The sequence below is a fragment of the Ornithorhynchus anatinus genome, chromosome 2, assembly GCF_004115215.2.
Source record: "Ornithorhynchus anatinus isolate Pmale09 chromosome 2, mOrnAna1.pri.v4, whole genome shotgun sequence".
Classification (NCBI taxonomy): domain Eukaryota; kingdom Metazoa; phylum Chordata; class Mammalia; order Monotremata; family Ornithorhynchidae; genus Ornithorhynchus; species Ornithorhynchus anatinus.
The window spans coordinates 72,317,741-72,389,829 of NC_041729.1; positions in this window are offsets into that span (position 1 = coordinate 72,317,741).

Consider the following 72,089-nt stretch of genomic DNA (forward strand, 5'->3'; position numbering starts at 1 on the left):
CATGCTCTTTCCACTGAGCCACGCTGCTTCTCCACTTAACACATACCACAATTACTCTTCACTCTCTGCACTTCCATTTTACCTCCAGCTTATGATTTCCCACACATTTCTCTCATGGCTTCTCTTGCCATGTCCCCAGTGGAACAGACCTCTGCACAAAGACTTTGGTTTTGAATCATTTGCAAGCAGCCTGAAAGTTAAGCAATACGGATATAAAATAGAGAACTAGTTGTACATGACTAAAATATCGATGCAACTCAAGCCCCAACATTTAAGTTGAGTGAACACTCAGCAATTAAATTTGTGTCCCCATCCAAACACAGTTCAAATTTTCTTATAAGAACTCATAATCAATTTATTAAGCACAATTTATCAAGCACCTATTATGTGCAGAACACTGTGCAAAGATGCTTGGAATACTGTTATAGAAGAAGACACTTAACATGTCTGAAACCGAACTCCTTATCTTTCCACCCAAACACTATACTCCCCCTGATTTTCCCATCACTGCAGACAGCACCACTATCCATGTCTCACAAGCCCACAACCTTGGCATTATCCTTGATGCATTTTGCTCATTCAACCCACATATTCGGTCTATCACTTAACCCTGTTGGTTCGCCTTCAAGATCACTAAAATCCACCCTTTCCTCCCCATCCAACCTGCTACCAAGTTTAGCCAAGCACTTAATCCTAACCTGCATTGATTATTGCATCAGCCTCCTTGCTAATCTCCCTGCCTCCTGTCTCTCCCCTCTCCAGTCCATACTTCACTCTGTGGCCAGCCTTACTATTCTACGGGAACTTTTAGTCCATGTTTCCCTGCTCGTCAAGAACCTTCAGTGGTTGCCATACACCTCTGAATCGAACAGAAAGCATCTGCTTTAAAACACTTAATTACCCTGCCCCTTCCTTCCTCACCTCAGTACTGTCCTGCTACAAGTCAGCCCACACATTTCACTCCTCTAATGCCAATCTACTCACTGTACTTCAGGGTTGTCTATCTTATCACCCACCTCTCACCCATATCCTCCCTCTGGTCTGGAACACCCTCGCTCTTGATATCTGACAGACAATTACTCTTCTGTACCTTCAAAGCCTTGCTAAAGGCATATCTCCTCCAAGAGGCCTTCCCTGACTAAGCCTTCATTTCCTCTTCTCCCACTTCCTTCTGTTTCACCCTGATTTGCTTCTTTGCTTCACCACCACCCCCCGCAACTCAGCCCCACAAGCACTTATGTACAAATATGTAATTTATTTATGATAATGTCTGTCTCTCCCTCTAGACTCAAGATCATTGTGGGCAGGGATTCTGTTACCCTGTACTTGCCCAAGCACTCAGTATAGTGTTCTGCACACAGTAAGTGCTTAATAAATATGGACTGATGGATTAATAAAACACAATCTCTGCCCACAAAGACTTTACAATCTAGTGGCAAGGCAGTCACTAGAGTGCACCACCCCTCTTCCCCCTCCCCCTACTCTCCCCCCCACCAAATCCCCTCCTCACACCCTCCCCCCTTCCCTCTCCCCCACCCACGCCCCATCCCAGTCCTCCTGTCCCACCGCTACCCCTCCTCCCCCTCTCCCCGTCCAGGGCCCCGTCACCTTGTTCACATCCAAATCCTCCCCTCCCCCACTCTCCCCCCCCTTCCCCCCCTTGCACCCACAGCTACTTTCAAGTTTGGCCTCTGGAACCCCTGCTCCATTACAGGTAAACTACCTTTCATCCATGACCTTTTCATTTCCCGCTCTCTCCTCCTCCTCGCCCTTTCGGAAATTTGGCTCACTCCCAAAGACACGGTCTCCGCCGCTGCTCTCTCCAGCGGTGGCCTCTCCTTGTCCCACTCCCCCAGACTCACCAGAAAGGGAGGAGGCGTCGGCTTCCTCCTCTCACCCCGTTGCTGCTTCCGCACTATCCCTCCTCCCCCTTCCCTCTCCTTCCCCTCCTTCGAAGCCCATATCATTCGCCTCTACCACTCCCTCCAGATACTTGTTGCTGTCATCTACCACCCTCCTGGTCCCATCTCCTACTTCTTCAACCACCTAGACCCTTTTCTCACCTTCCTTCTCTCCTTCTCTCTGCCCACTCTGATCCTCGGAGACTTCAACATCCACATGGATGTACCCGGTAACTCCTCTGCCGCCCGCCTGCTATCTCTCCTCGACTCTGCCGACCTCCTGCTCCACTATACCTCGCCCACTCACCAACCTCATCATCTCCTACCGCTGCACTACCTCCTCCCTCACCAACTCTGAAATCCCTCTCTCTGACCATAACCTTCTCACCTGCCTCATCTCTCACACTCCCTCCCCCTGCAAATCCTTGCTACTACCCCACAGAGACCTCCGCTCTCTTGATCCCAGCTGTCTTTCCAAAAGCATCTCTCCCCACCTTGCACCCCTGTCCTCTCTTCCCACTCTTGATGATTAGGTCACCACTCTCAACTCCACCCTCTGTACTTATCTCAACTTTTTTGCCCCCCTTTCCCTCCGCCGCTCTTGCTCCACTAACCCACAGCCCTGGTTTACTGCCTCTGTCCGCCTCCTGCGCTCCTATGCTCGAGCTGCCAAGCGCTGCTGGCGCAAGTCCAAGTACCAAGCCGACCTCATACATTTCAAATTTATCTTTTCCTGCCTTAACTCTGCCCTCTCCTCTGCCAGGCAAAACTTCTTCTCCTCCCTCATCGACACCCATGCCTGTCACCCCCGCCAATTGTTCCAGACATTTAACTCTCTCCTTAGGCCCCCTGTCCCTCCCCCTCCCCCATCCCTCACCCCCAATGATCTGGCCACCTACTGCATCACAAAAATTAACACAATTAGGTCTGAGCTCCCCAAAGTCACCCCTCCCCCTCTCCCCTCCCCCCAACCAACCCTCTCCCCTACTTTCCCATCCTTCCCTGCAGTATCCTCAGAGGAGATCTCCTCCCTCCTCACAAGTGCCACCCCCTCCACCTGTGCCTCGGACCCCATTCCCACTCACCTTATAAAAATCATCGCCCCTGCCCTCCTCCCCTCCTTAACTTCTATCTTTAACCACTCTCTCTCCAATGGCTTCTTCCCCTCTGCCTTCAAACATGCCCATGTCTACCCCATCCTAAAAAAGCCCTCTCTCGACTTCATTTCCCCTTCCAGTTATCGCCCTATCTCCCTACTACCCTTCCTTTCCAAGATCCTAGAACGAGTCGTCTACACTCGCTGCTTAAAATTCCTTAACTCCCATTCTCTCCTGGACCCCCTCCAATCTGGCTTCCGCCCCCTCCACTCTACCGAGACTGCTCTCTCTAAGGTCACTCATGACCCCCTTCTTGCCAAATCCAATGGCTCCTACCCCATTCTAATCCTCCTTGACCTCTCAGCTGCCTTTGACACTGTTGACCATCCCCTTCTCCTCCACACCTTATCTCACCTTGGCTTCACAGACTCGGTCTTCTCCTGGTTCTCCTCTTCTCTCTCTGGCCAGTCATTCTCGGTCTCCTTCGCAGGATCCTCCTCCCCCTCCCATCCTCTAACTGTAGGGCTTCCTCAAGGGTCACTTCTTGGCCCTCTTCCGTTCTCCATTTACACTCACTCCCTTGGTGAACTCATCCACTTGCACGGCTTCAACTACCATCTCTACGCAGATGACACACAGATCTACATCTCTGCCCCTGTCCTCTCCCCATCCCTTCAGTCTTGTATCTCCTGCCTTCAGGACGTCTCCACCTGGATGTCTGCCCACCACCTAAAACTCAATATGAGCAAAACTGAGCTCCTCATCTTCCCTCCCAAAATCGGTCCTCTCCCAGACTTCCCTATCACCGTGGATGGTAGGACCAATCTTCCCGTCTCTCAGGCCCGCAATCTCGGTGTCATCTTTGACTCGTCTCTCTCATTCACCCCACACATCCGATCCGTTACCAAAACCTGCCGGTCTCACCTTTATAATATCGCCAAGATCCGCCCTTTCCTCTCCACCCAAACGGCTACCTTTCCTCCTTTTCTCGTAATATCCCGGCGAGACTACTGGGTCAACCTTCTCTCTGATCTCCCTTCCTCCTCTCTCTCCCCACCCCAGTCTATTCTTCACTCTGATGCCTGGCTCATCTTCCTGCAGAAATGGGCATGTCACTCCCCTTCTTAAAAACCTCCAGTGGTTGCCTATCAACCTCCGCTCCAAACAAAAACTCCTCACTCTAGGCTTCAAGGCTCTCCATCACCTTGCCCCTTCCTACCTCTCCTCCCTTCTCTCTTTCTACTGCCCACCCCACACGCTCTGCTCCTCTGCCGCCCACCTCCTCACCGTCCCTTGGTCTCGCCTATCCCGCCGTCGACCCCTGGGCCACGTCCTCCCGCAGTCCTGGAATGCCCTCCCTCCTCACCTCCGCCAAACTGATTCTCTTCCCCTCTTCAAATCCCTACTTAAAGCTCACCTCCTCCAAAAGGCCTTACCAGACTGAGCTCCCCTTTCCCCTCTGCTCCCTCTACCCCCCCCCCACCTCTCTGCAGCTAACCCCTCTTCTCCCCCCATTCCCTCTATTCCTCCCCCTCTCCCTTCCCATCCCCTCAGCACTGTACTCGTATGCTCAACTGTATATATTTTCATCACCCTATTTATTTTGTTTAATGAGATGTACATCACCTTGATTCTATTTATTTGCTATTGTTTTAATGAGATGTGCTTCCCCTCAACTCTATTTATTGCCATTGTTCTGGTCTGTGTCTCTCCCCCGATTAGACTGTAAGCCCGTCAAAGGGCAGGGACTGTCTCTATCTGTTGCCGATTTGTACATTCCAAGCACTTAGTACAGTGCTCTACACATAGTAAGTGCTCAATAAATACTATTGAATGAATGAATGAATATTCAAACAAATTAATCTTATTTATTGAGTGCTTACTGCTGCAAATCACTGTATTAAACACTTAGGAGAATACAACATAATAGAATTGGTAGACATGTTTCCTGCCCACAGCGAGTATACAGTGTAAATGGAGAGACAGATATTAATTAGTCTAAAAACTTAATTATGGATAGGTATATAAACTCTGTGGGACTGAGGGACAGATGAATAAAGGGTGCAAATCCTAGGGCAAGGACAGCACAGCAGGGAATGGGAGAAGAGTAAATGAGGGCTTAGTTGGAGAAGGCCTCTTGGAGGGGATGTGCTTTTAATAAATAAAGCATTTAATGTGGGGTGAGTGATCATTTGTCAGATATGGGCAGGGAACAGGTCTACCACCTGGGTTACACTGTACTCTTACAAATGCTTAGTACAGTCATTTGCACATCATTCGCACTCAGTAAATACAGTTGATTGACTAATGAGGGAGGGAGAACCAGGCCCAAGGCAGGACATGGGCTAGAGGCTAGTGGCAAGACAGCTTAGTGTGAGCTCCTTGGGGACAGACTGTGTTACTTGCTTACTTGCTGGTTTTTTCTTCCCAAGTATTTAGTACAGAGCAATGCGCCCACTGAGCACTAAATAAATGCTATTACTGTTACTATATAAACTGATATGCCAGTAGGAAGAAGAAGGGATAATAATAATAAGAATAATAATAATATGTGGCATTTGTATGCTTACTATGGCCCAAGTAATAATAATAATAATGTTGGTATTTGTTAAGTGCTTACTATGTGCAGAGCACTGTTCTAAGCGCTGGGGTAGACACTGGGTAATCAGATTGTCCCACCGAGGCTCACAGTCTTCATCCCCATTTTACAGATGAGGGAACTGAGGCCCGGAGAAGTGAAGTGACTTGCCCACAGTCACACAGCTGACAAGTGGCAGAGCCGGGATTCGAACCCATGACTTCTGACTCCCAAGCCCGGGCTCTTTCCACTGAGCCACGCTGCTTCTCACTTTTACTAAGTGCTAATTATATGATTCATTTATTCAATAGTATTTATTGAGCACTTACTATGTGCAGAGCACTGTACTAAGCGCTTGGGACGTACAATTCGGCAACAGATAGAGACCTGTTGCCCAATGACGGGCTCACAGTCTATCAGGTCTCATATGGGACTCACTGTCTGAGGAGGAGAGAGAACAGGAATTGAATCTCCATTTTGCAGATGAGGGAACTGAGGCACAGATCAGCGTGGCTCAGTGGAAAGAGCACGGGCTTTGGAGTCAGAGGTCATGGGTTCGAATCCCAGCTCGGCCACTTGTCAGCTGTGTGACTTTGTCACTTAACTTCTCGGTGCCTCAGTTACCTCATCTGTAAAATGGGGATTAAGACTGTGAGCCCCACGTGGGACAACCTAATTCCCCTGTGTCTACCCCAGCACTTAGAACAGTGCTCGGCACATAGTAAGCACTTAACAAATACTAACATTATTATTATTAAGTCACTTGCCCAGGGTCACAGAGTAAACAAGCAGTGGAGCAGGGGTTGGAACCCAGGTCCTCTGATTGCCAAACCTGGGAATCAGTTTTCACTAATGTAAAATGATAGGTAAAAAAAGTGAAATAGCAAATAGTAAGTGCAAAATGTTGAGGTGATAATAGAGAATAAATGACCTGGACCAAAGAAAATTTAATTGAGAAAATCTTCCTAGAGTGGATGAAATTTCAGAAGGATTTTGAAGATGGGAATTGCTGGGTGAAAATGGGACACAGGGAAAGGATCGAGCCAAGGTCACAGGTGGAAGTCTAGACAGAGGCACTCTGAAAAGATGAATTTGTGAGGAAGGAAGTGTGGATTGTTGAGAGCTGGAGGAAAAGGTGGGTAGGTGGGAGACAGTTTATGGAGTGCAGAGGAATGGGAAAGCAAGGAGGCAGTGAGGAGATTAATGTAGTCACCAATCCAGAATATGGCCAGGGCCTGGACCAAAGTGTTGACTGCTAGGATGAGGTGGGAGGGGCAGCTCCAGGAAGAACTGTGGAGAAAAATGAAATCACCAGGAACAGGTGAGCACTCTGAGAGACTGCATATAAAGTAAAAGAGTATAGGACCCAGGACAGAGCACTGAATTAGGGGATGAGGTGAAAAAGGCAGAGGGGGAGACCAGAGATACTGAGAAAAGGCATTTTTAGTAAGGGGAAAACTTGAACCTGTTGGTTAGGAAATAGGAAAAGGATCTTCAAAAAGTGAGTGGTTGAATCAGTACGGAAGAAGATTGGAATCACATTTTTCACAAGCTGAAAGGCGATGGAACAGAGGCATACATAGAGGGGGAGGGTTTGAAAGAATGTGGGAGATTTCAATGGTATTTATTGAGTGCTAACTCTATGAAGATCACTGAAATGAGCACTTGTAAGAATACAACAGTGTTGGTAGACACATTCCTTGACCACAGTAGCCTCTAGAGAGATGGCTGGGAAGGATGAGAGTAGAAGCCCGGTGGAGGAGAGGAGCAATTTTAGGGAGCAGAAGCCTCAGTGTCTTACTTTATCTAAAGTAGTAAACTAAACTATCAATGGTATTATTGAGGCTTATTATGTGCAGAGCACTGTACTTATTCAAGTTGTCTATGTGATTGCCTTGACTATCTAAAGCAGCATCACTAAAAGGAGAAAAAGGGTAGAAAATCCCTCCACTACTTCTTAGAAGTCCTTTGAAGTGCTAACTTGTGGGCAATTAACTGAATCCTGCCAACTTATGTGAAGTGCTCTCAAGATAAAAAGGTTGAGGTTTATCTCCCAGCCAACTCAGATTTAGTCTATTTAGAGGTACCTTAGAAGCAATTAGCTAGTTGGGGAGGTAACAGAAGCACGGCTGGAAGATGGTATAAGTCATACGTCATCTCTGACATGTTCATTATGCCCTAACCAAAGTGTCCAAATAGTATCAATGATTTGTTGCAACAATAATCTAAAAACAGCTGAACTACTTTATATTGTCAAAGGAGTAATCATGTTACATAAATATGAATAGTTAATTACAATGCCTATATTAAATTGGAAATGGGAGAAAGGTGTAGCCACTACAACTTCAGGGGTCCTAGAGAATACTTTGCATTTGAGTTCTCCTGTAAGTTAAGCATACAGTACCTTTGCTGCTATAGAGAAACACAAAAATCCACCATTTGTAATTTATTCATTCATTCATTCAATAGTATTTATTGAGCGCTTACTATGTGCAGAGCACTGTACTAAGCGCTTGGGATGAACAAGTCGGCAACAGATACAGACAGTCCCTGCCGTTTGACGGGCTTACAGTCTAAACGGGGGAGACGGACAGATAAGAACAATGGCAATAAATAGAGTCAAGGGGAAGAACATCTCGTAAAAACAATGGCAACTAAATAGAATCGAGGCGATGTACAATTCATTAACAAAATAAATAGGGTAACAAAAATATATACAGTTGAGCGGACGAGTACAGTGCTGTGGGGATGGGAAGGGAGAGGTGGAGGAGCAGAGGGAAAAGGGGAAAAAGAGGGTTAAGCTGCGGAGAGGTAAAGGGGGGATGGCAGAGGGAGTAGAGGGGGAAGAGGAGCTCAGTCTGGGAACGCCTCTTGGAGGAGGTGAGTTTTAAGTAGGGTTTTGAAGAGGGAAAGAGAATCAGTTTGGCGGAGGTGAGGAGGGAGGGCGTTCCAGGACCGCGGGAGGACGTGACCCAGGGGTCGACGGCGGGATAGGCGAGACCGAGGGACGGTGAGGAGGTGGGCGGCAGAGGAGCGGAATTTAGCTGGTTGCCCATTCAGAAACATTGGTCAGTTTCCATTCAGAACTCTGGGCCAAAAGAATCTCATTTCCTTAGGAAAATAAAAAACACTATTCAGTGCACCAAAGCCCTAAGGAATTTTCACAGGGACCCTGCCTTATTTGTTTCTCACCGGACAGGCCATTTTTTGCTCGTGGTTGGCAAAGTCCAACTCTTCTATTTGGATGAGTCCCAATCTATTTTGTCAAGAATTCTGTTACGCCCCAATGTTGAAAAGAGTTCATATTTCAACTAGTAAAAAAACAAAGAGCATTGTTTTTCACCATCATCATCATAATGCAATAGTACTCATCAAACACTTAGTGTCAAGCACTGTACAAAACACTTGGGTAAATACAAGATAATCAGATTGGACACAGTCCCTAATCCACATGGGGATTAATGTCAAAGAAAGAAGGGGGACAGGTACTCAATTCTCACAGTACAGATGAGGAAACAGACACAGAGAAGTTAAGTGATTTGGCTAAGATAGCACAGCAGGCAAATGGTAAAGCCAACATTACAGCTCAGGTCCTCTGACTCCTAGACCCATGGTCTTTCCACTGAGCAACACTGCTTCTCTAGGATTTTGGATTTTTTTTAATGGCATTTAATTGCTTCCTATGTGCAAGACACTGTACTAAGCATTGGGGTACATACAAGATAGGTTGGACATGGTCCATGTCCAACATGGGGCTCACAATCTTATTCTCTATTTTACAGATGAACTAACTTAGGCAGAGAGAAGTGAAGTAACTTCCCCAAGGTCTCACAGAAGATTAGTGGCAGAGCTGGGATTAGAACCCAGGTCCTTTGGATTTCTAGGCCCATGCTCTATCCATTAGGCCACACTGCTTCTCTAATTTTAGCTTATAAACTACTGTTCCATACCTGTTCTTCTCTATTCATGAATGTTAGGTTTCTTTTGCCAACCTCTAGGTTCATGTTCTTGAAAGACCAAAGGTTTATAAAACAAAAGATGTGGGGCTAATTGGTTTCTGTCACACTGTAAGACATTCAAGTAACAGGGACCAACTACTGGATTTGAGGCTCTCCACCCACTCTTTCCTTCTATTAAGGGTTAACTCACACTCTCCATTCCTTCCCAGCACACCTTCTCTCTCTATGTCATTCTTAATTTTTTTATGATTTTTTTAAGTGCTAACTCTGTGCCAGGCACTGTACTAAGCACTAGGGTAGATACAAGATGATCAGGTTGGACACAGTCCATGTCCCACATGGGGTTTCTTGGTATTTAATCCTCATTTTCCAGGAGAGGTAACTGAGGCACAGGAATTTAAATGACTTGACCAAGGTCACACAGCAGACAAGTGGCAGAGCTAGGATTAGAACCCAGGACATTGTTTCCCAGGCCCGTGATCTATCCACTAGGCCATGCTGCTTCTCAATTCACCCATTCTGACTGCTACTTCCCACCTTCCTCCCCTTTCAAATCCACCAGGCTTCAGCTCTCCCTTGAGTTCTAATCCTTTTTCCTCCATTTGCCAGCTAGGTGACCTTAGGCAAGTCACTCTTCTATGTTTTAGTTTTCTTAGCTGTAAATCTCTGATTCTTCTGCATTTTGTCTCTGGACTTGGGCTTGTTTCATTCTTAGCTCCAGCAAGATCACTATTGGCAGAAGCAAGAGAAGACATACGGTGATACAGAAACCAACAATCACTTTTATCTGTTCCTTGGCACAGAAATCTCAGAGCAAAGTCTTGTCCATCATTCTTGGAGATCCATCATCGCATCAACATTAGCCAAGGCACTTAAATGATATTATTGAAAGTTCACTGTTACTAAACTAGTAAAATACTGGCACAATTCAGCACATTAAAGTAACACTGATGACCTACAGATGCACCAAAGGAAAAGCACACTGCCATTGCAAATAAGAATGAAACTAGCTTGAAATGACCGGATGCATTACCCACAACCATGGAAAAACAAAATAACTCAAAATTATATACAGGCAATCCTCAGATTTGTGACAAAATTGGTTACCCAAAACTGTGTCAATTTGAAAATTTCCCACAGGGGCAATGTTCCAAAAGAGGCCAGTGGGGATGACACAAAGTCAGACACCCTATTGTTATCAAAATTCCCCAGAAATCTATGAGTTACAGATGAGTAAAATAGTTAAATTAATGAATTTATGTTGTCAGAGAGGTTCCACAAGTGGGTAGCTGACCACTTCGTTACAAGTAAAATGGACATTTTACTCATACCTGAGTCCACCTAGTAATCAAGTAATCTCCTCTCCATCCCATCCCCTGACCTCTCGAGTTGTGCCCAGCCCCAAAATATTTTAACTTTCCAACCAACTCCTCTCAAAATGATTTCCCCATTTTCATACAACTTCAGGTACATCCTCCCCCACCATCTAAGATTCCAGAGTAGTGTCATAAAGGACACGGGAGTGTTAAATGTGAAAGTAATGTGTTGGACAGCTAAAAGAGGGCAAAGATTCAGAAATCCTGCAAATGCTATTTCTTAAAACTTAAAACTTCTTAAATGTAGGCCTTCCTGTACCTTACAAGCCAAAACTGTCTAGAGAAAAATTGGTCATGGGTACTAAGAACTAGAGTTGGCAACAGCAGCTTGAGACTCCATGTTCAAAACCATACCCTCAATGTGTCTTGAAAAGAAGATTATTTCAATACTTTATGGAGTCTTTTTTCCAGGAATTTCATTTCTTACACATTCTCTCTTTGATCATCCTACTATTAGTAAATGTGAACAGGTCCATTTTTACTATTTTAAAGAGAGAGAGCTGAGGCACTGAGAAATTAACTAACTTTATCAGGGTCATACCATATATCTATGGCTTTAATAAAAAATAAATTTAAGACTGATAAATTCCAGGGTGTGATGCTGTGGCTCTGCCTTAGGTGTACTGAATATAAAAAAAATTAAAACACTATAAAAGAAAGATCAGCTTGCTTCTTTCGGCAGTAGAACTGGAAGTCTTATAAAACACAGCTGCTACCTTCTTACTAAACTGAATGTATCATCTTATGGTTGCCCAGATACAGCTGTTAGATGAAGGGTAACATATCCTGAAGATCAAAATAAAAGATGTCAGTCAAAATTAATCTATCTGTGTACACATACAATTTTATAGATGATATAAAAATAAACCAGAAATCAGAAGATGAGTCTGGTAAGTAAACCATTTTCCTAGCTAATGAGTAAACCATAGAGACAAATTCAAGTTGAACATTTTGCCTTTCAAAAGAGCAATGGAGACCTAAGAAGAATATTTTAGTATCTATCCTGATTAGCAAACAGTTTTTCCTTTAAAGAATGGCTTTCATTTTTTATTTCATGTTCCTCCTACTGTCGGCATCCTTCTGTTGTAACAACAAAGGCTTCAGAGCTGTCAAAGAGGAAAGGTTTTGAAGTAGCTTTAAGACAGATTTTTTTTCCCCTATAAGAGCTAGCAGAATTGATCCTTCACATTTCAGCATTCCTCAGTAGGAGGTTAAACTCTAAAAGCTTTTTTGGTCAAGAGTTAATACTGCACCCTTCGATTCACAGTGCAGTGTTTTCTCATCTATGAAATTCAAGCAGTTCCCCAACAGTGGAGTCGACTTTTTACGGGACAACCAGTTTGGAAGCTATGAGATAGAGATGTTCAGTAATTGCTTGAGAGCCTGGTACCAACAGTGCTGACAGTGACCTAGAAGAGCCCAGTTTAAACAGAGGCACAGATTCTCCATAAATATTCCAGAATGTATGACACTCGCTAACATATTCTCAGGAAAGACTCAGGTTTCTCTGAACAGATTTAGAGAAGGTAAGGGGAAAGGTGAAAGAAGGGGAATATTGTCAGGGACTTCTGATACTTAATTTGTCCTAGGACAGGTGAGTGGGGCGGGGGGCAGAGTGGAAGGTGAGAGGTTGGGGGGGTGGAGATGAGAAATAGAAGCTATTTCACTTTCAAGACCAAATAACAGGGGAGATACCTGGTAGTAGACCAAAGCTCCCTCTTATCTGGACACATCCACGTACCTTGGGGATCATCATCATCATAATAATAATAAGCACTTACTACGTTTCAGGCACTGTTTTAAGTGCTGGAGTAGATAGAAAATAATAGGGTTGGACACAGTCACTGCCCCATATGAGGCTCACAGTTTTCATCCCTATTTTACAGACAAGGTAATTGAGGCCCAAAGAAGTGAAGTGACTTCCCCAAGGTCACACAGCAGACAAGTGTCAGAGTCAGGATTAGAACCCTGGTCCTTCTGACTCCTAGGCCCATGCTCCAGCCACTAGGCAAGATATCTTCTCAATCAATTAATCCTGGGGCTCAAGGAATGAATGGTATTTACTGAGCACTTACTGTGTGCAGAGTACTCTATTAAGCACTTGGGAAAGTGCAATATGACAGATTTGGTAGATATGTTCCCCGCCCACACTAACATTACAGTCTCAAAGTGCTGAAGTCAAAGTGATGAGATGAGGAGATGCAAGTAGAGTCAATGTTCTAGGTTTGGGGAGAGATAAAGTGGGTGGGGGAAAGGCAAGAGAGAGAGGGAGAGAGATTAATAATCAATTAATCATTCATATTTACTGAGTAACTTCCATGTGTAGAGAACTGTACTAAGTGTTTAGAATTATAGAGGTGATCCCTAGCCTCATAGAGCTTACCATGTCGTGGGGAAGACAGACACTAAAATAAATTACAGAAAGGAAGAAATAGAGGGGCAGCATGGCTTAGTGGACACAGCATGGGCCTGAGAATCGGAAGGACCTGGTTTCTAATCCCAGGTCTGCCACTTGTCTACTGAGTGACCTTGGGCAAGTCCCTTTTATTCTCCATTTTCCAGATAAGGTAACTGAGAAAGAGAGAAGTAGACTGTGAACTCTCTGTGGGACAGGGGCTGTGTCCAATCCAATTACCTTGTATCTACCCTAGCACATAGTAATAATAATAACTGTGGCATTTGTTAAATCCTTATTATGTGCCAGGCACTGTACTAAGCACTGGGGGGCAGGGGGGGAGGGATGCAAGTAAATAGGGTTGGACATGGTCCCTGTCCCACATCAGGCTCACAGTCTTAATCCCCGTTTTATAGATGAGTTAACTGAGGCACAAAGAAGTGAAGTGACTTGCCTAGACAAGTGGCAGAGCTGGGATTAGAATCCATGACCTTCTGACTTCAAGGCCAATGCTCTATCCACTAGGCAATGCTGCTTCTCTAGCACAGTGCCTGGCACATAGTAAGCACTTAACAAATGTTATTATTATTAACAAATAAGAGTATAAAAGAAATGTATCTAAGTGGTGTGGGAGACATATAAATGCCTAGGTGGCATGGAAATTGTGGTGTGAGATATTGAGATTAGAAATTATCAGAGAAAGCCTCTTGTCATGTAATACACACAGATTCACACACCCCAAGCAGAGAGCACTAACTCAGACCTCATCCTCTGCACACGACACTCAGGCAGCACTTAAGTAAACAGGGAGGCAGAGAGAAAGCCATACTACCCTGTCCACATGACACCCCAGCCAGGCCTGCTTTGGACAGGAGCGGCTACCATTTGCCAGCGCTCCCAAGGTTTGTTCTTTGAGTTTTCCCATCCTGGGCAGTTCCCCTGAGCTGGATACCTCTGGGCAGCAGTGCCCAGGGGCAGAGTGGTGGGCGACCCAGTAGGCCACTGCAGCAGCTGTTCCGGCTCAGAATAGGGAAACAGCAGGGAAGAAGGGGGCAATATTCCTCTCTACTGATGTGGCAGTCCCCTCCCTGTGGAATTTATTGAGCAGCTGCGATATGCAGAGCACTGTATTAAGCACTTGGAAGAGTATAATATTACAGAGTTGGTAGGTACGTTCTCTTCCCACAAGGAGCTTACAATATAAAGGGGGAGACAGACATTAAAAGAGCCAAAGCGGCATTTTAGTGTGTGTTGGGAGGTCCTGTATTTTGCTTGGAAGAACAGGGCTCTAAATCACAACATCACCAAAATCCACCCTTTCCTCTCCATCCAAACTGCTACCATGTTAATACAAACACTTATCCTATCCTGTCTTGATTACTGCATCAGCTTCCTTGCTGAACTCCCTGCCTCATCTCTCACCTCACTTCAGTCCATACTTTACTCTGCTGCCTGGGATTTTTGAGCAAAAACATTCAGTCTATGTTTCCCCAATCTTTGGCACATAGTAAGTGCTGAACAAATACCATTATTATTATTATTATTCAAGGACTTCCAATGGCTGCCCATCCATCTTCATATCAAACAGAAACTCCTTACCATTGACTTTAAAGCCCTCAATCCCTTTGCCCACTCTTAGCTCTTAGCTCACCCCGTTGCTCTCCTTCTACAACCCCGCCTGGACACTTTGCTCCTCTAATGCTAACCTACTTGTTGTAGTAATAATAATAATGATGATGGTATTTGTTAAGCGCTTACTATGTGCCAAGCACTGTTCTAAGCACTGGGGGGAGATCCAGATCCAGTCTTAATCCCCATTTTATAGATGAGGTAACTGAGGTACAAAGAAGTTAGGTGACTTGCCCAAAGTCACACAGCTGGCAAGTGACAGAATCAGGATTAGAACCCATAACCTCTGACTCCCAAGCCTGTGCTCTTTCCACTGAGCCATGCGATCTCATCTATCTCGATGCTGACTGGATTGTGGATTGGATTTCATATCCTGCGTCTTGTCTGGAACAGCCCACCCCCACCCCCACCCCCACTTCATATCTGACAATTACTCTCCCCACCTTCCAAGCCTCTTTGAAGGTACATCCCCTCAAAAAGGCTTTCTCTAAGCCCTCATTTCCTCTTTTCCCACTGCCTTCTGTGTAGCCCCAATTTGCTCCTTTTGTTCACACCTCCCTCAGCCCCACAGCACTTATGAACATATCCATAATTTACTCATATTAATGTCTGTCTCCCCCTCTAGACTGTGAATTCCATATGGACAGGGAAATGTGTCTACCAACCATGCAGTATTGTACTCTCTCAAGCACTTAGTACAGTGCTCTACACAAAGTAAACATTCATTAAAAATGATAGATTGTCCAATGTGGGACACCTAGACCTCTTTCCCTGATTCTAGAGAGTCACAGAGATTATTACTATTATTATTAATAATAATAATAATGGTATTTGTTAAGCACTTACTATGTGCCACACTATATTAAACTCCTGGGTAGATATAAGAAAATCAGGTTGCACATGGGGCTCACAGTTCTAAATAGGAGGGAGAACAACTATTGAATCCCTATTTTATAGATGAAGAAACTGAGGCTCAGCTTTCTTCGCACTCCCCTAATGCCTCTTTCACATCTTTCCAGCTCCTTCATCTTTTGCTTTCCCTTCCTTTGAAGCCCATAGCGTCCACCTCTACGACCCAGTGCAGATACTAGTCATGGACATCTACCACCACCCAGGCCCTACCTCCAATTTTATAAACCATTTTTATCCCTTTCTCACATTCCTTTTCTCTTTCTCCACTTTATATTGATCCTTGGGGCCTTCAATATCCACATAGATGTTCCTGATAACATTTCCACTGCCAGCTTTCAGTCACACTTTAATTCCACTGATCTCCTGTTCCACCCCTTCTCTCCCACTCACTAACTTGGACACACACTCTAACTCAGCATCTCTAGTCATTTTATAATTTCTGCTGTCATCAATTCTGAAATCCCTCTATCCAGTCACAATATCCTCACCTGCCTTCTCATCCACACATCTCCACCCTGCAAATCTTTCCTGTTCCCCAAGAGAGACCTCTGATATTTTGACACTAATTTTCTCAAATCATAATTCCCCCATTTAGTCTCCATACCAAACTACCTTCTCTTGTCAATCAAATTGATGAACTCAACACCAACCTCTCTACTGAATTCATATTTATGCCTGTCTACCCATCTAGACTGAGTTCACTGTGGGCAGGGAACATGTCTACCAACTCTGTTGTACTGTACTCACCCAGGTGCTTAGTACAGTGCTCTGCACACAGCAAGTGCTCAATAAATACGACTGATTGACTGATTGCTCAGGGTCACATAACAGGTACATGCTGGAGCTGGGATTAGAACTCCCAGGACCACGCTCTTTCCAGTAGACTATGCTGCTTCTAATATTACTACTAATAATAATAATAATAATAGTATTTGTTAAGTGTTTACTATGAGCCAAGCACTGCACTAAGTATTGGGATAGATACAAAATAATCAGGTCCCTCACTGATCTTACAATCTAAAGAGGAGGGAGAACAGGTATTGTATCCTCATTTTGCAGATGAGAAAACTGAAGCACAGAGAAGTGAACTGACTTGCCTAAAGTTACATAGCAGGCACTTGGCAGAGGCAGAATTAGAACTCAGGTCCTCTGATTCCCAGGCTCTTACCAGTAGGTGACTTTGCTTTGAGGCTACTAGAACAGTAGTAGACAAAATCCCTGCCCTTAAAGAGTTTGCAATGTTGTAGGAGGGAAAGCCACTAAAATCAATTACAGGATGGTGGAAACTTGGGAAATACAAAAGAGAGAAATGGCACATTCCCCGCCCACAAGGAGCTTACTGTCTAGCAGTCTAGTCATAGTATTGGTATGTATTGAGCACCCACCAGAGACAATTCACTGTATTAGGCACTTAGAAATGCAAAGCAGAAAGGAGAGAGAAATTGTTCTTTGGGACCTAAAAATGTGACTCACTATTTTTCACACACAGAGACCTGTGTAAAGACTTTTCTATTGTTTCATTCTAAAACCATTTAATTTCCAACCTGAGGCTAGCGGCAATAATCTAATGTCAACTCTATTATTGTTCATTAGTGCACAGTAACTATTTCCAAACAAAAGCAGAACAAAGATCCCTCATTCCATTTTGTAACCCACCACGATCTGCACTGAAATAACCACTCTGAGAGATCTCAGCAAGACCTCAAATGCAATTAAACTTTTATTTCCAAAAACAGGGGGTTCTTTTTTTTTTCTTATTGGGCATGCCTAATCTCATTTTACTCCTCAGGTGGGTTTAAAATGGAATTTCACATTTAAAAGACAAATCGAGGGGAGAAATTTGTCATAATTGTAATTCCACGAATAAGGATTTTTCTGATGGCACATTTTTCCTGGATATGTTTTTTCCAATTTCTTATTGCATTTTATTAAGGCTATAATATATCAAAGTTAAATAAAAGTGTCCCATGCATACCTAGAGTTAATATAGCTGTAAACCAAGATGTTATTTAGAGATACTACTTGACCTATCATAGATGAGATGACCCGTAGGAAGAGGAAGCTCAAATGGGACAAGTTCTAAAAAACTGCCCCTGTCAATTCCACGTGTCCTTTCCTGCTGCATACTATTCTACTCCTACACTGGTGCTGCACCGTTGTAGTCTTCTGTGGCTCTCTCCTTCACCCTTCCTACCTTACCTCCCTGATTTCTTACTACAACCCACCCCACACACTTTGCTCCTCTACTGCCAACCTACTCACAGTACCTTGATCTCATCTTTCTCACTGATGAACCCTAGCCTACATCTTGCCTCTGACCTAAAACGCCCACTCCATTTCTCACAGACGATCACTCTCCCTACCTTCAAAGTCTTATTAAAAACGATTATTCCCTCTTCTCCCACTCCCTTCTGCATCACCTTTGCACTTAGATTGGTGTCATTTTTTCACCCCTCTCTTAGCCCGACAGCTCTTAGAGTACATATCCATAATTCATATATGTTAATGCTTGTTTCTCCTTCTAGACTCCGTCTCCCCTTTGAGATCGTAAACTCACTGTGGGCAGGGAATGTGTCTACAAACTCTACTGCTTTGTAATAATAATTATAGTACTTAAGTGCTATGTGCCAAGCATTTTTTTAAGTGCTGGGGTGGATACAAGTTAATCAGTTTGGACAAAGTCCCTATCCCACATGGGGCTCACAATCTCAATCCTCATTCTAAAAAGGTCGGGGGAAAGTTGGACTGAATGGGGAGGAAGTTCCAGGCCAGGCCGTGGGAGAGAAGTCAGAGCCAAGATAGATGAGATTGAGGTACAGTGAGTAGTTTGGCATTAGAGTAACGATGTGAGTGATCTGGGTTGTAATAGGAAATCAGTGAGGTAAGATAGGAGGGGGCAAGCTGATCGACTGCTTTGGTAAAGGATCCCCACTCCAGGAAGTAATTTCCTGTGACAGACTTCCTCCTTCCCTGCTGCCAACATGACACACAGCCTCTTCAATCTCACCCTGACTGGTCCTCTTCCTGGCTTTTCAGACCCAGAAGATGGGGGCTGCAAGCCAAAGAAGAGGCAAACATTGGGGTCAAGTACTGGCATTAATTTTTGCAGAGAAGAGAAATTGCTAAAGGAAAAGCCATGGAATACATAGGAATTCAGCAGTAGATGTGCCCAGGAGAACGTGGGAGGCACGGGCTCCCACAGGGATTCAGAGAAGAAAGAGGAGAAGCAGGATAGCCAGGTTTAGCAGCATTTTGAAAAACAGGGCGAGTAAGGCAAAGGAGCTTGGAGAGATGGTAGGTAACTTACCTTTTCCAGAATTGCACTGTGGCCTGTACTCTCGGCCAACAACATGGCAAAAGTCACTGCCCTTTGGTATATTTCATGACTTTTAGATTCAGGCCTGGGATCACTCTCTCATTTCATTAATAAACTTCAGACTGCAATGACTTCCCATCAATAATAATGGTAATCATGGTTCTTGTTAAGCACTTACTTTGTGCCAAGCACTGATCTAAGTGCTGGGATATATACAAGTTAATCAAGTTGGACACAGTCCCTGTCCCACAAAGGGCTACCGGTCTTAATCCCCATTTTTCAGATGAGGTAACTGAGATACAGAGAAGTGAACTGACATCCCCAAGGTCATACAGTGGACAAATGGTGGAGCCGGGATTAGAACTCCAGTGCTTCTGACTCCCACACCCAAGCTCTATCCACTAGGTCTTGCTGCTTCCCCCAAAAAGACCTACTATAATAATAATAATTATAATAATGTTGGTATTTTTAAGCACTTACTATGTGTCGAGCACTGTTCTAAGCACTGGGGTAGATACAGGGTAATCAGGTTGTCCCACGTGAGGCTCACAGTCTTATTCCCCATTTTATAAATGAGGTAACTGAGGCACCGAGAAGTTGTGACTTGCCCAAAGTCACAGAGCTGACAGGTGGCAGAGCCAGGAGTAGAACCCATGACCTCTGACTCCTAAGCCCGTGCTTTTCCCACTGAGCCACGTTGCTTCTCTGCTGCTATGAGGAGCACTGTTATCTTTCTCCATAATCACCATCTGCCTCAAAACATGTAGGTCAATTGAACACCAGTCTATCTCTGATACCAGCCTTTCGTTTGCTAATCATTCTCTGGACAGCCAAAAAACACCACGGTCGATCTGAAATGTACTGTACCAAAAAAAAAAAATTTTGGTACAACTTGCTGTAGGAAAAGTTTACCAGTTGCACCAACATCCCCACTTCCAAACTCTCAACCTCTCTTAGGATATTCCACATGGTTTAAAACCAATTATATATTTCCACTGTTCCATGTACACTAGTTAATACATTATTGAAACTGCAAAAATATAGGTATAGACTGCTTAATGTGGACGGAAAGTTATCATATTAAATATTTCTTGGATCAGACCAACGTGCTCTGTCATACTGACTCTGATTATCTAAGTGCCATATATGAGAGAAATATATTCTTCATGTTCAAAGATGATGATTGTGTGTGTGTGTGTGTGAGAGAGAGAGTGTGTGCAATTCAATCAATCAGTGGTATTTAATGAGCAGTTAATGTGTGCAAAGCACTGTACTGAGAAATTCTAGAGGGGGTAGAGTGTGCAATTATGATTAAAAAACATGGAAGGGCAGCTAATAGACCCATCATTCTGTGCATCCATTGGATGGTTTAGGTGTATTGTTGCATTTAATGGGGGCAGTGGCAGGGGATGCTCAAATGACTCAGTTCTGAAGGGTGAATCCCATTACTAATTGCTGAATTGCAGATTATTGTCCTTGTTCCTGATCCTTCCGGGAAGTTCCATTTGTGGTGTGAGACAGCATGGCAAGGTGTCTTGAAATTGTTCTTCCGGACAGCTTACAATTGCTTCACCTCGGTTCACATGATGAAACAATGGTATGAACAGTGGACTAAGTCCAGTCCCATTGCCCTTACAAAGAGATAAAAGAAAAGACTGATAGGAAAGAATGTGAATCTCCACTTCTGATCCAGGGATGGAGAACTAACTTCAACACTCCTACATGATCTTCAATACTCTTTGGTTCTGTACTGAGGGTAGCAAGGGTATGTGAACAAGGAATACAGAACTCTGAGAAGCAGCATGCTCTCATAGCAAGCACACTCGTCTGGGAATCAGGGCCCTGGATTCTAATGCCAATTTTACCACCAATGCCTGCTGTGTAACCTTGTGCAAATCATGTAACTTATCTGTGCTTCAGGTTCCTCATCCATAAAATGGAGTTGAAGTGCCTGTTCTCTCTCCCCCTGAGACTGTAAGCTCCACCCAAGAGAGGGATTGTGCCCAACCTGATTACCTTGTATCTACCCCAGAGTTCAGTATAGTACTTGACTCATAGAAAGCACTTAATGGATACCATGAGCACTGTTATTATTGGAAATGTGCGACCTCTGTTAATCAATGACCTAGACACTAGTATCGAGTGGTGGGAAAAAAATCACTAAATATTATGAATAACAATAATAATAATAATTCTAGGATTTGTTAAGCGCTGACTTTGTGCCAGGCACTCGGGTGGATACAAGCAAATCGGGTTGGACACACTCTCTGTCCCACATGGAGCTCACAGTCTCAGTTACCATTTTATAGATGAGGTAACTGAGGCACAGAGAAGTTAAGTGATTTGCCCAATGTCACACAGCAGACAAGTGGCAGAGCCAGGATTAGAACCCAGAATGATCCAAAGGTAGATGTGGCTAATTAAAAGCACATTTGCTTTAACCCAAGCTATTTTGGACCCAAAGAGATGAGAATGGCATATCACAACATTTGACACCATGCCTAAGTAATCTGTCCCTAATTCTCCAATTTCCATTTCCTATTCTGCCAGAGAGGCCTCCTGGAGTATTTAACCCTTTTCTGTAATCCCCAGTGCTTTGTCTCCTTCTTCTATTGCCCTAGAATAGGCCCTGTTTTGTGATTTACAATAGCCTCAAAATTCTTCCTTCATATTTAAAAACTCTTATGCAAATCACCCAGAAGCATAGCAACCTAAAGTCCCAGCATTAATGTTGAGTATTATTCACGTGCAAAAATTCCATTTAAATCCCATTAAGGTTATAACATAAATCCAAACAAACTAGAAAATGTACCGTTAAGGTGGAAAAGTGACATATGTCTTCCAATCGGCTGGCGGAACAGGCAGAATGAAAACGTGATTAAGGCATCACCCAATTGGGACACAGCAGCGATGGACATATGTTACTTTTCTGCCTTTAACTGTTCCCTGCCACCCTGCTTTTATCTCAATTGTATTAAAATGAAGTATTTGTCAGTGACTATTTCCAGATAATGTGAAGAAAGTGATTCAGTGAGCCTGAGAAGCACGCTTCTGAAAACATAGCCATAGTCTAGGAAAATAAAAAAGATATGTCTGCTAACGGCATTTTAGATTTCCCTTTAGGCTTTTCTTGGGGTCCATGGGATAATCTGTCTGCCATGTTATTTTAACAATATACTTTTCAGGGGTTTAAAGATTAGTGAGAATTGTGCATTGCTTGAAACAGCTGCGAGTTTCATTTCCTCTCATCTTGCTTTGCCTTTCTGTTCTTACATTTTTTCTTTAGACCCCTATAGAATTCCACAACCTTAACCATGTACAAATAGTGTTCCTTACAGTTTGGGACCATTACTGGTTGTTTTAATAATAGCTGCCTATCAGCATTATACTGGGTTCTTTTCTCTCCAGTGATTATTGGCTCCAGGGACTAACCTTCACTTGCTTAACCCTGTGTTACCATGCTCAGTACTTAAATGGTTGCAAAATCAATTTCAATGAGTTTAAAAATCACCTATAAATATTGTCTCTGCCACAGTTGCTTAATTCATAGTCCCTCTAAACTGTAAGCTCTTTGTGGGCAGGTAATGTGTCTGTTATATTGTTATATTCTACTCTCTCAAGCAGTTAGTACAGTGCTCTCCATATAGTAGGACCTCAATAAATACAATCGACCAACTGACTGATAAATCTGACTTAAAGTGCAAAGCATTTTGCGTGTTTTGCACATACCAAAACAAGTAGGACAACTCTGTCTTTTTTGCTTCCACCCTGGAGTTTCAGTATTGTGAGAGGTTCCTTTGAAAATAGACTGATTTACCCGTCATCCCTTCCAACTCTGAGTGTGGCAACTTTCACTGTGAAATGGCAAATGTCCTTCTCGGGGTCCCACATGAAACTTGGTGTAGAGACCACTCCTGGTAGCTGGAACTGGTAGCCCAAGAACTCTCCATGGTGGTCCCTATTTCCTTCTTTACCACATAGACCAGGGCTTCCTTTTTTTACGGTATTTGTTAAATGATTACACTGTGCCAGGCACTGTACTAAGCACTGGAGTAAATATAAGTTAATCAAGTTGGACCCAGTCCCTGTCCCACATGGGGTTCACAATCTTAGTCCCCATTTTACGGATGAGGTAACTGAGGTCCATAGAAGTGAAGTCATTTGCCCAAGATCACACAGCAGACAAGTAGCAGAGCGGAGATTAGAACCCAAGTCCTTCTAACTCCCAGGGCCACGCTTTATCAACTAGGCTGCTCTGCTTCTATCAGCAGAAGGCTAGTATAGGACCACCAAGGCAGCTTCACCAGAGCTTGGTCATTTGGGGTGTTTGTAGGTGGATTTTCCCAGTTAAAAATCAATCTGAAAAGCGCTAGGGGAGAAAGGAATAGAGAAGCCAAAGTAGAGGGACCATTTTCCTTTTAATAATTGTGGTATTTGTTAAACCCTTACTATATGCCAAGCACTATACTAAGCTGGGCATATACAAGATAATCAGGTCTTTCAAGGGGTGTACAGTCTAAGTAGGAGGGAAAACAGGAATCCAATTCCCATTTCACAGGTATCAGAAATGAATTACAGAGAAATTAAGTGGCTTACCTGAAGTCACATAGCACATAAGAGGCAGAGTTAGAATTAGAACTAAGGTCCTCTGATTCTCAGGACCACGCTTTTTTCACTAGGCCACTCTTTCAGAAACTGGCATGGGAAAATGAATGGATGCATTATTCACAAGCATCCTATGCAGAAGGACATGTGGTCAAATTGTCAGTTTAATGGCAATATTTGGGTTTTAACCTCAAAATTCAAATCCGTTCATATCAGCTTCCTCTGAACATCACTGGCCAATGACGGTCCTTGGCTCTCTCAGGCTTGTGCACGTTCCCTTTTGGCTTCACTAAAGGAACTAGGGTCTTGTCTCTGACTTTCATGTTTGGGAGAGAATGGGATGGGTAAAAACAGCCCAGCTCAAACAATGCAGCAGCTGCCTTGCCTAAGAATAGAATCCCATGTTTGATTTGAATTAGCCATTGGAAACAAGAGCAACACAGTTCTGAAAGTAGTCCCATCTGTTTTTCTTTAAGCCTGGGTCATAAATAACAAGAATGAAAATATATTTCATGTTCTGTGGGTGTGACCCAATGTGCTTCCTTCGTGTTGTCATTCAACACACCTGCCACAAGCAATAAGTGATATTAATTGAGCAAGAGATTGGAGTGTTTGGTTTCATGATTTTTTATTATCATGGATCTTGAGGAGTGCTTCCCCTTCCCCAACTCCTTCTTTCAGGAAAAGTACAACAAATTACTTCACTGATCAAATCAATCCATCAGCCATATTTGAGGGCTCACAGTGTGCAGACCACTGTACTAAGCACTCGGGAGAGTACATTATAACAGAGGTGATAGACATGTTCCCTGCCCCCAGTGAGCTTACAGTTTAGAGGAGGAGACAGTAAAATAAAATTGTGATTATGTGCATAATTCTGTGGGGCTGAGTGTGGGCTGAATAAAGGCTACAAATCCAAGTGTAAGGGAATAGAGAAGGGAGAGGAAGTAGGGGAAACAAGGCCTGGCCCTACCCCGGCCTGGTAGGATGTGGAAAAACGTCAGAGTTGAGGTAGATGAGATTGGGGTACAGAAATAATAATAATGTTGGTATTTGTTAAGCGCTTACTATGTGCAGAGCACTGTTCTAAGCGCTGGGGTAGACACAGGGGAATCAGGTTGTCCCACGTGGGGCTCACAGTCTTTATCCCCATTTTACAGTTGAGGTAACTGAGGCACAGAGAAGTTAAGTGACTTGCCCACAGTCACACAGCTGACAAGTGGCGGAGCTGGGATTCGAACTCATGATCTCTGAGTAAGCTGATGCTAGAGGAGTGGACTGTGCAGGCTGGGCTGTAGGAGGAGATTTCTGCGGTCAGGCAGGGTGAGCCAACAGTGCTTTAAAATCTATAGTAAGGAGTTTCTGTTTGACATGGGGATGGATAGACATCCATTTGAGGCTCTTGAAGAGTGGGGAGACATGGACTGAACATTTTTATTAATAAATGATCTGTGCAGCAGAGTGAAGTTTGGACTGGAGTGAGGTGAGACAGGAAGCTGGAAGATTAGCAAGGAGGCTGAAACAGTAATAAAGACGGGTTAAGACAAGTGATTGAATTAATAGGGCAGTTTGGATGGAAAGGAAAGGGAGGATTTTAGCAATGTTGTGAAGGTAGAACCGACAGGATTCAGTGACAGATTGAATAACACCAAACCAAATGTTAGAGATGAATAACCAGCATGACTTGGGAGTTTGATAAGGGTAGCAAGGCAGAAAGGACATAAACTCCTGAAAGCCTCTGAGACAGGGAGAATGGTGGTGTTACTGATATAAATGGAGAAGTTTGGAAGAGGCTAAGACTTAAATGGAGGGATGAGGAGTTCATCGCCCAGCTAAGATGACATTAAATAGCCTCCTCAAAAGAAAGAACTGTGGAGTAGGAGAAAGAACTTGCTAAAAAGAATTTCACATTAAACCAGTGCAAAAGACAGAGGTTTTGGTTTGCATAGACCTTCCTCTTCTTCAAGAGACCTTCTCTCACTAAGCCCTCTCTCCCTCTTCTCCTTCTCCCTTCTGTTTCATCCTGATTTGCTCTGTTCATTCATTCTTCCTCCCAGCCACATGGCACTTATGTACATATCTGTAATGTATTGATTTATATTAATGTCTGTCTCCCCCTCTAGACTGTAAGCTCACTGTGAGCAGGAATGTGTTTGTTATGCTGTTATACTGCACTCGCCCACGTTCTTAGTGCAGTGCTCTGTACACAGTAAGTGCTCGATAAATATGGTTGACTGACTGATATAGACCACCATTCTTCCACTTGGCTATCTCTCTTGCTCAAATTATACTTTTCTTCCTGTCTCTGAGTTGCCTAATTGATGGAACCTCTATGATCAGAGCACACATAATCTCCTTAGAAATAACACCCCTAGTCTTGTTCCCAAGGTCATTCAAGGGAAAATACGTAGAATGGGTTAGCAATAGTGAACATGTATCCATGTCATTCAGAGTGGTTGTCATTCCTCTGAGGGGTATTTCTAGGATTTAATTTGTAATGAAAAACATGTGGCCCTCAAGCAATTATGTAATTTTACATTATAAATTGATAATTACTTTCAATGTGCAACATTATTGTAGCATAGTCAAAATGTTTATTTTAGAGAGCAGTCTGATTGCATTGCACTATATGGCTATTGGTGCTTTAAAAATCTGCAATAAAGATTTTATTTTCATTTTCATGACTAAATAGGCAAACCCAGAGGTGCTGGGCTATGAATGGCAAAATTCAAAGTTGTCAGGCCTGAACCATGACAAGTTCTGGCATGGATAAAGCCCCAAATATTTCAAAGAACGAGCATGCGTAAGTAGAATAGAAATTAAGGTCTTATCTGGAAAGCTGCATGAATATCCATTGTGAAAGACATTACACTAAACACTGAAAACAGCTTCTCACAAATGGTACTTGGGTGTATACCAAGCATTTCTCTAAAACTGGGGTAGATACAAGATAACCAGTTTGGACAAAGTCTCTGTCCCACATGAAGATTGCAATTTAAATCACAAGACAAGAAGCAATGCTAATATACAGTTAACTTTATGCAGATGGAGTTGATAAAGGGAATGTTACTTGAAACATCCAGGACATTCTCTTTAGGTTTATGGAGTTTAAAGCACTCTATCACCTTGTTCCCTCCTTCCTCACCCCGCTGCTCTACCACATCCCAGCACGCACACTTCACTCCTCTAATGCCAACTTACTTGTTGTACTTAGGTCTCGTCTACTTCACAGCCAACCTCTTGCCCACATCCTCCTTCTGGCCTTTGGTTTCTGGCCTGTCAGCACTAATTGCTCCAAGGTAGAAGCATCACTTGCCAGGCGGGAGGCCCCGGTTCGACCCCCAATCAATGCAAATATGATTGGAGAAGACAGTGTTGCCTAGTGGAAAGATTATGGGCCTGAAAATCAGAAGGACCTGGGTTCTAATCCATGCTCCACCACTTGCCTGCTGTGTGAACTTAGGCAAGTCCCTTCACTTCTTTGTGCCTCAATTTCCATTTTACAGATGAGGTAATTAAGACTCTGAGCCCCATCTGGGATAGGGACTGTGTCCCACCTAATAACACTGTATCTACCCCAGCTCTTAGAACAGTGCTTGACACAAAGTAAGCACTTAACAAATACTATCATTGTAATTGTTTAATTGGAATATCCTCTCCATATCTGACGGATAGATACTCTCCCCACCTCCGAAGCCTTTTTGAAAGCATATCTCCTCCAAGAGGCCTTCCCTAAGTCCTCATTTTCTCTTATAATTCTCTTCTGCGTCAACTTGATTTACTCCATTTATTCACCTCTCTCTCAGCCCCACAGCACTTATGTATATATCTGCAATTTATTTATTCATATTAATGTCTGTCTCCCCACCAGCTATGATCTCGAAATGGACAGGGAATGTGTCTACCAACTCTGTTGTACTGTACTCTCCCAAGCGCTCTGTAAACACTAAGCACTCAATAAATATGATTGATTGATTCACTGGAATTGAGGCTTTTTCCACCCTAACAGTCAAGAAAAATAACTTTTGAGATCTTAAATTATTGACCAGAATGCTTTACAAAGCTGCAAAGTTATTCAAGAGCTCTTGTATCTACATACCAAAGTTTTTACCATTATTGTGATGATAATGGAGTCTCCCATGGAACACAAAAAAATGAGTTTTGGTCCTGAAATCTCCAGACACAGTGCCATTCATACTGCCTCAATCTTATACCTGACTGTTGTACACCCAATGACAAGCAAGAGTGCAGCTCAAAGCAAAGTGCACAGAAGAATTTTACACACAAAGCTCATTTATGGTTGATGTGATCGCATCAGTTGCTGTGTAATTAATCAGGCTATACCAAAATGAAGATTCCTTCATAGGCATTATGAGTTTCCCCACCCCTGTTATTCCATTGTTTTTTAGGACGCAAGATCATCATGCCCACCTCCTGAAATGTGGATGGAAACCTTCACTGCCGATGGCAGAGTAAGGTAATCCCTTCAATTACACTGCTCTATAAAAGCTTCCAGAGAGGGAAGTCCCACTATCTCCTGAGGTAAACTATTCCAGGTTTTAATTAATCTGGCTGTCCTATCAAATCTTTTCTATTGCTATTCGAATCCTCCAAATTTCTTCTCTTGATACCTTAATGTGAGACCATTCTGTTTCACAACTTTGCACACAGCCTTGTATTCCCATCATATATCTTACCATTTTCTCTTCCATAGACATTTTCTACTTTGTTTATCACTGAATAGTGTACTGCTAAGCATCAGAATTAGAATCCATCCAATTATGGATTGTTAATGAAAACTCTGGGTTATGTGTAGGATGGCTCATAATCCCAGTTTTGTTCATGCTTTTTACCAGTCCATATCAGTGATCTAGCCCTAAAGCAATTCATAATAATGTGCATATCTCCCATGTATGGCTTAATAGCACAGACATGCAGCAATTCTTGGATGATGGCCACACAGTCCTCTAAAAGATAATTCATTCATTCATTCAACTGTATTGATTGAGCACTTACTGTGTGCAAAGCACTGTACTAAGAGCTTGGGAGATCACATTATAACAGTAAAAAAGCATATTCCCTGCCCACAATGAGCTTGTAACCTGTTGAAATGGAAGAACTTTCCAGTATATCAGAAAGGTGTTTTCTGACTCCAGTGTATGGATCACTCATTGAATGATCAAGCTCAGTAATTTAGAAGAACTTCCATAATATTGGACTTACCTCATGGCCCTGATATATTCTAATGATGTTGAAAAGATGGTAAGGCAGAACACTTTCAATTGTGACTCAACCAATCACAGTGTTGTAGCACAACAGCATAACCTAATGAAGAAAGAATGGGCCTGGGTGTCAGAAGGAACTGGGTTCAAATCCCCACTCCGCATTTGTCTGCTGTGTGACCTTGGGCAAGTCACTTAACTTCTCTATGCCTCAGTTACTTCTTCTGTAAAATGGAGATTAAGAGTGTGAGCTCCACATGGGACATGGACTTTGTCCAACCTGATTAGGCTGTTTCAATCCTAGTACTTAGTACAGTGTCTGGCACAAAGTAAGTGCTTATGAAATACCACTTTAAAAAGGTGGAGAAGTCACTCAGGATGGAAACATTGCTTTTTTTTTCTTTATCTGGGGCTAGGCTACACACAGCCCTGAAGGTTAATTGACATTTTTACTTTATATTTCCCTCACTTTGGGCAGGCGACGTTAATTTCATCCCATCACATTAAATGTGCCTTTAAGAATATCAGTAGTAGAAAGAAAAGAATTTTTAAAAAGTCAAATGTGATTGTTTTCTAAGATGAGGGGAAAATTAGGGTTAAAGAAAAAACTTAAAAGTTAATTTACGAAGATGTAGTTCTACCTTTGATTAAACAGACCCCCAAAAGACATTAATCACAAATGGATTAACCCATTTCTCTTATGTAAGAATAGAGTTCTCAGTCAGTGGGAGGAGAAAGCAACATTGCATTCAATCATTAGAGTGAGGTTCATAGGTTATACGCAAGGTCATAAAATACAGAGGTCTTGCTGAATTAAGTTATCTAAATCTAGGAAGGGAAAGGGTCCATTCACTAATGAAAATAAAAGTCTTGAAGTGTTATCAAAAAACCTCCTAACCTACAATGTTGATGAAGACTACCTACTCTTTGCTTCCATAAGGTCATCTAGTAGTAGCAATCAGTGTCAGATGATCATGCATTTCCTGTCAAAAAAACTCTCAGAATACAGCATTTCCCTACTAATTTGCAGCATTCCCTACATCAAGCTCATATAACAAGCCAGAAAGCTTGCTGATGTGCTCTTTCACACTCAGAATGCAGCCCTTCTGGTTTGAGAGGAAAGAAAATCCAGAAGCTTAAAGAGGCTGTATTTCTTGAGTACTGGCCATTTGCTACTAATTCACTGAATCAATCAATGGTACTTATTATGTGCTTATACCAGCCATTTGGTACTAATTCAATGAACCAATCAATGGTATTTTTTGAGTGCTTACCATGTGCAGAGCACTGTACCAGAGAAGCAGCATGGCTCTGCGGAAAGAGCATAGCTTGGGAGTCAGAGGTCATGGGTTCAAATCCTGGCTCAGTCACTTGTCAGCTGTGTGACTTTGGGCAAGTCACTTAACTTCTCCGTGCCTCAGTTACCCCATCTGTAAAATGGGGATTAAGACTGTAAGGCGCATGTGGGACAACCTGATCACCGTGATTCATCCTCCCCAACGCTTTTAGAAGAAGCAGCGTGGCTCAGTGGAAAGAGCACGGGCTTTGGAGTCAGGGCTCATGAGTTCGAATTCCAGCTCTGCCACTTGTCGGCTGTGTGACTGTGGGCAAGTCACTTAACTTCTCTGTGCCTCAGTTCCCTCATCTATAAAATGGGGATTAAGACTGTGAGCCCCACGTGGGACAAGCTGATTACCCTATGTCTACCCCAGCGCTTAGAACAGTGCTAGGCACATTCATTCATTCATTCAATAGTATTTATTGAGCGCTTACTATGTGCAGAGCACTGTACTAAGCGCTTGGGATGAACAAGTCAGCAACAGATAGAGACAGTCCCTGCCGTTTGACGGGCTTACAGTCTAATCGGGGGAGACGGACAGACAAGAACAATGGCAATAAACAGCGTCAAGGGGAAGAACATCTCGTAAAAACAATGGCAACTAAATAGAATCAAGGCGATGTATATTTCATTAACAAAATAAATAGGGTAACGAAAATATATACAGTTGAGCAGACGAGTGCAGTGCTGAGGGGATGGGAAGGGAGAGGGGGAGGAGCAGAGGGGAAATGGGGGGAAAAGAGGGTTAAGCTGCGGAGAGGTGAAGGGGGGGTGGTAGAGGGAGTAGAGGGACAAGAGGAGCTCAGTCTGGGAAGGCCTCTTGGAGGAGGTGAGTTTTAAGTAGGGTTTTGAAGAGGGGAAGAGAATCAGTTTGGCGGAGGTGAGGAGGGAGGGCGTTCCAGGACCGCGGGAGGACGTGACCCAGGGGTCGACGGCGGGATAGGCGAGACCGAGGGACGGTGAGGAGGTGGGCGGCAGAGGAGCGGAGCGTGCAGGGTGGGCGGTAGAAAGAGAGAAGGGAGGAGAGGTAGGAAGGGGCAAGGTGATGGAGAGCCTTGAAGCCTAGAGTGAGGAGTTTTTGTTTGGAGCGGAGGTTGATAGGCAACCACTGGAGTTGTTTAAGAAGGGGAGTGACATGCCCAGATCGTTTCTGCAGGAAGATGAGCCGGGCAGCGGAGTGAAGAATAGACTGGAGCGGGGCGAGAGAGGAGGAAGGGAGGTCAGAGAGAAGGCTGACACAGTAGTCTAGCCGGGATATAACGAGAGCCCGTAACAGTAAGGTAGCCGTTTGGGTGGAGAGGAAAGGGCGGATCTTGGCGATATTGTAGAGGTGAAACCGGCAGGTCTTGGTAACGGATAGGATGTGTGGGGTGAACGAGAGAGACGAGTCAAGGATGACACCGAGATTGCGGGCCTGAGAGACAGGAAGGATGGTCGTGCCATCAACGGTGATAGCGCTTAACAAATACCAACATTATTATTACATTATTAGAACAGTGCTTTGCACATAGTAAACACTTAACAAATGCCATTATTATTATTATAACTTGGGAGAGTACATTATAACAATATGGCAGAGTTGGTAGATAAAGTTCCCTGCTCACAGTGAGCTTACAGTTAAGAGGGGGAAAGACATTAAAATTAAAAAAAATGGATATAATAATAATGAAGGTATTTGTTAAGTGCTTACTATGTGTGAAGCACTGTTCTAAGCGTTGGGGGAATACAAGGTGATCAGGTTGTCCCATGTGGGGGTCTCAGTCTTAATCCCCATTTTACAGATGAAGTAACTAAGGTACAGAGAAGTGAAGTGGCTTGCCCAAAGTTACACAGATGACAAGTGATGGATCCGGGATTAGAACCCATGACCTCTGACTCCCAAGCCTGAGCTCTTTCCACTGTATGTTTACAAGTGCTATGGGGCTGAGGATGGGGTGAATATTAAGGGCTTAAAGGAGGTCAGGGAGGTCAGTAAGGAGGCTGATGCAGTAATCAAGGTTGAAAAGGATAAATGTTTGGATTCTAATTCTATTCTTTCTTTGCTCTATTCTAAATTCTAATTCTATTCTCTCCTCCCAGTACCATTTCCCAGGATAAAATTAACAGATATGGAAATTCAGAAAGTGGAGAGAGATAGAAGGAAATCATCAACCTGACCCACTCTTCACTACAGTTGACTTTTGACAGTCAGAGACCCTAAACTCACTTAAACTGTCAAAATTAAAAATAGAACTGTGCAAAAGAAATAATCTCATAAAATGAACTGCCCCCTATGGATTTGCATGACTTAGTATGACATTGCTGCTCTTATTTCTTATAAATAACACAGTTTTCACTGGGCTGTCAATGAGAAGTATTAAACTATATCTCAGATCTGGATTCACGTATGTTTGCAAATACCTATTTTTATGAGAAGAGCATTCAACATAGGCAGAAAAAGAGGCATAGAGACAGAGGGAATGTGGTCTTTTGTGTTGGAAGATGATCGCAATGACAGTCAACTTCACCCAGTTGTGCAGGTGTAGAGAATAATGAATGATTGACACTCCCTTTGATCCCGGGTATCCACAGAGATTGTTCTTTGCCATACTAATGAATTTACTCTTTAGAGTGTTTGATACCGTTTCAGATTATTCCTCTTGGATAACAATCCTTCTGAAGCCTCTGCTCAAAAAGTGCCTCCCCCTTCCCTGATTGGTTCCTCCAAATTGGTTTATATGCCCTTGTTGGCTCCCAACAATCCGCTATTTTGCCTCATCACTGATGGAGCGCTTACTGTGAGCAGAGCACAGTACTAAACACCTGGGCGAATATAATCCAGTAAAGGTGGAAGATGTGATCCCTGCCCACAGAGAGCTTGCAACCTACAAGGGGAGAGGGAAGTTGAAACAAATTACAGAAAGGGTAAACAGTAGAGGTTGAGATTATAATAACTGTGGCACTTGTTAAGCACTTCCAAACTGCCAGGCGTTGTACTAAGTGCTGTGGTGGATGGAAGATAATCAGGTCTGACAAAGTCCCTGTCCCAAGTGGGTTTTGCAGTCTAAGTCACAGATGGAGAAACTGTAGCACAGAGGAGTCAGTGACTTGTCTAAGGTCACACAGCAGGCAAGTGGAAGAGTTAGGATTATAAACCTGGTCCTCGGACTGGCAGGCTCACACTCCTTCCACTAGGTCACGCTACTTCCCTCTAACACTGTGTTTCACTACATAACATTCCCTATTATACTGTGCTACATTATATTACGTCACCAAAAGCTTCTCTATCTTCCCAACTCATAGAGTCCCCAATTCAGCTCATCATATACTACCTGCTCGAATGCCTGATGGTCTTGCATTCATTCATTCATTCATTCAATAGCATTTATAGAGTGCTTATTATATGCAGAGCACCGTGCTCAGCACTTAGAATTACAATTCAGCAACAGATAGAGACAATCCCTGCCCATTGACGGGCTTACAGTCTAATCAGGGAAGACAGAAGGACAAAAACAAGACAACTTAATCACGATAAATAGAATCAAAGGGATGTACACCTCATTGATAAAATAAATAGGGTAATAAAATTATATACAAATGAGCACAGTGCTGAGGGGAAGAGAAGGAAGAGGGGGTGGAGCAGAGGGAAAGGGGGGAAAGGGGGCTTAGCTGAGAGAAGGTAAGGGGGGAAGCGGGGAGGGAGCAGAGGGCGGAGGGGGAGCAGAGAGGGAGCACAAGGAGCAGAGGAAAAAGGGGAAGCTCAGTCTGGGAAGGCCTCTTGGAGAAGGTGAACTCTCAGTAGGGCTTTGAAAAGGGGAAGAGAGTTAGTTTGCCAGAGGTGAGCAGGCAGGGCATTCCAAGATAGAGGTAGGACGTGGGCCAGAGGCCGACAGTGGGATAGGCGTGAATGGGGGACAGGGAGGAGGTGGGCGGCAGAGGAGCGGAGTGTGAGTGGTGGGCAGTAGAAATAGAGAAGGGAGGAGAGGTAGGAGGGGGCAAGATGATGGACAGCCTTGAAGCCCAGAGTGAGAAGTTTTTGTTTTGTGTGGAGGTCGACAGGCAACCACTGGAGGCTTTTAAGGAGGGGAGTGACATGCCCAGAGTGTTTCTGCAGGAAGATGATTAGGGCAGCGGAGTGAAGAATAGACTGGAGAGGGGGAGAGACAGGAGGAAGGAAGATCAGAAAGAAGGCTGACACAATAATCCAGTAGGGATGTTATTCATTCATTCATTCATTCATTCATTCAATAGTATTTATTGAGCGCTTACTATGTGCAGAGCACTGTACTAAGCGCTTGGAATGAACAAGTCGGCAACAGATAGAGACAGTCCCTGCCGTTTGACGGGCTTACAGTCTAATCGGGGGAGACGGACAGACAAGAACAATGGCAATAAATAGAGTCAAGGGGAAGAACATCTCGTAAAAACAATGGCAACTAAATAGAATCAAGGCGATGTATATTTCATTAACAAAATAAATAGGGTAATGAAAATATATACAGTTGAGCAGACGAGTGCAGTGCTGAGGGGATGGGAAGGGAGAGGGGGAGGAGCAGAGGGGAAATGGGGGGAAAAGAGGGTTAAGCTGCGGAGAGGTGAAGGGGGGGTGGTAGAGGGAGTAGAGGGACAAGAGGAGCTCAGTTTGGGAAGGCCTCTTGGAGGAGGTGAGTTTTAAGTAGGGTTTTGAAGAGGGGAAGAGAATCAGTTTGGCGGAGGTGAGGAGGGAGGGTGTTCCAGGACCGCGGGAGGACGTGGCCCAGGGGTCGACGGCGGGATAGGCGAGACCGAGGGACGGTGAGGAGGTGGGCGGCGGAGGAGCGGAGCGTGCGGGGTGGGCGGTAGAAAGAGAGAAGGGAGGAGAGGTAGGAAGAGGCAAGGTGATGGAAAGCCTTGAAGCCTAGAGTGAGGAGTTTTTGTTTGGAGCGGAGGTTGATAGGTAACCACTGGAGTTGTTTAAGAAGGGGAGTGACATGCCCAGATCGTTTCTGCAGGAAGATGAGCCGGGCAGCGGAGTGAAGAATAGACTGGAGCGGGGCGAGAGAGGAGGAAGGGAGGTCAGAGAGAAGGCTGACACAGTAGTCTAGCCGGGATATAACGAGAGCCCGTAGCAGTAAGGTAGCCGTTTGGGTGGAGGGGAAAGGACGGATCTTGGCAATATTGTAAAGGTGAAACCGGCAGGTCTCAGTAATGGATAGGATGTGTGGGGTGAACGAGAGAGACGAGTCAAGGATGACACCGAGATTGCGGGCCCAAGAGACGGGAAGGATGGTCGTGCCATCCACGGTGATAGGGAAGTCTGGGAGAGGACCGGGTTTGGGAGGGAAGATGAGGAGCTCAGTCTTGCTCATGTTGAGTTTTAGGTGGCCGGCCGACATCCAGGTGGAGACATCCTGGAGGCAGGAGGAGATGCGAGCCTGAAGGGAGGGGGAGAGGACAGGGGCGGAGATGTAGATCTGCGTGTCATCTGCGTAGAGATGGTAGTCAAAGCCGTGAGAGCAAATGAGTTCACCGAGGGAGTGAGTGTAAATGGAGAACAGAAGAGGGCCAAGAACTGACCCTTGAGGAACTCCAACAGTTAAAGGATGGGAGGGGGAAGAGGCGCCAGCGAAGGAGACCGAGAATGACCGGCGGTCATATTATGAGAGCATGTACCAGTAAGATACCTGTACCAGTAAGATAGCCATTTGGATGGAGAGGAAAGGGTAGATCTTGGCGATATTGTAAAGGTGAGACTGGCAGGCACTAGTGATGGATGTGATGTGTCAAAGATGATACGAAGGTTGCAGGCTTGAGAGACAGGAAGGATGGTCATACCATCCACAGCGACAGGGAAGTCAGGAAGAGGACAGGTCTTGGGAGGGAAGATAAGGAGCTCAGTTTTGGACATGTTGAGTTTTAGGTGGAAGGCAGACATCCAGGTGGAGACGTCCTGGAGGCAGGAGGAGATACAATCCTGAAGGGAGGGGGAGAGAATAGGGGAGGAAAGGGAGATTTGGGTGTCATCTGCATAGAGATGATAGTTGAAGCCGTGGGAGCCAATGAGTTCACCAAGGGACTGAGTGTAGATGGAGAACAGAAGAGGGCCAAGAACTGACCCTTGAGGAAGCCCTACAGTTAGAGGATGGGAGGGGGAGGAGGAGCCCGCAAAGGAAACCAAGAATGAACGGCCAGAAAGATAAGAGGAGAACCAGGAGAGGACAGATTCCGTGAAGTTAGGTGAGATAAGGTGTGGAGGAGAAGGGGAGCTCGACATTGTCAAAGGCAGCTGAGAGGTCGAGAAGGATTAGGATAGAGTAGGAGCCATTGGATTTGGCAAGAAGGAGGTCATGGGTGACCTTGGAGAGAGCAGTCTCAGTAGAGTGGAAGGGATGGAAGCCATACTGGAGGGGGCCCAGGAGAGAATGGGAGTTAAGGAATTCTAGGCAAGTGTAGACGACTTGTTCTAGGAGTTTGGAAAGGAAGGGTAGGAGGGAGATAGGACGATAACTGGAAGGGGAAATGGGGTTGAAAGAGGGGTTTTTTAGGATGGGGAGACATGGGCATGTTTGAAGGCAGAGGGGAAGAAGCCATTGGAGAGTGAGTGGTTAAAGATAGAAGTTAAGGAGGGGAGGAGGGCAGGGGTGATGGTTTTTATAAGGTGAGTGGGAATGGGGTTTGAGGCACAGGTGGAGGGGGTGGCACTTGTGAGGAGGGAGGAGGTCTCCTCTGAGGATACTGCAGGGAAGGATGGGAAAGTAGGGGAGAGGGTTGGGGTGGGGTGGAGGCAGAAGCGGGAGGGGTGACTTTGGGGAGCTCAGACCTGATTGTGTTAATTTTTGTGATGAAGTAGGTGGCCAGATCGTTGGGGGTGAGGAATAGGGGAAGGGGAAGAACAGGGGGCCTGAGGAGAGAATTAAAAGTCCGGAACAATTGGCGGGGGTGACGGGTATAGGCTTCAATGAAGGAAGAAAATTAGTTTTGCCTGGCGGAGGAGAGGGCAGAGTTAAGGCAGGAAAGGATAAATTTAAAATGGATACAGTTGGCTTGGTGCTTGGACCTTTGCCAGCAGCGCTCAGCAGCTCGAGCATAAGAGCAAACGAGGCAGACAGAGTCAAAGACCCAGGGCTGTGGGTTAGTGGAGCAAGAGCGACAGAGGGCAAGGGGGGCGAGTGAGTTGAGATGAGTAGAGAGGGTGGAGTTGAGAACAATAACCTGATCATCGAGAGTGGGAAGAGAGGATTGAAGAATGCTTCTTCCAGTGAAGCTAATAGCTTCATGGCATGTGGAATGACTGTTCCAAGCCCTCATAATGATGAACCTGTTTTGTCATTTGGTATTGATTACAGCTTATAGACATTGTTGATGTGACCACACAAGAAGTCAGGTGTTAGCCTGGGGCTGGTCAAGATCTTGCCACCATTTGGAAGGTTAACTAGATGAAGAGAGCCAGGTACCCTCAGTTCATGAGTAAATAATGAAAAACATGTGAAAACACAAACTATTATAGATCAGTACATAGGGAGCAAAAACTAAGGAACAGGTCCATTCTCTTTGCTATCGGGCCTTAGCCACACAATTGGAAGCAATTCTTGAATACGAAATCTTGACTAAAATGTTGGGTGAGGGATTCATTTGGAACAAACTAACAAACAAACCTTTGCATTTTCATGCTCAAGGAGTGTCCTATTTTAAAGAGTGAGGATAAAGCAAAAGGAATGCAATATGCAAAAATAAAGTCAAGTACCTCATGGGTCACTGAATTTCCTCTGGTGTCACTATTCTACCACAGAGTAATATTCTGGTCTGTAACTATCCTGATATTAAATTCAAATTTTCAAGTTGCACTGGCTGTTCTCCCTCTTTCTCAGCCAAAAATAAAACCCCCCAAATTAAACCAAAGCATGTTTCCATTTTAATAAATGCTGTTAATCTGTAAAATGGAAATTAAATCCTTCTCTCTGTACTTGGATCATGAACTTCTTGCGGGACAAGGACGGTATCGAAACTGAATATTTTGCATTTACACCAACACTTAGTACAGTGCTTGGCATACAGAAAGTGTTTAAATGCTGTAATTATTATTATTCTATGGAGAGAAGATTCAGACACAGAAAATCCATTCTTTTTTTTCCCCCTCTGTTTCAATCAAGATGATCAGCCAAGTTAAACTAAACTAAAAGTTTGGCGACCTGTGACTTTTCTTCAAAGCCCTTATGAAATACCACCTCCTCCAACAGCCTTCACCAATTCCTTTTTCTTCACCTACCTCAACAGCACTTTACTCACTCAAAGCCAACCACAGCACTTCTGTGTGCATTAACCTATATACTCTCCTTTTAGATACTTACTATCTATGCATTCTATTTTTCCTCCTCTCAAATTTAGTTTGTGTCCGTCTCCCCTACTAAATTGTAAGCACCTGTAGGGCAGGGATTGTGTCTTCTACTGTACTCTTCCAAGCACTACGTACAGTGTTCTCTACACAGTAGCTGCTTGATAAATTCCACTGATTATTATGTAGAGCATTATTATTATTTTTATATTTGTTAAGTGCTATGTGTCAAGCACTATATTAGACTCTGAAGTAACTGGAAGTTAATCAGGTTGGACACAGCCCCTAGCGTGGCTCAGTGGAAAGAGCACGGGCTTGGGAGTCAGAGGTCATGAGTTTGCATCCCGGCTCTGCCACTTGTCAGCTGTGTGACTGTGGGCATGTCACTTCACTTCTCTGGGCCTCAGTTACCTCATCTGTAAAATGGGGATTAACTGTGAGCTTCATGTGGGACAACCTGATTCCCCTGCATCTATCCCAGCGCTTAGAACAGTGCTCTGCACATAGTAAGCGCTTAACAAATACCAACATTATTATCCCACATGGAGCTCACAGTCTAAATAGGAGGGTGAACTGATATTTAATTCCATTTTACAGCTGAGGAAACTGAGGCACAGAGAAGCTAAATGATTTGCCCAGTCACATAACAAGCAACTGGCAGATCTGGGATTAGAATCCATGCCTTCTGATACTTAGGTGTCATGCTGCTTTTCTAATTAGGTCATGAATTAGCATTCAGTTAGATTGTGAGTGCAAAGAAGAAAGGATAGCTCAGGCATCAGTAAAGCATTTTCCTTTCCTTGATGTCCCCAAGGAGTCCACTGAGAAATGGAGCAAAGTACAGAGCAGCACAGAGAGCAACGCTCAGCAACCACCTAGAATCTTCGCTGCTTTCTGCTTCTCTGCTTCTGCTAGTGCCCATGTCGTTCACCTGTAACCAACATCACAACTCTCAGACCCATGGCCACCATAACACTCCTCTCACCTAAATGAAGACACAGGGAATTGGGTGACCCCGGGCAGCAGCAGAGACCTGGAAATGCAGGAAGCATTGAATGTGAGGAGCTCCAGAATGCTCAGAATAAGCCATAGACTCTGCCCTTGGTAATAGGGATAGTCGAGGTCAGTTCTACTACAGTGTGGCCTAGTGGAAAGACCATGGACCTGGAAGTCAGAAGAACCTGGATTTAAATCCTAGCTATGCCACTTGTTTGCTGTGTGACCTTGGGCAAGTCACTTCACTTCTCCCTGCCTTAGTTCTCTCATCTGTAAAATGGGGAGTAAGACTGTGAGTCCTAAGTGGTATAGGGACTACTTACAACCTGCTTAATAATAATGACGGCATTTGTTAAGCACTTCCTATGTGAAAAGCACTGTTGTAAGCACTGGGAGGATACTAGGTGATCAGGTTGTCCCACATGGGGCTCATAGTCTTAATACTTATTTTACAGTTGAGGTAACTGAGGCATAGAGAAGTGAAGTGACTGCCCAAAGTCACACAGCTGACAAGAGGCGGAGCCAGAATTTGAACCCATGACATCTGACTCCTCAGCTCGAAATTTCTATCTACTGCAGAGCTCAGTACGGTGCCTGGCACATAGTAAGTGCTTAATACCATAAAAAGAAAACTGAGAAATGTGCATTGGAAAAATCAAATGAGGACTCTATCTTGGTGCATTTGGTACATTTTTATACATAGTGGATGCCCCATGGCAGTACTCTTAGGCTCATTTGCAATCACGCTATTGAATTTTAATGCCCTTATTTTTTACAGCCTCTCTCAATTTGAGATGACACTACGAAGCTTAGTTTGGCTTACATACCTCCCTCTCCCTCCCTCTTAAACTTTAAAGAATTTTGATCGATTTGAATAGAGTGATTAACATTAAAGACAGATCTATTTTTGCACAGATAATAACATATCTCTCATGTTAGCACAAGTTCCTTTACATATAGGTACCTTAAAGAACATCTAATTCAGTCTTTTGTTATTGATTCAATAATACACATTACATTTTCCCTATGGGGAAACTATACTGTGAGCACCATGAGGGACAGGGACTGTGGCTAATTTGATTCTATCTAACTCAGTGCTTAGCATCTACCTCAGTGCTACCCTGGCATATACTAGGCACTTAAATACCCCCACTGAGTGTTTAGTACCTTTTGCTCAATGTCATTTTCACAGAATCAGAAGAACTGAATATCATTGATTGACTGAACTGAGAAATATTGTCAAGGCAAGCTACAGGTTCCCCAAGGTAAATAATTCCCATTTGATGTATAGATATATTGATACTTATATATATCTCTACCTAAAATAAACTCCAAGTGTCCCAAGGTAAATAATTCCCATTTGATGCATAAATATATTGATATTTATATATCGTTCTACATAAAATAAACTACACTTGTAAGGGGATTGAGAAATCACCTTATCCCAACCACCTCCTTCATATGAGATGACATTTAATCCTTCCCAAAGAAATGAATCTGTAGTATTGTCTACTGTGTGTAGAGAATGTAACTAAGAGCTTGGGAGAGAGCAACTGAGGAAGAACTTTGGTCCTTTTACAAGTATCATACAACCTAATGATGGGTGCTTGAATCAGTGAGGTAGGTAGGAGTTTGAATGGAGGAGAAAGGGCAGGGTCTACTGATGTTTTGATGGTAGAACCAATAGGATTCATGGCAGGTTGGATGTGTGGGTTAAATGAAGGAGATGAGTCCTTGGATAATGCCAAAGTTATGGGTTTGTGAGACAGGGAGGATGGGGGTCCTGTCTACAGTGGTAGGAAAATCAGGGGGAGTACAGGGATTGGATGGAAAGATGAAGAGTCTGTTTTAGACATGCTAAGTTTAAGTTGCCAATGGGACATCTAAGTAGAGATGTCCTGACGGTAGCAGGAAACATAAGACTGTAAAGGCCAGAGGTGAGGGTTGGAGAAGTAGACTTGGGAATCATCCATGTAGAAATGGTAGTTGAAGCTGTGGGAGTGAATGAGTTCTTGAAGGGAGCTGGCATAGATGGTGAATAGAAGGGAATCCAGAACCAAAACTTGAGACACCCCCACAATTAAAGGATGGGAGATAGAGAAGGACCCTGAAAAAGAAATTGAGAAGGAGTGGGAGGAGAGTGGGAGGAAGAGAACCAAGAGAGGACAGTGTCAGTGAAGCCAAGGTAGAAACATTATCACAGTGTCAAACGCAGCAGAAAAGTCAAGGAAGATTAGGATTGATAGAGGCCACTGGATTTGGCAAAAAGGAGATGATTGGTGACCTTGGAGATTGCTGTTTCCTTGGAGTGATGGGGAGAGAAACCACACTGCAGTGACTCAAGGAGAGAGCTGGAGGAGAGCAAGAGGAAGCAGCATCTTCAGATAACTCACTCAGGGAGTTTGGAGAGGAATGGTAGGAGGGAGATGGGGTGCTAATTCTCATTGCTCCAGCCTCCACCCCTCAGCACTTAGGTTTATATCTATAAATTGTTTATTATAAATTATTTATATTAATGTCTGTCTCCTCCTCTTGTCTGAAAGCTCATGGTCAGGGAGCTTGTCTACCATCTCTCTTGTATCATATTCTCCCAAGTACTTAGTACAATGTTCTGCACACAGTGATTAGCAAATGTCATTGATGATTGATAAGATGATACTAACATTGGATAAACACAACTTGTGAAGTCCTCGCTAAGAACTGAGGAGACTAAGCTCATTATGGGCAGGGAATATGTCTGTTTATTGCTGCATTGTACTATCCAAAGTGCTTAGTACAGTGCTCTGCACACAGTAAGTGCTCAATAAATATGACTGAATGAATGAATAACTGGAGAAGGCCAATGGGGTCAAAGGAGGGGTTTTTTTAGGACAGGATACATGGATGTGCTTGAAAGCAGTGGGGAAGGAGCCACTGGAAAGTGGGGAGTTGCAGATGTTTGACATAGAGGGAAGAATGAAGGGTAAATTACTCTGTTGCGAGGAGAAGGGGCAGAGTCAGAAGCACAGGTGGAGAGGCCAGAATTTGAGAGGAGATGGGACATCGCTTCATGAGATATTTCTGGAAAGGATAGAAGACTTGAAAAGAGGGTTGGTGGAGGAAGGGACTGTAAAGAAACAAGTGTACAAAAGACTTTCTTTATCTTGTATTTGAGCAGTTTGTTTTAAGAAAGAGAAATTGAGGTACCATGATAGGGAGGGGGTACTGTATTAAAAGTCAAGGAAAAAGTAAGCAGGTGGATTTTTTTCTTTATACAGCCTTAGTGTGCTACACATTCTTGGCAGTTGAATGAAAATAAGTTCAGTAAAAATATCAGTCAGCACAAATGCCTTACTGACTTTCCCTAAATCAATCAAACAGAAAGTAAAATAATAAAAAGCAGTCCCATAATTAAACTCATTTAGCCCGAGATAAATTGTAACTCTTTTTAGGCAAGTAGAAAGGGGCTCTTCAAATAATAAATGCTGCAGAATCCTATGTGTTTCTTTTCAATAACCGTCAAAGTAGTAATGACATCTGAGCAACCACTGGGTGTAAAACGCTATTCTAATTCCTTGGGAAAGTACAACAGAAGCATGAAGCTCATACTCTGCCCTGAAGAGGCTTACGCTCTAATGGGGGAAGTAGTGCTGTATTGTAATAATGTTGGTATTTGTTAAGCGCTTACTATGTGCAGAGCACTGTTCTAAGTGCTGGGGTAGATACAGGGTAATCAGGTTGTCCCACATGAGGCTCACAGTCTTAATCCCCATTTTACAGATGAGGGAACTGAGGCACAGAGAAGTTAAGTGACTTGCCCAAAGTCACACAGCTGACAAGTGGCAGAGCTGGGATTCAAACCCATGACATCTGACTCCCAAGCCTGTGCTCTTTCCACTGAGCCATGCTGCTTCACGCTACTTCTTACATAATTGTACTCCTCCAAGCACTTGGAAGAGTACAATTATGTAAGTAGACATGCTCTCCACACTACAAGAACTTACACTCTATTTAGGCTGTATATTAAAATTTTATCCAAACCTTACCAATATCCATTTAATCTTCAAAAACACTTCCATATTCAAATTCAAGTGTTTCTTGTAATATTTGAAATTATATATTGGTAGAACCAGATTATTCATCAATTTTCAAAGGTTCTAATTCCTTCCAGCATCAGAAAATATAGGCATACATAATAAAAATATTGATGGGGAAGCGGGAGATAGGCAGGTCAGGAGGATCTCTTGGTTTTTTACTTCATCTTGTTTATGACTATTAACATATACATTATTTTAAGGCCATTTTTATTCAGCAGCATGTTATTCAATAAGTATTAGTAAAGCATAATGATTTTTTGACAAGATGGGTAATCTGAATCGGTTAAAATATGAATTCTATAAAAGTCACATAAAATAGACTACTACAGTTAGTGATAAATTTCAAGCTTGCCACTATGCTTCATATCTTCTGTAAAGATTACAGAGTTACAGTTATTGGATGTGATACATTTTTCAGGATACTTGGATGATACATATTGTTAAAGATCATAAGGTCTAAGAAATTGTAGATCTGTTTTTCCTTTAACTTTAACCTTGGAATTTAAAGATCATGTGTAAATAATATAAAGTTGCTACTATTTCATTATATTACTGCTATTTATTTGGAATGTGTAATTTTATTCTCCCACGGTTTGCTTGATATGCTGAGGGAAACAGAATAATAATAATAATAATAATAATAATAATAATAATGATGGCATTTGTTAAGCACTTACTTTGTGCAAAGCACCGTTCTAAATGCTGAGGATGATACAAGATGATCATGTTGTCCCACGTGGGGCTCACAGTCTTAATGTCCATTTTACAGATGAGGGAACTGAGGCACAGAGAAATGAAGTTCATTCATTCATTGAATCATATTTATTGAGCACTTACTCTGTGCAGAGCACTGTACTAAGCCCTTGAACATACAATTCAGCAACAGATAGAAACAATCCCTGCCCAGTGACGGGCTCAGTCTAAATCGGGGAGATGGACAACAAAACAAAACAAAACAAAACAAAACACTAGACCTAATCACTAGATGGTGAGTTTCTTGAAGGGAGAGATCATGCCTACCATTTCTATTGTACTCTATTCCCCCAAGTGCTTTATCCAATGCTTAGCTCATACTAAGTGCTCAATAAATACCACTGATTATTACATTTCCCATCTGTGTACGGGACTACGCCAGGTAATTTGCCAAGTACTCTCTCTCCCCCAACTCTCCACCTCTTCTCTTTCCCTATCCCTTCTTCACTTTCTCCGCGATTCCTTGCCTCCATCCTGACCCTGGCAGAGGGTCAAACTCCTACCCTTCCTCCACACCACACATATCAAGAAGGTCATAGGACTTGCCCAAAGTTACACAGCTGACAAGTGTGGGAGCCGGGATTTGAACCCATGATCTCTGACTCCCCAGCCTGTGCTTTCTCCACTGAGCCACACTGCTTCTGGGAAGAAATTTAGAGGGTATACTTTTTGCACTGCCATACTCTTTGAATCTTTCTCTCTTTAATAATAATAGTAACAATTACTGTGGTATTTGTTAGGTGTCAACTTTGTACCAAGCACTCTGCTAAACATCCAAGCACTCTGCTAAACATGGTAGTAGATACAATCGGGGCTGACACAGCTTCTGTCCCATATGTGACTTACAGTCTAAATGGGTGGGAGAAGAGACATTTAATCCCCATTTTACAGATGAGAAAACTGAGACCCAGGGTTAAGTGATTTGCCTAGGGTCACCAGTCAGCAAATAGCTGGGCTAGGTTTGGAACCCAGATCCTTTGACTCCAAGTCCTGTACTCTTTCCACTAGATCGTGCTGCTTTCCTTTGCTCCTCTTTACTTTATCTGTAGCCCCTAGAGATTCAAAAGAAATTAAGCAGGTGTGTGTGGTGTGTATGATGCAGTGGAAGAAGGTGGAACAATGGGGGAAAAGCTCATCCCAAGTGCTCCAGTGCCTTAAAGCTTAGGGGGAAATCATCTTCCTATCTAAAACTTATCAGAGTGAGGCAGGCTGAGGGGATTGGAAAATGAAGTTTAGAGAGCTGCAACAGCGGTGACTTTTGGGAATTACAACTCTTAGGAGTTGTCCTATTTCATCCACAACCACCCTCTCCCAGGGACGGTTCTTGTCTGACAGTGCATGGACACTCCAGGAAACAAAAAGGAAACATGATAGAGAAATGTATATTTGGATGATCAAATAGTGCATATTATGTCCTTCAGGAAATAGAAAATTCCCAAGTTAGAAAATCAACAATTGAGCTAATAGCTATGATTATCTGTACTTCACTGGAAAGAAAATGTCTTGGAATTGTCAATACAACCTTCAGGAAATAAGGTGAGAAGACATATTACTATTGAAAATTTGTAACATGGTGATTTGTAGCACTGCATAATGCATTACCATTATATCTTGAAAGCAACGGATTCACCCCTGGATGGCAGAAGTAGTAGTAGTGGAATGTATTTACTCAACAGCCACTTGGTGCAGTTTACTGTGTTAGACACTTGGAAAGTATAGACAGGTGAGTAACGCTTCAAGAAGATGACCCATGCAGCAGTGTATAGTATAGACTGGAGGGGAAGAGGCTGGAGGTAGGGAGACAAGTAAGGAAGGAAGATGATTCAAATAGTCTAGTTGTGATAAAATCAGAGGGTTAGTAGTTCTTTGTAGTTGTTTTCAATCAGCTGAGAAGCAACATGACCTACTGGAAAGAGCATGGGCTTAGGAGTCAGACGACCTGGGTTCTAATTCTGACTCTGTCAGGTGCCTGCTATGGGACCTTGGGTAAGTCACAAACTTCTCTGTGCCGTGGTTTCCCCATCTTAAAATGCTAGTTAAATTTACTCCTGTTCTCTCTAGATTGAGATCTCCATCTGGGACAGGAACTGTGTCTGATTATCATGTATCTACCTATTCCAGTGTTTAGTACAATGTTTAAAATACCATAATTATACTTATCACCTATTTCTCTATACATATCGCATGGGCATCACATTCAAAAACAATAATTTAATCTACTAGTGTTTCAAAACATAGAAACATTATTTTCAGAAGGGTCACACTTAAAATCCAAACCAACATATTCAATGGTTGAAGCTTTCGAGAGCTGTTTTGTTGTTTTTTCCGTGTCTGTGAGGCTTTTAGAGGGTCTGCCATCCAGCTTGAATGTTCAAAAAAAGAGCTATTGTTCAGTTTCTCATGAAATAATCTGTTTCTAGTAAAGGCAGGATAGGAGCTGCATCATTGTCAGTCCTATAAAGAGCTGTACTTGCAGGCAGATGTGCTGCTTTTGCTCCTGAGGATTGCTAAGCTAAGGAAGCAGAGGAATCAATCCATCTTCCAGTGGTATTTATTGAACAGTAAGTGCAGATCACTGTACTAAGTGCTTGGGAGAGTACAATATAATATTGTTAGATGCATTCCCTGCCTACAAGGAGCTTACAGTCTAGAAAGGATATTAACCAAATTTTGCACTGTTGCTTTAAGTGCCATGCCATTATATTGTATTCATGAATCCTTTTAACTTCATTCTTGCTTCCCTCTTCAGTGCAGTGCATTTCCACAGATTTGGTAGACCTCAGAGACAATGCTAATACATCATAAGTTATGCTAAAAGGAGTTACCAGGGTGGAATAAACAGTGACTCTGAACAATCAGTGTGGTTTTCAGATTCATCAGGGATGCAAGTTTTTGAAGGGGAAAAACAAACATAATTACACAAAATTGTATTGTTGAAATTTCCAATTACATAAATCAATGATATTTTCCTCCATACTATGTATCACATGGATTTATAGACTCTTTAGGATTGATTGAGCAAGCTACCATCCATGTAACATCAGCAGGTTTGGTATCGCTTAGTGTCAGCAAAAAAAAAAAGAAGTTTCTTTTAAATTCAAGATGAAATCACATTGTATTTTCAAAGCACATGTCATCGCAAGAAAAATTATGCTTAGGCAGGAGCTTTCATATAAATAATTTTCAGTGGGCAATCTATCAGAGGTTGCATTGTTTTTAGTTTGGGGTTCTTTTTTCTTTTTTTTTAAAAAACTAAAAGGCTCATATTTAAAACTGCTTTGAAAAGAGAGGGATAAATCTATTTTGGTGGGTGTAAGGGAATTGTTTCCTGAACACTCAGAACTCCCCAGTCTTTCAGAATCAAAAGATGGAATATTTTAACTCCTTTTAGTCCAGCTACAAGTGTTGCTTTTAGTAAACCTAATGCCACGCTTGCAGGTACCTTCACAGATGACCCGTGACCTTCCCATAAAATGATCACTGGTCCAGCCTATTTTCCAACATCCACCTCAACCTCTCCCAGCCAGGACCAGCCTTCCTACTCCATCAACAAATGTCTGTGCACCCAAATCAGCTCTGAGTTTTCCGACAAGCTTAGAGTCCCAGGAAAATACACATGAAAGCCTTATCAAACTCCGCCACATTTGTTAGGCATCTATTGTCTGATTTCTTTCTTGTCTCCCATCATCACTTCCCACCTATGGACATGTAATCAGTTCTCCTAGAACCGCTGGGGAGTTCTTTTCTTGACGAGTCTCAAGTTACCTCATCTGTAAAATGGGGATTAATACAGTGAACCCCATATGGGACAGGTACCGTGCACAACCTGATGACCTTCTATCTACCCTAACCCTTAGAAGAGTGCTCGACACATAGTAAGCACTTAACAACTACCACAATTATTACTATTACTTTATAGAACACTAAGGCTCTAGCACTCACTCCTTGACTGAAATCACATGCTTGTTCAAAACCATCTGTTCTGACCCTGCATCCCTTTGTATTCAGAGAGATGTGCATTGTGGGAAGCACGTTTCCTACTCCCCTAATGGCAAGCTATCAAAATGGATAATGAACAGACATATTATAGAAGAAATGACTGCATATGTGGTCACTAATTTGAATGATTGATTGTCCAACTGGTCTGGGTTGAATCTGTCCAAGAAAACAGGCAGTTGGTCTAAAAAAAAGAGACTAAGGGTGATGGTAACAAATGTGTTGAGGTCACTGAGACACGTGAAAGGTTTGGAGATGTGCAAGTTTGGGGGTTTCATCTATAAGAAAGGATTGTCATTTATGTGTTAATTGGACTTACATAAATGCTTTCATCCACAATTTGGCTCAGTTTCTTTGTGGTACTGTTATTCAAGAAAAAGCTCATTCTGGCTACAGTATGATCCCAAATTTCACAATAAATGAGCTTTCATTGGTTAGATACATTGTCAATTTATATCCTCCTCCAGTAAGTTCAAAGAAATGTCTCTTTTCTTCCAGAAAGTTCAATTAACATTTGATGAGCTCAGTGGTTGTTGCTTGGACTCATTTTTGGATTTTGAATTTACAGCATCAAATATGGCATTTACCCTTACCTCATAATGAAATGAATGGCACCATATTAAAAGAACATGATCTTCTGTTAAAGGTAGCATTCAGGATGTTTACCAGGGTTGAAATATAACAATTATTTCCCTGCCTCTCACTCAAGTCCTTCCTCTGGCCTGAAACACCCTCCCTCTTCGTATTCAACAGATGATCATTCTCTGCACCTTCAAAGCCTTATTGAAGCCACATCTCCTCCAAGGAACCTTCCCCTGAATAGATCATTTCCTCTTCTACTCTCTTCTATGTCTCCCTAGCACTTGGATTTTCATTCTTTATTCACATCTCCCTCAGCCCCACAGCACTTATGTACATATCCAAAATTCATTTATATTAATGTCTGTCTCCTCCTCTAAACTGTAAGTTCACTGTGGGCACGGAAGGTTTCTGCCCAATTCTGTTACATTGTATTCCCCAAGTGCTTAGTACAGTGCTCTGCACAAAGTAAGTGCTCCATAAATATGGTTGAATGATAGATTGATTAACTAAGAAATATACTCTTGACCAGGCATGATCTGGATTTGTGCCAATTTACTAATGGGGAGCATATTTAGGCCACTCCATTCATGAAGTTTCAAGAAGTAAATGTATATAATAGTTTCTATTTTTCTACTAAGCATAGTAATTCCGTAGAAGAAACTTACTGTGAATTCCAGTGAAATAGATGCTTAATGGGATCAGTAGATTATTTGCGAAAGCATCAAGGTATTTTCCAATATTTGCTTAAAAGCAACTAAGGCCTATGTAGAAATCATCAACAGCACTGTTCACTGAGCACAGTATGGAAATCATCCCCAGGAGACTTAAGTAAAAGGCAAAATCCCTGCCCTTAGGGAGCTTACAGGTGAATATAGAAGACAAGTGGGTTCAAACTGAAAACGACCTTACCGAGAAGCAATAATAATTAATAATTATTATTATGGTATTTGTTAAGCACTTACTATGTGCCAGGCACTGTACTAGGCTCTGGGGTGGATACAAGCAAATCAAGTGGGGCACAGTCCTTGGCCTAAGTGCGGCTCACAGGCTCAATCCCCATTTTACAGATGAGGTAACTGAGGCACAGAGAAGTGAAATGACTTGCCCAAGATCAAACAGCGGACAAATGGCAGAGGTGGGATTAGAATTTATGACCCTCTGACTCCATGTCCCATAGGAGATCCATATGGGACATGGACTGTGTCCAACCTGATTAACTTGTATCTACCCCAGACCTTCGAATAGGGCCCAGCACATAATAAGTGCTTAACAAATGCCATAAAAATATTATTTTCTATTTCCTTCTATTTTACCACTGCTGAATTTATTAATTGCTTATTTCTACAACCAGCACCATGCTACGTTCTGGGGAAGCTGCCTGATAATCGCATCAAGCAGTGCCTGTCCTGTGCAGGGTTCAAAATCTTTGGTTGCTTGGGCAGGATTTATGACAAGAAGCAATTTTCCAGATCCCATCAGATCCTGTGCCTTTGTCTCTCCCTTCCCTCTGGTCCCCCTTCTCCCGTATCCCCCCACCAACACACACACACAAACACACACTCCACTTAGGCTCACTGTACCTCCCCTGGTCCCTTGTATGACAGGAGGTTCCTGTAACATTCCATATAGTCTATTATAGTCTATGTACTCTCCTATAAAGTCTATTTTCACTACCCACTTTAAATGCAGTTAGTCAATTACAAAGAGTGTTTTGTTTTTAACAAAATGCATCTATATGGATGGAATGTGATGAATGAGAGAAGAAAAAGTTACAAGTTACGCAAAGGATCAATCAAGCCACACATATTGCAATATGAGACTTCCTTAATTCAGAGTTTGAAATGGTACTTACTGAGCACCTACAATATACAGAGAACTGTATTAAGTACTTAGGAGTGTACAGTATGTAATAGTAGCCATCATGATCTCTGCCATCAAGGGGCATATGCTCTATCAATCAGTCAATCAGTAGTATTTACTGAGCACTTACTGTGTGCAGAGCACTATAGTAAGCACTACAGTTGGTAGACATTCCCTCGCCACAAGTAGTTTACAGTCTAGAGGGGGAGATAAACATTAAAATAAATTACAGAAATGTACGTGAATATTGGAGGAGACAGACATTAAAATAAATTACAGATAAGGGAATTGGAAGAATATAAGGATATGCACACAAGACTGTGGAGCTGGGGTGAGTATCAAAATGCTGAAGGAGACCTAAGTGTACAGGTAACACAGAAGGGAAAAGGAATAGGGTGAGGAAATGAGAGGTTCATATGGTCTTGGAGGAGCTATGTTTTCAGTAGGGCTTTGAAGACAGAGAAAGTGGTGGTCTGCAGGACAGGAAGGGGGAGGGTGTTCCAGGCAGGAGGAAAGACATTGGCAAGGAATTAAGGGTGAGAGAATGAGATTTAGATACAGCATGTCAACATTAGAGGACTGAAGTGTGCATACTGAGTTATAGTGAGAGATGAGCAAGGTTAGGTAGGAGAGAGAGAGCTGATTGAGTGCCTTAAAGCCACTGGTGAGGAGTTTCTGTTTGATGTGGAGATGGATGGACAACCATTAAAGGCTTCTAAGGAGTTGAGAGACATGCACAAAATGATCTTTTAGAATGATCTTTACATTATGGAACTGAGGATATTGTTCTATATGTTCTCATTGGCTGTCTGATGAAATAACACTCAATTGATGTTCTTTTTCCCTAACAATCACCCTGAGGGGGTCACATGACAATTCTCAATCCAGGTAAGTTAGCGGTATGGTTTAGGTGGAAGAGGAAGTAAGAGTTATATGTACACCTGGACATCATCTGCCATGAATACTTTTAGGATTCTCAGCAGTCACACAATAGGAAGACAAGCAGTAACATTACTGATCAGACGTGTGAGTCATCCAGTCTATTTTCCTGTCCCCATCATGCACAACAACTGCTAAAATGGTGTAATGGATGTCTTCCATAACATGAATCACAATGTTTAGAGCTATATCACCTAACATCCCCACCTTTTCCTCTCTGCTAATTTCTCCTCTCATATCCCATCATGGTCTACTTCTCTGTGAATTTATTCAAAACCACTCTTGAATCTGCTGGTGTTTTCTCTTACCACAATGTCCTGTGGTAAGAGATTCCATGTGCTTACCGCCCACTCTGTCAAAAGTTTTCTTTTCTTTATTATGAATGTACCACCCTCAAACTTCAATGGGTATCCCCCTGGATTCAGTTCATGAGAAACTGTGGTAAAGCCACATTAAGCACTATTTCCTTCTCTTTAAAAAATTCCTATTCTTTGGGAATTGTAACTACTGCCAACACTCCCAACTGGGGTAGCTCTGATTGCTCTAACTTTGGCTTTGTGACTCTTTGCTCTCAGCTCATTCTGAGTCACAGACTACATTGAGCAGGCACTTGAACTTGGATAGTATTTGAGATTATGACCAAGAAAAGTTTACTGAACTAAGAGAAAGGTAAAATACCAGTGTTGCAAAGAATAACTGTGCATGTCTATAATCACATAAAAAGATAGTCCACATCCAGCAAAAAGAGGGTCTCAAAGAGAATAATAATTGCGGTTTCTGATAAGCACTTACTTTGTGCCTAGCACTATTCTAAGCACTGGGATAGATACAAGATAATCAGGTTGGACGCAGTCCAAGTCCCTCATGGGGCTCACAATCTCAATTTCCATTCTACTGATGAGGTAACTGTGGCACAGAGAAGTTAAGTGAAGTGAATTGCCCAAGGTCACACAGCAGACCCGTGACAGAGCCAGAATTAGAACCCAAGACCCCTTACTCCCAGGACCATGCTCTTTCAAATGAGCCAGAATGCTTCTCAGTCACTGAAATTTTGATTTCATATATAAGGTCCGAAAAATGGAGGATTCAAGCGTGGGCCCATTCAACAAAGTCTTTGGTAACTGTTTTTTTGTCATTCCCAACTGCTTTTGCCAGCAGACAGCACTTTTGTTTTCCACTTGAGTCCCAACTAAAGATTCACCAGTGCCACTAGGCTGCTTCACTTTGTCTGGGCAAGCTGACATGGTGAAGTTCTGCTTGAATTTTGTTCTCTTCTAAGGTTTTAGCCCATCTATTGTCTCACTGCATTTAGAGGGAAGGGAGGAAGGAAGAAAGAGGGAATGGTTAGGGAAAGCAAAAAGAGAAGGGAATGTGTCCGTTTTATTGTTGTGTTGAACTCTCCTAAACACTTAGTATAGTGTCCTGCACATAGTAAGTGCTAAATAAACACAGTTGTTTAATTGATTAAGAAAACCAAAAGAAAAAGGTAAGTGGAGGTTGAAGGGTGAGGGAAGAAGAGTGATTTTTCCCAAAAATAGATTTAGTCTCCTGCTATTCAAAAAAGTTTCAAGCCTAACTTCTTTTTAATGGGAGAATTTTATGACATTGTCCCTAATGTATGTTTTCACATGTGATCATGTTAAAGGCTGTGTGACAAACCATACGAAAATGACAAAAATTGCTTTGCACCACAGAATGAGCTATAAATTCTAGGGAATGCTCTTGAATCTGCCCTTTCTAAAAGTAACAGGCCTTTCTGCTTAAAAAGAATCCTAACTGGCTTCCTCCAACTGATGATTCTGATATTAATTTTGAAATCCTTCAAATGATTTGGAGCTTGGAAGCCATTACATCACTTCAAAATTAGTACCTTCACAAAAATATCTTCTGAGGCAACTTCACCATAGCTGACTAATGCTGACTGGAGAAAGATGCTTTTGGGTCAAAAAGAGATTTCTGCTCTTAAAGGTCTGGTTGTCCCTCCACTTAAAACTGTGAGCCCCTGAGAGACAGGGACTGTGTCAGATATGATTTTATATCTACCTAGCATTTGGTATATATTTAGCACTTACCAATATCACAAATTAATATTATTATTATTGAGTATGGACATCTGAATAAAGTTTTGGGAAAATCCAGTTTTGAATTTGACTTCATGTGTATAGGCGCTTCCATCTAGTCAATCTCAACAAAATCTAAGAAGGGTATTCTTCTTTTAAATTCTTCATCTTAAAATAACATCTAGGCAATAAATTGATTAAATTATATGTGCTGCTTCAGAAAGCCTGGGGGCTCATTCTATATTGATTTTAAGATGATCAATTACCAAGAAGTTTTATTGTAGTCTTTGTGCAAATTGGTCACTGAAAGCAACCTCAGTTTTACACCATTAGAAGACTTGGCAACAAAAAAAGCAGCATAAAATGTACCTCTATCCTAGTCTACTTTAAGGCTGAAGTGATAACTGCTGTTTAGTAACAGGTTCAGGATTGCTACAAGAAATATTGCAAGTATATACTAAAGGAAAACATGCTTAATAAAAAGAACAATCAAATTTGAAATTGAGTAATGTAGTTGCGTTATGAAGCACTAATATCATGCCAAGAATGGTACAATGATATAAGGCATAATTGCATCGTGTGGAAGTATTAAAACCATATTTTAGGTAAGAACCTAAATACCCAACTACTTCAAGCAAGACATATTTGGAGAGAATCATAATAACAGCAGTGTAGTCTAGTGGACAGAGCATGGGCTTGGATGTCAATGGACCTGAGTTCTAATCCCAGCTCCACCACTTATCTGCTGTGTGACTTTAGGCAAGTCTCCTCACTTCATTGTGCTTCATTCTCATTTACCTCATCTGTAAAATGGCGATTAAGACTGTGACCCTTATGTGGGACATGGACTGTGTCCAACCTAACTAGCTTCTATCTACCCTAGTGCTTAGAACAGTGCCTGGCACAGAATAAGCATATAACATATACCGTTAAAAAAATACTCTCTGTCAGTGAGGTGAGCTCATGTGGTGGAAAAGAATATTAGAAGACCAATGCTTCCACCTGTATTATTTATAAATAATAATAGATCTTTGCTGCACTAATGGCTTTGCCTCATTCAAGGCCTGCTCTGTCTTCAGTCTTGTGTCTTAGTAGCCAATCTTCATTCAGCCTTTGCAAAACCCTCTCCTGACTACTCCCTGCTAGGATGGCCTGTCTGCTACAGTGGTCTCCCAAGACGAACAGAGTTCTGGTTTCAGAAACAAGGAAACTCAGGTCCTAGTGCGAGACGATGATATATTCAAGGCCACAAAATTCTAGGTCTGGAATAAAAGTGGAACGAATGCAGGACCAGGGATCAGGAGAAGTGGGTTTTAGTTCCTTGGCTCCTCTAGTCTCCTGTTGTGTGATCTTGAGCAAGTCACTTAATCTGTCTGTGCCTCAGTTTCCTTACCTGTAAAATGGGGATTATACTTTAAGGTTGTTGTGACCAGGGAACATGTCTACCAACTGTGCTGTATTGTACTCTCCTAAGCACTTAGTACACTGCTCTGCACACGAAAAACATTCAATAAATATGATTCTCTCAACCCTTTTTTAATGTGAGCCGCACATGGGACAGGCATTGTGTCTATTATAATTGTACTGTATCTAATTCTGTGTTTAGTACAGTGCTTGTAATATAAAATGAGCAGTCAAATATCATGACTGTGGCTATTAGGGAAGCAGCACTGTCTAGTGGGTAGAGCAAGGGCCTGGGAGTCAGAAGGATCTGGGTTCTAATCCTGACTCTGCCTTATGTCTGCTGAGTGACCTTGAGCAAGTCACTGTACTTCTCTGTGCCTCAGTTACCTCAGCTGTAAAATGGGGATTGAGACTGTGAGCCCCACATGGGAAAGAGACTGTGAGCCCAGTGTAGGACAGGGACTGTGTTCAACACAATTACCTTGTATCTACCCCAGCACTTAGTACAACGTCTGGCACCTTGTAAGTGCTTAACAAAATACCACAATTATTACTACTAATCCAAATCCTAGTCTCTTGTTTCCCAGTACTGGCTCTCTACTGATGTGCCCTATTCCTAGACCTTAGAAAGAAAAGCCCAATAAGCACAATTTATCATAATATAATTAATAGGTTACAGAAACGGACAGTATAATATTTAGTTATGTAGGAAAATGTGCTTATTCTATAGACATTTCAAGTAAGGTAACTTTTTTAAAAAAAGTCATTTTAAATGGGGGAAATCATTCATGCTTTTCAGAAGCATAGATTTCTGAAAAAATACAAGGTGAATTCATTTTAGAGGTCCTCATTTTTACAAGACCATTTCTTCTATTACAGATATATTCAACCCCTGGGACAAAAAGTCCTCCAATCAATGCATGAAAAGATTATAAGTTTTCAACTTTTGAAAATTTAAACTCTCTAAATTCATAACTGTCTTATATGAGCATTATTGAAATAAATCAAAATATATATGAATATATATATATTAAATGGCAACTTAAATGCTGACTAATGAATCTTTATGATAGTCATTTAATCTGTAAAGGTCTCAACTAATGTGCTGAAGGATCTATGAGTTTAAATTTTTTAGATCAATATCTTCATTTTGGGTTTTCCCATGACTTTTTTTTTCCAACTAACAGAGGGAGCAATAAGTGTGGTTTGTCACTTTTAAGGCATAAAGATTAGGCTTTGACTAATTGGAAGATTTGCCCATTATTTAAATGAAACTTGTTGGCAGTTTGATCATCTGTGTGGCACCCAGGAAGGCACCAGACTAACCCATCAATTTGGTTAGAAAAGAATAAACAGATAGACAATTTTCTCTTCTGGGATGCTCTCTGTTAGTGTATTGCTTCCCCAGCTCATTGTGGGTAGGGGATGTGTCTGTTTGCTGTTATACTGTACTCTGCCAAGCACTTAGTACAGTGCTTTGCACACAGTAAGCACTCAATAAATATGATTGAATGAATATTATCTACGTAAAAATAATTCACCATGCTCCAGTATCATCTATTCTTCTTTGAGTTATCAAAGCTTTTTGGTCTGCCTCTCTTCAGATATTTAACTGTCTCAGTGTCAGCAAATGTCACTGGATGGTGTATGTGCTGCCATTAGAACACCAAGAAATCTGGGTCTGGGCTATACAAGAGTTACCATGGCTTTGAGAAACTTTTGTTAACGAGGTTAGCTTTCATTCACCTGGTTTGGAAGACTAATTCACAATCTCAGCATCGCTGCTTGGCCTGGGATTTATAAAAGGTACCACAAAGCACTTTGTGTGTGAGATAGAGATGAGGTATATCAGAAGTGTTATTGACAGGTCACGTAGTAATTCTGACTTCTAAAGTCCACAAAATCAACCCTGAAAGAAAATGAAAAAAATAGAGATAGAGAGATCCAGCTCTAGACTGTGAGCTGGCTGTGAGCAAGGAATCAGTCAATCAATCAATCCTAGTAATTGAGCAGATATTATGTGCTTAACACTGTACCATGTGCTTGGGAAAGTATATCAGAAACAGCAAACACCTTCACTGCCCATAACAAGCTTACAGTCTAGAAGGGGAGAAAATGGGATGTGTCTACCAATTCTGTTGTATTGTACCCTCCACAAGCTTAGTACAGTGCTCAACACACTGTAAGCACTCAATATATATTCATTCAATAGTATTTATTGAGCTCTTACTATGTACAGGGCACTGTACTAAGCTCTTGGAATGTACAATTCGGCAACAGATAGAGACAATCCCCGCCCAATGATGGGCTTATAGTCTAATCAGGGGAGTGAGATAGAGATGACTATATATGATTGATTGAGGTAGAAACACATACTCATCTGGGTAACCTCATGCTTTTCAACAAAAGGTCTTTAAACCTTTTGATTTGGCCTATATTTCTGTGCACTGTTCAGATGATGAAGAAAAATGGAAATCATAATATAACAAAAATAGTGTTCACGATAATAATAATAATACAGTGGTGCTTTGGCTTTGGGACCAGGGACCAGAAGGCATACAGAGAAGCAGAATTTTCAGTACATAGCAGTTCAAATGAGCCCTTGAATCTTCTAGAGGTGTACCAAGATCTGTTTAGGGCTGAAGCAGTGTGGCCTAGTGTCAAGAACATGGGCTGGAGAGTCAGAGGACCTGGGTTCTAATCCCAGTTCTGCCACTGGCCTTCCATGTGTGACTTTGCACACGTCCCTTAATCTCTCTGTACTTCAGTTTCTTATGGTACTTTTTAAATGCTTACCATGTGTCATGCACTGTTCTAAGCACTGGGTCAGACACAAGGCAATTAGGTTGGACACAAGTCCATGTCCCACATGGGGCTCAGAGTTTAAATCAGAAGGAAGATTTCATTACCATAACCTTTGTTAAAGGAGGTAACTGAGGCACAGAGAAGTTGTGACTTGCCCAAGATCAGCCAACAGACAAGTAGTGGGGCTGGGATTAGAAGCCAGGTTTCCTAACTCACAGTCCAGTGGTCTTTCCACTAGTCTTAGAACCCAAGTCTCGTGATTCAAAGACCAGTGTTGTTCTTACTGAACAAGCAGTAGGGCTTGGTTTGAAAAGTTCAGCTGAAAATTAGTTTTAGGTCCTGAACAGGAAAGGGGTGATAAGCCCATCACCCCCGTCAATGGTTCCAGACTTTTAATTCTCTCCTCAGGCCCCCTGCTCCTCCCCCTCCCCCATCCCTCACCCCCAATGATCTGGCCACCTACTGCATCACAAAAATTAACACAATCAGGTCTGAGCTCCCCAAAGTCATCCCACCCCATTCTGCTTCCACCCCGCCCCAACCCTCTCCCCTACTTTCCCATCCTTCCCTGCAGTATCCTCAGAGGAGACCTCCTCCATCCTCGCAAGGGCCAGCCCCTCCACCTGTACTTCTGACCCCATTCCCGCTCACCTTATAAAAACCATCTCCCCTTCCCTCCTCTCCTCCTTAACTTCTATCTTTAACGGCTCACTCTCCAATTGCTTCTTCCCCTCTGCCTTCCAACATGTCCATGTCTCCCCCATCCTAAAAAAACTCTGCCCCTGTTCTCTCCTCCTGCCTTCAGGCTCCTCGTATCTCCACCTGCCTCCAGGATGTTTCCACCTGGATGTCTGCCTTCCACCTAAAACTCAACATGACAAAAACTGAGCTCCTTATCTTCCCTCCCAAGCCCTGTCCTCTTCCTGACTTCCCTGTCAATGTGGATGGTACAACCATCCTTCCCATCTTTCAAGCTCACAACCTTGGTGTCATCCTTGACTCGGCTCTCTCATTCACCCCACACATCCGATCCATCACCAAGGCCTGCCAGTCTCACCTTCATAATATCACTAACATTCGCCCTTTCCTCTCCATCCAAATGGCTATCTTACTGGGACAGGCTCTCGTAATATCCCGGCTGGATTAGTGTGTCAGCCTTCTCTCTGATCTCCCTTCCTCCTGTCTTTCCCCGTTCCAGTCTATTCTTCATTCCACTGCCCGGATCATCTTCCTGCAGAAACACTCTGGGCATGTCACTCCCCTCCTTAAAAACCTCCAGTGATTGTCTATCAAGCTCCACATGAAACAAAAACTTCTCACTCAAGGCTTCAAAGCTCTCCATCACCTTGCCCTCTCCTACCTCTCCTCCCTTCTCTCTTTCTACTGCCCACCCCGCACGCTCTGCTCTCTGCTGCTCACCTCCTCACCGTCCCCCGTTCTCACCTATCCTGCCTTCGACCCCTGGCCCACGTCCTCCCGCTGTCCTGGAATGCCCTCCCTCCTCACCTCTGCCAAACTAACTCTCTTCCCCTCTTCAAAGCCCTACTGAGAGGTCACCTCCTCCAAGAGGTCTTCCCAGACTGAGCCTCCCCCTCCTTCTGCTCCCTCTCTGCCCCCACTTCACCTTCCCTCAGCTAAGCCCCCTTTCCCCCTTTTCCCTCTGTTCTTCTCCCCTCCCTTCCCTTCCCCTCAGCAGTGTGCTCATTTGCTCATTTGTATATATTTTTATTACCCTATTTATTTTGTTAATGAGGTGTACAGCCCCTTGATTCTATTTACTGCTATTGTTTTTGTCTGTCTCCCCCGATTAGACTGTAAGCCCGTCAATGGGCAGGGATTGTCTCTGTTGCCAAATTGTACATTCCAAGTGCTTAGTACAGTGCTCTGCACATAGTAAGTGCTCAAAAAATACTATTGATTGAATGAATAAATTTCCTACTACAACCCAGCACTCTCTCTTACTCCTCTAACATCAACCTACTCTCTGTTGATCTCATCTACCTCACTGCCACCATCCACTTGCCCATATTTACCCATGAACTTGAAACTCCCTCCCACTTCATATATGACAAACCACCACTCTCTTCACCTGCAAAACCTTATTAAAATCATATCTCCTCCAAGAGCCCTTCCCTGACTAAACCTCATTTCCCCAATTACCTCTCCCTTTTGTGTCATCTTTGCACTTGGATCTGTACCCTTTAAACACTTATTATTCACTCTGCCCTCAGTCCCACAGCACTTATATACAATCTGCAATTTATTTTAATGTCTGTTTCTCTCTCTAGATTGCAAACTTCTTGTGGGCAGGGAATGTGTTTACCAACTCTGTACTATCTTCCCAATCAATCTTATTTATTGAGCACTTACTATGTGAAGAGCACTTAGGAGAGGACAATACAACAGTCTCATAGAGGAGGTCCCTGGGAACCAATTAATCCTGATTTAGGAAAGGATAAGAAGAAACTCCAAGAATCCCTAACTCTATTCAGTCTCTGGGATGCTCAGGAAATCCTTAGGGGTTTCCCTTCAGGAGCATCAAACATCCCACAATGAACCTATATCCTAGATAAAAGTTCTACTCTCCCTTTTGGTCTGGATCCAGTCTTGCCCCTCGTTCTTAGATCACTCTTGGAGCGGGAGTTATGAGAACTGGCTAGAAATCTAATATGACATCTGAAGAAGGTTCAGGACTTACTCTAAAATGGATTATTATTATTAACAATAATAATAACAATTGTACTTGTTAAATGCTTCCTGTGTGTCAAGAATTGCTCTAAGTCCTGGGATAGAAACAAGCTAATCACGTTGGACACAGTCCCTGTCCAACTTGGGGCTCACAGTTTTACCCCCCATATCAGTTAAAGATGATATAACTGAGACAGAGAGAAGTGAACTGACTTGCCCAAGGTCACACAGCGGACATGTGTCAAGTCTGAGATCAGAAGCCAGGTCCTTCCAACTCCCAGGCCTGTGCTCTGTCCACAATGTGGTATTTATTAACTGCTTACTAAGTACCAAGCATTATACTGAGCAGTGGGGTAGACTCAAGATAATCAGGTTAGAGAGCCCCTGCCTGACAGAGGGCTCACATGCTAAGGGGGAGGGAGCACAGATGTTCAATCTCTGTTTTACAGATGAGGAAACTGAGAACTAGAGAAGCTAAGGAACTTGCTCAAGGTCATACAGCAAGCAAGTGGTAGAGCTGGGCTTAACCAAGAGCCACTGATTCTCAGGTCTATGCTCTTTCCACAAGGCCTTGCTGCTTCTACACTTCTACACTTGCTTGCTTTTACACTTGTTCTTTATAACCTCTGTTATCAGGTTATGGTCTCTTTCTTTCTCTGTCTCCCAAAATACATATTAGCCTTCTTAATTTGGCATTTTGCTTCCTTGAATAACTGAAGAATGGGCAGGCCATCTAGCAGAATTGAGTGACAGCTTTCAGCTCTGTCACTAATGATAATTCTTGACTGGGTACAGAACACGGTTTGCCAGGTGCGGGCTAGCATACTACATGGGTCTTCTTTAGAGTGACAATATTTAACACTCTGCTGATTCTGAGAAGTTGTGCATAATTACCTGAATGTCTTCTTGGGTGTGTGCTTCCACAGCACAGTAAATCGCAGAGCGGAGTTTCCGAATGAGTAGCTCAAGGAATTTCAATGATACTCTCAATTTTCAGAATTTCAAGGGTTTCCTAGAGGACCAAAATTGAACTCTCACTCCAGCTCCTAGATTTGTTGCTCTATCTTCACGTTTGGAGGTGCAAAATTGGTTGAGCAAGATTGGGTCACCATCGGATGGGGAAAGAATGGACAAGAATGAGGGTGAGGGGCAGAGGAGAGGGACCAAGAGCGACAGAGAACACTAACTTATTCCTAGTTTATTTGGGAAGAGTGGAGGGGAGGTGCCAGAGTGGCTAAGCATTGGGCCTGCTACTGTTGTATCTCATCCCCTCCTCCTGTGAAGCTGGTATCGCTCTGGACCCGGCTCAGCCATGAGGTGAATTTCTTCCTCCAGTGGATGTAGGGAGGGCAGCGCCTGACCCAGAGCTTCTGCCTGCCCACAGCCCAGAGTGTGGCTCATCACGGCCCACGGAAATGAGGAGCATGTGACCCAGCAGCTGGACACTTTTTGCCCCCTGTCCAGAGCTTGACAAAGCTAGCACATGTGGGAAGGGTGGCACCTAGCCTAGGGTCTTTTTTCACTTCCCCTTGCCCCAGACTGAAGTCACCATCACCCACACACACATCACCCAGAGCTCCTGGCGGGGTTGAGCAACTCCTTCGCTACCCAGCTTGGTACACCAGCCTTAGCCTCCGTACTGCTTGTACATATGTTGGATGGATAGGGAGGAGGTTGGGGAGAGGAAAGCAAGAGCAATCAATCAATCAATCAATTATATTTACTGAGTGCTTACTGTGTGCCCTGCCATCTGGGGATGCTGCCTATCCCAGGGCCAGGGCCACGTCTGCCAACAAAAGCTAAGGGATAGAACCACCATCTTGACTCCCCTCCACTTCCTGCCCAGGAAACAGTGAGGGGGAAGGTAATGGCAGCTCCTTCACAGTGTTAGTTTGCTCAAATGCCATATCTGGCACTTGGAAGAGCCAAGTTTCTCTCTTGAACCATAGATTTCTAATCCCTGCTGAAGGCAATAGTATTGAAAGCTCACTGTCTGCAGTATGACCTTGGGCATGTCACTTCACTTCTCTTTGCCTCAGTTCCCTCATTTGTAAAATGGGGATGAAGACTGTGAGCCATATATGGGACAGGGATTGTGTCCAACCCAATTATCTTGTATCTACCTCAGCAGTTAGAACAGTACTGGCACATAGTAAGTGCTTAGCAAACACCATAATAATAATAATTATTATTATTATAGGCAGGGAATGTTTCTACTAATTCTGCTACACTATACTCTGCACACAGTAATTAATAATACCATTAACTGATTGATTGCTTATTCCAGTGCATACCTCTATTACTATTATTAGAAGGAAATATCCATTGGTCAGCAGCATACATCACCTACTCTCTGGGTTAAGAAATTTGATCACATTCCTTTAGGGTTGTGCTCCATCCTCTACAGAGTTTTTGCTTCCACCCTATTCTTCCTTCAAACAGAAGTTCACAAACAGTAATCCTGTAATGCCATTCTTTCTAAACCCCATAGGATTATGTATACCTCAGCAATATCACCTCAGTCTCTTTTCTAAAGAATTCAGAACTACTACTTCTGGCTTTTAAGTAAAAACAAGTTCCCTGAGTCCCTGAATCATTTTGATTGCCCTTTTCTGTAGCTCCTCTATCTCGACTATATCCCTTTACAATAAAGTGATAAGAATTGAAAATGGTATTGTAAATGAGGCCTTGCCAGTCCTTTTATTTAATGCTGGAATAATTCTCTTTGGCTCACTTTCAATATACTCTATTCACACCTCTCAGAACTGTTGGTACATTTCTGAATTACTTTATCAATGTATTTCAGAGTTCTATCTATTCTAACAAGGGTCCTTATCCTGTTTCTTGTTTTATAGTGAAGGAACAGAAATCCTAATGCTTTACCCAGGTTACAAATGTTGTAATTTTCCTTCTTTCCTGCCTGGGTGATTTCCTCTTTTCCCATCCTTCTCTGTTTGTGACTCCTCTCCTGCCCCACTGCCAATCGAATCCTCAGCCTTCATGTTCCTCAACACTTTGGATGCCTTGTCATTTATTCATTCAATCGTATTTATTGAGCACTTACTGTGTGCAAAGCACTGTACCAGCCTGTCCAAATCCATCCTTTCTTTTGATCTTCTCTACTTACCAGTTCCTTTCTAGATCCTTTTACTCCTCTCCTTCTAATCTTTTTGTGTACCTTGTGCCCTTTAGGAACCTTTCCTTAATTTCCTGTATGCTTTTCCTCTGCCAGTAAAATCCATCACACTCTGGCTCACTCTCCTTTTCCTTGCTTTTCCCTCTCTCTACCACTTATGGTTATTCTCACCAACAACCTTCCTTTTTTTCCCCTCTCCTCAGTTTCTCCACTTATTCCTCCTTTTTCTTTAGATTGGAATCTCCCTGTGGGTGAGAAACTTCTTTGCATCGTCTGTTATGGTGTGTTCAAACAGAGCTTTGGATTCAGGAGGCACTCAATCAACACTCCTGATTGATTCCCCCTCCTATTCTCTCTCATCCTTCTCCTTCAGTCCTGCTTCCCCCTGCCCCATGCCCCCAGTAGCTTTTTCTGTCCCTATTTTATCTTCCAGCTCCTTCCTCTCTAGCATTTCCATGCCTCCCTCTTCAAGAAATTTTGGTAGCCAGTGGATCTTTTTGAAGAAGGCAGAGATATAAGCAAAACATTTTTCAGCTTTGTAAATATGATTAATGTGACTAAGTGTATATAGATTGAAAAGGGAAGAGGTTAGAGGTATAGAGACTGGTGAGGAGGTTGATACAGTAGTCTAATTGGGAGATGACAAAATCTTAACCATGTGGAAACGAAAAGGTAAATATTATGAAATATTGTGAAAAAAGATGCTGCATGATTTAGCAGTGGATTGATGTAAAGAATTAAAGACATTGAGGAGTCCCGATGTTTGGAGTTTTTGGAACACAGAAAAAGGTGGTAACATTCAATGAAGATGGGGGAGGTGAGGAGTCTCAATTCCAGAGGAATATCCATGTGGTGATGTCTTGAGAAAAAGCAAGATTATAAAGCAGGATATAAAGTGATGCTGGTAAGGTAGATTTGGGATTCATCCACAAAAGAGATGGTGAATGAAACATGGAGTGAGGGTAGAATGAGAAAAGCACAAGACCCAGAACAGAGCCTTGTGGGACACCCAGGTCCTTCTGACTCCAAGGCCTGTGCTTTTTCATCCACAAGACCATGCTGCTTTTCGGCATGTTGGATGAGAATAAGAGCAGCAAAATGGGGCTCGAGCTAAAGAATACAATGGAATCTAAAAGAGACATTATCCCTTAGCTGGGAATGTAAAAGAATCCCTAGACCTATCAGTTAACAATCCCATATTTCTCCTTCAGAAGGGAATTGTGTTTGGACTAGGGTAGGGAAACAAAGACTAAAGTTAGGTCATAGGCCTGCCATGACAATCTTTCTGCACTGAGACTGAAAGAAGAGTGAGTGCAGAGATGAAGGGAGCCTAGTGGATAGAGGACAGGCTTGAGAGCCAGAAGGACATGGTTAATCCAGGCTCTTCCACTTGTCCGCTGTGTGACCTTGGGCTAGTCACTTCATTCTCTGTGCCTCATTTGCCTCATCTGGAAAATGGAGATTAAGGCTGTGAGCCTATATGAGACAGACTGTATCCAACCTGATTAGTTTGCATCTACCCAGTGCCTGGCACATAGTAAGTGCTTAACAAATAGGAGTTTTAAAAAAATGCTAGGCGCCCATATAGTATTCTTCCCCCACAACCCTCACACCATGGCCAGGATGACAGACAAACAGTACCTTAGAATCTCTCTCTCACAAAACACACACACAAACACATACTTTCTATGCTTATTTTTCCTGTTTCTGCCTTGCATTCTATTATTTTTTCCTTTTTAAATAATAAATCACATACTTATGCTGCTTCTTTACATAATGTGCTTTTCACCTAAGGGTCACTAAGCATATTATGCATATTGATTAACAGAGCTTCACAGTAGCCTTGAGACTTAAACAGAGGGGGCAAAGGACATCAGGACAAATTTGCAAAAAAAATAAATAAAACCCAAAACAGAAACCTTGATTCACGAACTCACTCTACATAACCGAAGTGCCACTTAATTATCCAACTGGGGTGGACCTGCAGGTTCACACACAGACCTGGGGAGGACGATGTAAGGACACAACCAGGACCAGGGAGGGAAAGACACAGACACAGGTTGCCAGAGATGCACGTGCCGACACACATCTATGGACCCAGGGGAGCAGCAATCAGGTCCTGGCAAGCAGCCTAGTTCCTGCCGAGGACAGAGCTAGGAGGAATCCAGACTATCCATTCCTCACTGAGGTCATTACAGAAAAGAGTCCCACTACATGGGATTCAGACAGTGACTGAGTTAAGTGGTCGCTCAGGGGACCCTTGGTGCCTCTGAACGTCCCAAGATGGTGGGCGATCTGAACATTCAAGATGGCATCCATATCAGAACTCCTTATAACTATGGCCAGCACACATATACAGAGGCAAGGGGATCCCCCTCTCTTTGTGCCTGTGTAGCAACCATCTTAAATTTTATTTACTAAATCTGGTGTATTGTACTTTCCCAAGTGCTTAGTACAGTGCTCTGCATACAGTAAGCACTCAAGAAATAGAATAGATTGATATTTTTACATTGATCACCTGATTTCTCACCCTCAAAATTAGAGAAGTCATTTCATATAATTTGACTTATTTTATTTGGCACATGGGAGGTTTCCTTCCCTCCTTCTCCTTGATACGTTACTTACTTTTGTCTGCTTGCTCTCTGTTGTCCAATCTATAACAGTGCTGATGCTACCTGTTTTAGAATGTTAAGTTCTTAAAGTCAATCAATTGTGATTACTGAGTGTCTGAGTGTTAGGTTCTGTACTAAGCATTTGGAGGAGGAGAGTAGTAGTAAGACACATGTTACCTGCCCTCCAGGAGGTTACAGTCTAGTGGGAAAGGTAGAAAAAAAATATTCACAGAGAGAGAAAACAGGTGGAAGAACAAGTATAAAATATGACCAGTAAAGCTGAACAAAGCTGAGTTATAATAATAATGTTTCCTTAGATCACACAGCAGATTCCCAGGCCCATGCTCTATCCATTAGGCCACGCTGCATCCCCAGAAGGTACAGAGATGAAGTCTGAATCTTGGAAGAGAGAGAGGAAAATGCAATGGAGAATCAATAGGCTGGATCTAGAGACATAGAGCCCCAAGGTGATGGATGGGGCTCTTCATAGGGAAATAGGTCTGTAAGCTCACTGTGGCCAGGGACTGTATCTGTTTAATATTATAGTGTACTCTCACAAATTCTTAGTACAGTGCTTTGTGTACAGTAAGCACTCAATAAATACCGTTGGGTGAATAAATTAATAGGACTGTTCTCTAGGTCTTATTGGTGGAGACAGAAATATAGTCTGCACAGAAACTCTGAACAACAATGAAAGGTTTGTTTGTTGGCTTCCCCCAGCAGTTAATTGGTTCACCTGCCTGCCAATATTTGTGCATGGACTCCAGGAGTTTATAGTCAACAACGTATCCCACCTGCAGCCTTAAACAGGGCTATTACCTAGCACAATGTCGCTTGATTGCTAGTGGATTGCCAAAAGACTTTTATCTGCTACTCTCTCACTGGACCAGATGGTGGGAGCCCAAAAAGCCTCCCTGGAAAACATGGACTAAGTTAATCCCAGTCTAAAGACATTTGTTTTGAATTTCTGAACAATGATGGCTGAATTCACTTCCCTTACACTATGATCCAGTACTCTTTCCCCTACTCCCTCTCCCTTCTGTCACCTATGCACTCGGTATCATTCCCTTTAAGCATCCGATATTTACCATATTTACCGTATTCTCAGCCCCACAGCACTTAAGGCCTTAACTGTAATTGATTTTAATAGCTGTCTTGCCCTATACACTGTTAGCCTCTTGTGCGCAGGGAGTGATGTGTTATACTCTCCCAAGCACTTAGTACAGTGCTCAGCACTGATGAAGCGTTCAGTAAATACCACTGATTGATCAACTGTCTAGTGTTGAGTGGCCCAGTCTTCTACTCTAGAGGCCCAGTTTTTAGCTGGATTTCAATAGTATTTATTTATTGAGCGCTTACTATGTGCAGAGCACTGTACTAAGCGCTTGGGATGAACAAGTCGGCAACAGATAGAGACAGTCCCTGCCGTTTGACGGGCTTACAGTCTAATCGGGGGAGACGGACAGACAAGAACAATGGCACTAAACAGCGTCAAGGGGAAGAACATCTCGTAAAAACAATGGCAACTAAATAGAATCAAGGCGATGTACAATTCATTAACAAAATAAATAGGGTAACGAAAATATATACAGTTGAGCGGACGGGTACAGTGCTGTGGGGATGGGAAGGGAGAGGTGGAGGAGCAGAGGGAAAAGGGGAAAATGAGGCTTTAGCTGCGGAGAGGTAAAGGGGGGATGGCAGAGGGAGTAGAGGGGGAAGAGGAGCTCAGTCTGGGAAGGCCTCTTGGAGGAGGTGATTTTTAAGTAAGGTTTTGAAGAGGGAAAGAGAATCAGTTTGGCGGAGGTGAGGAGGGAGGGCGTTCCAGGACCGCGGGAGGACGTGACCCAGGGGTCGACGGCGGGATAGACGAGACCGAGGGACGGCGAGGAGGTGGGCGGCAGAGGAGCGGAGCGTGCGGGGTGGGCGGTAGAAAGAGAGAAGGGAGGAGAGGTAGGAAGGGGCAAGGTGATGGAGAGCCTTGAAGCCTAGAGTGAGGAGTTTTTGTTTGGAGCGGAGGTCGATAGGCAACCACTGGAGTTGTTTAAGAAGGGGAGTGACAAGCCCAGATCGTTTCTGCAGGAAGATGAGCCGGGCAGCGGAGTGAAGAATAGACCGGAGCGGGGCGAGAGAGGAGGAAGGGAGGTCAGAGAGAAGGCTGACACAGTAGTCTAGCCGGGATATAACGAGAGCCCGTAATAGTAAGGTAGCCGTTTGGGTGGAGAGGAAAAGGCGGATCTTGGCGATATTGTAGAGGTGAAACCGGCAGGTCTTGGTAACGGATAGGATGTGTGGGGTGAACGAGAGGGACGAGTCAAGGATGACACCGAGATTGCGGGCCTGCGGGACGGGAAGGATGGTCGTGCCATCCACGGTGATGGAGAAGTCTGGGAGCGGACCGGGCTTGGGAGGGAAGATGAGGAGCTCAGTCTTGCTCATGTTGAGTTTTAGGTGGCGGGCCGACATCCAGGTGGAGACGTCCCGGAGGCAGGAGGAGATGCGAGCCTGAAGGGAGGGGGAGAGGACAGGGGCGGAGATGTAGATCTGCGTGTCATCTGCGTAGAGATGGTAGTCAAAGCCGTGAGAGCGGATGAGTTCACCGAGGGAGTGAGTGTAAATGGAGAACAGAAGAGGGCCAAGAACTGACCCTTGAGGAACTCCAACAGTTAAAGGATGGGAGGGGGAGGAGGCTCCAGCGTAGGAGACCGAGAATGATCGGCCAGAGAGGTAAGAGGAGAACCAGGAGAGGACAGAGTCCGTGAAGCCAAGGTGAGATAAGGTATGGAGGAGGAGGGGATGGTCGACAGTGTCAAAGGCAGCAGAGAGGTCAAGGAGGATCAGAATGGATTTCACAATAGATTGACTATGAAAGCTGGGGACACTTTTAAGTGAGACCAATAGCAACCTCCAGTAATTGCTCTTCCACCTCCACAGCAAACAGAAACTCCTTACCATAGATTTTAAAGCACCCATTCTTACCTCTTTGATTTCCTACTACCAGCCAGCCCACACATTTCACTGCTCTAATGCCAACCTACTCACTGTACTCCGATTACCTGTGACCCCTCATCCACATCCTGGCTCTGACCTGGAACTCCTTACCCCTTCATATCTGAAAGACCATCACTCTCCCCACCTTCAAAGCCTTATTAAGGTGTCATCTCCTCCTAGAGGCTCGCCCCAGTGAAACCCTTATTTCCTCTACTCCCTTTCCCTTCTGTGTCAACCTTGCACTTCAGTCACCTCACCTTCAGCCCCACAGCACTTTATGTACATTTTGAAGCAGCCTGGCCTAGTGGATAAAGCACAGGCTTGGGAGGCAGAGAATGTATGTTCCATTTCCAGCTCCACCTGCTTGCACCTGCCTGGATTTTGACTTTGGGCAAGGCACTTCACTGCTCTATGCCTCAGTTTCCTCAACTGGAAATGGAATTCAATGCCTTCTCTCCCTCTTAGTCCCTCTTCCACATGGGGCTCACAGTCGGTGTCAAACCTAAGTTGTGCAGCTACTCCAGCGCTGAGAACAGTACTTGACACAAAATAAGTGCTTAACAAATACTATATATATATATATGATTTATTTATATTAACACCTGTTCCCCTGTAGTCTGTAAACTTTTTATGGGTGGGGAATACATCTATCAACTCTGTTATAGTATATTCTCCCTATGTTCTGCACACAGTAAGCACTCAATAAGTGATTGATGGATTAATGACATTTTTTTGAGTTCCTGCAGTGTGCAATACACTGCACAAAGCACTGGGGAAGAATATAATTAATTGTAGATAATATGCGCCCTCAGTTGAGGAGCTTACAGAGAAAAACTCCAACCAGCTCCCTGCTGGTTTCTCAGGCCCCCATATTCCTGTTCTTTGGTTCATGGATTCCCAAACTTAATTGTGAGTTAAAGAATGGCTGGGAAGTTGAATGTGTACACGTGGTGCAGTGATCCAGGTATTAGGGGAAATGTCTGAAAAAAATGGAAATGAAAGCGTTTGCTTTGGCCCCATATGCTCGCTGATGATTTGGCATAACAAAATAATACTGGGTCTTTGAAATCAAGGCCTTCAGGGAGATAGAGTGACTCAGAAGACTTAGCATAGGATGGGGAGTCAGGAAACCTGAATCCTAATTATTTTTGAACTGAGCTAGCCACTTAACACTTCCCATCTCCAGTTCCATTATTTTAAAATTGGGAATAAGAAGGTACAGAGGGAAAGGAAAAAAACAGAAATGGGGTGGCTTAACTAGTTTAGGTTTGAAAAATGCCCTGTAACTGATGGCTGAAGTGAGTGTTAAGATTTCGGAGAAACGAGTCCTTGCAAAGGGTATAGAAAGATTTTCTGAGGGCTGAAGCTGATTAGAGTGGTGCCACACCTGCTTACTGTCAGAAAGTTGTTGAGTTTTTGTAACCATTGCAAATCATGAAGATTCCCAAAAGTCCAACAGTGATTGAAGTAATTGGACTTTTTATGCTTCAAAATAAGTTGAAATTGTTCAAGTGCCAATATGATTTGGATAAAGCACCCTAGCATCTTGTTGTCCTAGTAGCCAATAGGACAGCATCATTCCACTCCTTTAGTTTTATAATTGATAATCATCACCACCATCTATCTCAGAGAAGGTGCAAAGCAATAGGAAACAATCACTCTGTCAATGGTATTTATTGAGCACTTACTGTGTGCAGAGGACTGTACTAAGTGCTTGGGAGAGAACCTACTTTGACACCATTAACTAATTCAATCAGCAAGATACTCATTTTCTTAAACTTTTACATACACTCAAAAGTTGGAGCCTGATCAATCTATCAGAGGGGTCTGCAAGCTCAAAAAAATTTGAATAGCTTGACCTTGCTCTGTGGACTTCAGGGGAGAGCTGGAGAGGCATTATAATCCAACAACATTTAAACAGGAAACCAGCAAGGGCCTTAGCATGCCATCCTGGCTGTATGATTGGAATATGGAACACTGCAATAGCCAAGATCAGGGAGGCAGAGCCAAGAGAGAGGAGAGCCGGGGAATAGAACATTTCATTAGTACCTCTTATTTATGTTTTAAATCCCACTGAAGTGACAGAGGAATCTTAAATAAGTTTGACCCCTATCCAGATGTGATTCATTACACAGGCCTGCTCTTCTCCTCAGACAGGATTCTGTTCTCGAAAACCCGTTTCCGCTCCCTGATAAAATTCCAACACATTGCAAATTCACTGAGACAGGGCCTGGTGAATGTGATCCTTGTTGAATGATCCGAGGTGACCTAGTACAGAGTTCTCTGCACATTCGATCACCCCATGGCTAAGTGTGAAGGTGACAGGTGAGGTTGATTCATTCTTTCATTCAATTATATTTATTGAGCTCTTACTGTGCGCAGAGCACTGTACTAAGGGCTTGGGAGAGTCCAATATAACATCACGTTCCCTTGCCCACAACAAACTCATAGTCTAGAGGGGGAGACAGACAATATACGTAAAGAAATAAATTGCTGATATATAAAGATATTTACCTGTGTGCTGTGGGGATGGGAGGGAGGATGAATGAAGGAAGCATTTTTCGTTGGGATGGAA